General features: G+C 43.6%; 7 protein-coding genes across 10 annotated transcripts in view; 2 read left to right on the top strand and 5 right to left on the bottom strand.

Moving 5' to 3' along the window:
• The window catches only part of LOC144711042 (phosphoinositide phosphatase SAC3-like), a 6,953-nt gene extending 4,734 nt beyond the window's left edge, over positions 1–2,219 (bottom strand). The window contains exons 1-4 of the mRNA XM_078584955.1: positions 1,655–2,219; positions 718–925; positions 495–660; positions 1–158 (exon numbers count right to left, since the gene is read on the bottom strand). The exon at positions 1–158 is cut by the window's left edge and continues 65 nt beyond it. Coding sequence (XP_078441081.1) covers positions 1–158; positions 495–660; positions 718–925; positions 1,655–1,762 — 640 coding nt within the window. The 5' untranslated portion in view covers positions 1,763–2,219. The remainder of the gene's footprint in view (positions 159–494; positions 661–717; positions 926–1,654) is intronic.
• An 18,249-nt stretch (positions 2,220–20,468) lies between these two features.
• LOC144710941 (Tetratricopeptide repeat (TPR)-like superfamily protein) lies at positions 20,469–26,209 on the top strand. Its single transcript, XM_078584791.1, has 2 exons — positions 20,469–21,361; positions 22,644–26,209. Exons 1-2 carry the CDS (start codon positions 20,606–20,608, stop codon positions 23,307–23,309), a joined length of 1,422 nt encoding a protein of 473 aa, XP_078440917.1. The 5' UTR covers positions 20,469–20,605; the 3' UTR covers positions 23,310–26,209.
• A 7,209-nt stretch (positions 26,210–33,418) lies between these two features.
• On the bottom strand, positions 33,419–33,988 carry LOC144711404 (uncharacterized). Its single transcript, XM_078585388.1, has 2 exons — positions 33,785–33,988; positions 33,419–33,631 (listed from the first exon to the last, which is right to left on the bottom strand). Exons 1-2 carry the CDS (start codon positions 33,986–33,988, stop codon positions 33,419–33,421), a joined length of 417 nt encoding a protein of 138 aa, XP_078441514.1.
• A 6,583-nt stretch (positions 33,989–40,571) lies between these two features.
• On the top strand, positions 40,572–43,427 carry LOC144710962 (uncharacterized). 2 transcript variants are annotated; one of them, XM_078584826.1, is made up of 6 exons: positions 40,572–40,732; positions 41,605–41,692; positions 41,761–41,828; positions 41,894–41,959; positions 42,034–42,111; positions 43,074–43,427. In XM_078584826.1, exons 1-6 carry the CDS (start codon positions 40,634–40,636, stop codon positions 43,101–43,103), a joined length of 429 nt encoding a protein of 142 aa, XP_078440952.1. In that variant the 5' UTR covers positions 40,572–40,633; the 3' UTR covers positions 43,104–43,427. The 2 variants fall into 2 exon arrangements, with proteins under 2 accessions (XP_078440952.1, XP_078440953.1); XM_078584827.1 differs by lacking the exon at positions 41,894–41,959.
• LOC144710963 (uncharacterized) lies at positions 42,958–44,033 on the bottom strand. The gene is made up of 2 exons (XM_078584828.1): positions 43,877–44,033; positions 42,958–43,260 (listed from the first exon to the last, which is right to left on the bottom strand). Exons 1-2 carry the CDS (start codon positions 43,987–43,989, stop codon positions 43,125–43,127), a joined length of 249 nt encoding a protein of 82 aa, XP_078440954.1. The 5' UTR covers positions 43,990–44,033; the 3' UTR covers positions 42,958–43,124.
• Positions 44,034–45,427: 1,394 nt separating this feature from the next.
• On the bottom strand, positions 45,428–47,674 carry CNX3 (cofactor of nitrate reductase and xanthine dehydrogenase 3). Of its 3 annotated transcripts, XR_013583444.1 has the most exons (4): positions 47,299–47,668; positions 47,136–47,192; positions 45,724–46,301; positions 45,428–45,630 (listed from the first exon to the last, which is right to left on the bottom strand). XR_013583444.1 is itself a non-coding variant. In XM_078584824.1 (3 exons), the coding sequence occupies exons 1-3, from the start codon at positions 47,392–47,394 to the stop codon at positions 45,783–45,785; spliced, it is 672 nt and encodes a 223-aa protein (XP_078440950.1). In that variant the 5' UTR covers positions 47,395–47,668; the 3' UTR covers positions 45,642–45,782. The 3 variants fall into 3 exon arrangements, 2 of the variants coding, with proteins under 2 accessions (XP_078440950.1, XP_078440951.1); XM_078584824.1 differs by lacking the exon at positions 45,428–45,630 and having other exon boundaries at positions 45,642–46,301; XM_078584825.1 differs by lacking the exons at positions 45,428–45,630; positions 47,136–47,192 and having other exon boundaries at positions 45,642–46,301; positions 47,299–47,674.
• A 20,220-nt stretch (positions 47,675–67,894) lies between these two features.
• The window catches only part of PRXQ (Thioredoxin superfamily protein), a 3,713-nt gene continuing 1,823 nt past the window's right edge, over positions 67,895–69,784 (bottom strand). Inside the window, exons 3-4 of the mRNA XM_078584995.1 lie at positions 69,055–69,144; positions 67,895–68,291 (exon numbers count right to left, since the gene is read on the bottom strand). Coding sequence (XP_078441121.1) covers positions 68,073–68,291; positions 69,055–69,144 — 309 coding nt within the window. The 3' untranslated portion in view covers positions 67,895–68,072. The remainder of the gene's footprint in view (positions 68,292–69,054; positions 69,145–69,784) is intronic.

The raw sequence follows: 69,784 nt of genomic DNA, 5'->3' as shown, positions 1-69,784 counted from the left end.
CACGGACGAGAAATTCATTCCAGACAAACATTGAACTATACACAGGCTTTCCATGATGAGCGTCACAAAAATTCTTCTGTAAACAATGCATGATGGGATACGAGTAGCTGAAGAAGAAGTCTTTGGAGAGGTCCACTGCGCAGAACAGCTTCTTGTATCTATAAAATGTCACCGAGATAGAAAAAGTAATGAAAATAAGAAAAAGCAAAAACAATCCCAGAAGTACACACTCCAGTCCTCAGTAAATAAAAACATAACTAATTAGAATTCAGCACAAAAACAAAGGGCTTTAAATTTTTATTTTTTTTGAAAATTTCCATTGGTAGTATACATCTATAAAAGTTAACCAATATCGTAAAAAAGATAATGAAAAATAATTTAAAAAATAAATTAATTAAAAGCTCAGCTCAAGAAAAGAGAGGGTTTAAAAAGTTTTGATTTATAGTGAAATGTCTTTTGGCAGTACACATCCGCATTGAAAGTGGGCAAAGGACCTGCTCTCATTTCTACAACGGTCCACGTCTAATGAGAGAGAGGAGTTTCCAAGGGAGAAGATCTCGCTCTTGGCAATGGCGTAGACGGTATGGCCACAGATGGCTCCAATCTGCTTCCTCTTGGTGATGAGCAGCATGTAGTAAGGCCCAAAAAACTTGATGAAGCCTGTAATTGTTCTAAATTAGACGAGAAAGAGAGAAAAAGAAAACAATGGCAACATACCCACTATGCCATAGCAGTCTGTGACAAATTTAAGGCCCCCGGTGGATTTATTCCCCTCATTTATTCTGTTTAAAAAGTCTTGGCACTCGCTCTCTGTGTATGAGGACGCATCTTCGAGGATGTTCAGCTCGCAGGGCTCCGTTCTACTAATTTTCAGCACTCGCCATTCCGTCCTCTTCTTCGTATCTCTTCCGATAAGGTAAAACTTCTGCACCCAGATGAAGAAGAAGAAGAAGAAATATAGTTTTTTTCTATCTGGGAATTGATGAAATGGTATTTGATTTAATCAAATAAGAATTCTGATCCCAGATGAAGAAGAAGAAGAAGAAGAAGAGAGCTTTTTCTTCTAAGTGGGTTTTGGCTGAACAGGATTTGACTAAAACAGGTAAAATTTCTGCATCCAGATGAAGAAGCGGAAATGTGCTTTTTTTTCCATCTGGGTATCGATAAAATGGGTAGTGAATAAATCAGAAAAGAAATTCTTGGCCCAGATGATGAAGAAGAAAATTGAGTTTTTTTCTATCTGGCTGTTGATTAAATCAGATACAATTTCTGCACCCGGGAAGAAGAAAAAGAAATGTGCATTTTGCTGTCTGGGTATTGATAACATGGAATCCGGTTCCATCAAATCGTGTTCTGTACCCAGAAGAAGAAAAAGAACAAGAAATGTTTTTTTCCTATCTGGGTATCGATCAAATCAGGATTTGATCAAATCAGATAAAATTTCTGCACCCAGAAGAAAAAGAACAAAAAAAATGTGCTTTTGCCTATCCGGGTATGGATTAAAATGGATTCAATCAAATAAAATTTCCGCACCCAGAAGAACACGAACAAGAAACGTCCTTTTTTTCATCTGGGTGCTGATCAAATCGGGAAAAAACTCGAATCCGACGATAAAGCTATGAACTTGGGAATTGATCGTGCGTGCCCGACTCACCGATCGGGTCTCGTAGAGAGAGAATTCGGGGAGAGAGTCGCCGTGAGAGTCCTTCTCCGCCATGGCGATTAGAGGATCTTCGTTCTTCTCAACGGCCGGTAGCCTCATTGGGCTGCTTCAGGTAGAGCATCTCCAAAAATTCTCCCCTCGAGTTCTCTACCAGCCAATCCTAAACGATCCCGGCCCAGTTCCCGTCAACGGCGCCGCCTTCAAACCCAATTTCTCCGCCTCCATTCGCGGGGCTCGGTGACGGAGTAGCAGATAGAGAGAGAAACAAGGAAAAATCTAGGGAGATGAATTGATCAATAAAGGGTTGGAAGTTTGAAGCGGAGGAAGAAGAGAGGTAGAGAGAGAAAGATGTTGCGGGATGAGGCCTGTGAATCGACGTTGTGGGTAGCCAGAAAGATTGAAGAAAAGCGAGTCCTCGGCCTCCCGCGAGAAACGAGGAAGCCCATCGCCTGATCCAGGCTTTATACACCTAATTCCAGAGAGAGAGAGAGAGAGAGAGAGAGAGAGTGAAAATAATCCATGGACAACCCGTCTACGCAGCTACCCTCGTGTCAGCTCCTCCTCTCCTTCTCTCTCTCTCTCCCCCTCTCTTTCTTTCTCTATTTCTCTCATCATCTCTCTTCATCTTTCTCTCTTTATTTCTCTCTCTAGATCTATCTCTCTCGCTCTCTCTCTCTCTCTCTCTTCATCTATATGTCTCTATCTATCTCGCTCTCTCTATCCCTCCTCCTCTCTGCATCTCTCTCTATCTCTCCTTCTCTCTGCATCTCTCTCTCTATCTCGCTCTCTCTATCTATCCTTCTCTCTTCATCTATCTCACTCTGAGTCTCTCCCATTCTCTCTCTATCTCTCATTCTCACTTCATCTCTCTCCCATTCTCTCTTAATCTCTCCCTCCCATTCTCTCTTCATCTCTCTCTCTCATTCTCCCTTCATTTCTCTCTCCCATTTTATCTTCATCTCTCTCTCCCATTCTCTTCATCTCTCTTCCATGTCCAGTTCATCTCTCTCCCATTCTCACTTCATCTCTCTCTCGTTCTCACTTCATTTATCTCTTCATCTCTCTCTCTCATTCTCCCTTCATTTCTCTCTTTATCTCTCCCTCACTCTCACTTCATTTATCTCTTCATCCCTCTCTCATTCTCACTTCATTTCTCTCTTCATCTCTCTCTCATCCTCTCTTTCATTCCATCTTCATCTCTCTCTTTCTCTCTTCCTCTCTCACTTCCAATCTTCCTCTTTCTCTTTCTCTCTTCATCTCATTCTCTCTTTCATTCCATCATCATCTCTCTTTTTCTCTTCCTCTCTCTTTCTCTCTCTCTTCTATTCTTCCGCTATTTCTCTCTCTCTCTCTCTCTCTCTCTCTCTCTCTCTCTCTCTCTCTCTTCCTCTCTTCCTCTCTTCCTCTCTCTCTCTTTCTCTCTCTCTCTCTCTCTTTCTCTCTTTCTCTCTTCCTCTCTTCCTCTCTTCCTCTCTCTCTCTCTTCCTCTCTTCCTCTCTTCCTCTCTTCCTCTCTCTCTCTTTCTCTCTCTCTCTCTTTCTCTCTTTCTCTCTTCCTCTCTTCCTCTCTTCCTCTCTCTCTCTCTTTCTTTCTTTTATATCTCTCTTTCTCTCTCTCTCTCTCTCTTTCTCTCTTCCTCTCTTCCTCTCTTCCTCTATCTCTCTTTCTTTCTTTTATCTCTCTCTCTTTCGTTTTTTATTCATCTCTGTCTTTCTCTATTTCTCTCATTCTTTCTTCATCTCCTTCTATCTCTATCTATTTATATTTCTTTCTCCCTCTCCCTCTCCCTCTCTTTCTCTCTCACTCTAAGACCATTGGAGATGCCAGTTCATGGGAATATACTTGAAACTTGCCTCAAATTGGCAGGCGAATCACGCAAGCGCAGATCGAGAATACAGACAGAGAGATGGAAACTGACCACAACAACGATCGAATACGCGTTGACTTTGCTTGCACTTGCGTGTATTCATTAACCGCACGCCTCCAATAACCTTTAAAACATGTAAAACTCTTACTTCTACGACGCATCTCTCTCTCTCTCTAGACTCTAGATCCAAAAGCGCAGGTGCCCAATAGACTTTTCCTCCCAGTCCCTGAGATCAATATCATATTGATGTACTATTTGTTCCCCATTTTATCGTTTTGTTAAATAGATGATGATTGATCCGACTTCTCCCTTTGTCCCTAATCTCTCTCCACCAACAATTATATATGTCAACGTCTAATTATTTCATGTGGGGGCAAAAGCTTAACTTAGAACGCTCGTTCTCTCTCTCTCTCTCTCTCTCTATCTCTCTATCTATCTATCTATCTCTATCTCTCTCTCTCAACCTATTGATTCAGTTAAATCCGTTATTAATTTAGTAAACTATATGTTGATTTATTAAACTATATTGGGCCAGTGGAGTCATTAATTAGACTAATACATGGGCCTGGAGGGTCACATGCAAATAATCTTTATAAATAAAAAAATATGTTAAATTTTAGTAAATGTTTTAAAATATACATATTTAAGTTTAAATAGGAGAAAGCCTTGAAAAAATCCATCTTGGAAATAGTTCTTCTAATGCTCATCCTTCTTCTCCCATCTCTTCATGGTGACCTCCCCTCTTGATGCGATCAGAACTTCAGAATGGCGTTGAGAGATCATCAAGAAGACTTATCGAGATTAAGACGAAGATTCAACATGCTGAGGATCACATGTATACATCTAGAGCCTGGACATTTCACAAGCTCAACATGACTAGCTTGAGGAACCAAGAAATCACACACTGATCCATGCAAAGGTGACTCAATCATTAGGATTTCAATTTTTTTAAAACTCCACGTATGAATCATATGTGAATCATGTCAATCAAGATGATAGAACCCAACACATATGTCGTAATTTTTTAATTGTAATTAAATCTACAGGCTCAGACCTACTCTTAGCATTTCTTATGCAGATGTTATTTAAGCTTTTGTCTTCCAAGTATGCTCCTCTTTTCTGCATAGTATATACCATTCTTGAAGATGAATATTTAAAATTATATTATACTCATACCATCAAAGTCACATTTGTATAAAAAAATATGTTTACATATCCTACAAGTGAAAATTCAGGTTGAATAATACATGCTAATTATTTCAATAACTCGAATCATTTCAACATAGGATTTTTGTTTCAAGGTCGTATACCAAAATATATTTCATGATTATATTTTTATTACCTAAAATTAAATTAACCAACTGGTCAAGAATATTATCTAGTAATAATAGTTAATTAACTCAAATATTTATTCGGGCTTGTAAATGGTGAAAATTACCATCATCCATTACTATTTTATTTCATAGGATTTAAATTTTCAGTAATTATAGACTATGACAATCTCATTTATGTACTTTTTGGTGGTTTTAATGTATTGTTCCGACTAACCATTCGGTATGGAAGCATATTTTGGGCCTTAAGATGTATGGTTTTCACATGATTTGATATTCTTCCAACAAAATAGTTGTTCAATTAAGTTTGCATGTATAGGAAAATATCCATTTTTTTGCTTGAATTACTTGTTAAATACTCTTAGTATCATCCCTTGGAAAATCACTTCATTAAAGCCAATCATAAATATTTTATGTTTTCCTTCATACATTTTAACCATATATAATAAATCTAATTATGAATATTGATGGAAATTATTTCATTTATTTTACCTCATAACCTATTGATTTAAAGATCAAGATAAAATACATAAAAAAGAATCAGGTGCAGCAGAATTTGCATCAAGTAGTCAGTTGAGTTAAACATCAATGTCAATGGGGAAACTTTTTTAAATTTAATACTACTAGAAAGGAATACTTCATATTTTATATCTTAATGATGATGCATTCGAAAAAAATATATTTAAAATGTAATGAAAGTGTCAAGTCAATAATTAATAAATATAGTTGACCATGACCAGAAGTTGAACTCTTTGACGAAGAAAGACCATTTTCCTCTTCCTTTTATTGATCATATTCTTAAACATTTGGCAGTAAAATCATGTTTTTTTTTCCTTTTTAGATGGTTATTTAGGTTAAAATCAGATTTCTATATCCCTAGGTGACCAAGAGAAGATCACCTTTACATGCCCGTTTGGGATTTATGCATTCATATGGATGCCATTTGGGCTATGTAATGTCGCAGAAACTTTCTAGAGATGCATGAAATTTGAGCTTATAAGAAAAAGCATGGTGGTGTTTATGTATGACTTCTCAGCCTTTGGCATGAGCTTTGATGAGTGTCTATCCAGATTATCTAAGTTCATAGCCATTTTCTTAGAAAAAACAATTAGTTCTCGACCAGGAAAAATCTCACTTCATGGCTGAACAGGGGGTTGTATTGGGTCATGGTTTCTCGTCAAGAAGACCTAAAGACAAAAAAATCAAAGATAGAAGTGATTCAAAAAAGCTTAAAAGACATTTGATCTTTTTGAGTCGTGTTGGGTTTTATCATGGATTCTTCAAATATTTCTCAAGAATTTCCAAACCTTTGACATCATTGTTAGCAAAAGATGCAGATTTTTAGTAGGAATAGTTGCAAAGATAGGTTTTCAAGTCTTGAAGAAAGCTCTTATTGAGGCCCCCATCCTCCAAGATCCCAATTGGGACATGGCATTTCAAATCATGTCTGCTGCTTCAAATTATGTAGTAGGAGCAGATCTAGGTCAATGAATTGACAAGAAGCAGGCGGTTATCTATTACACTAGCAAGACCCTCAATGGCATGAAAAAGAAATGCACCGCCACATATAAATAATTAATTGATAATGTGTTTGCATTGGAGAAATTCAAGACTTGTTAGTTAAATAATAAGGCAATCATATACAGTGATCATGCAGCTTTACGATATATTTTCTCCAAAAAAGATGCAAGACCCATTCTGATCCAATGGGTACTCATTTCACAGGAGTTCTATTTGGAGATGAAAGATAGAAAAGGAAGTCAGAACTCAGTTCCAGATCACTTTTATAGAATGATGGTCGAATCTGAAGGGGATATAGCCTAAGAATTTCCTGATGAAAATTTGCTTATTATTGAACAAAAGGAAGCCCCATGGTATGCTCATGTTTAGAGGCATTAGTGAACTCTTCCAGTTTTGTGGAGAAGGAAAAAGAACTTGTTTAGTGGCATTAGATTCCTCAACTGAGATGACCCAAAACTATACCAACTTGGACTCAACCATGTACGATGACAATGTCTCCCAAAGAGTGAGCAAACACATTTTAAGCACGTGTCATTCACTCTCATGGGGGGGGGGGGCATTTTGCTGCACAAAAGATTGAAGAGAAGGTTCTAAAATGTGGATTCTATTGGCCCACACTCTTCAAATATTCTCAACGCTTTTACAAGATGTGTTTAAAATGTCAAGCATACGCAAAGATCTCAAAGAGGGACAAGATGCTGCTAACCCCATATTAGAAGTTGAGATCTTTGATGTATGTGGAGTTGATCTTATGGGCCCATTTCCTCTATCATTTGGAAACGATTATATTAAGGTCAGAGCCAATTCTGTTTCTAAGTGTGTTGAAGCTATCTATTAAAGCACTTGTGAAATTTTTTTCTGAAAACATTCTGAATAGATTTTGTTGCCCATGAGTTATTATCAGTGATGGTGGCTCCTATTTCACCAATCAACATGTCAGAGTTCTCTTGAAGAAATACAGCGTACATCACATTGCTACAATGCCATATCACCCACAAGCTAATGGGCAAGTGGAAAATTTTACAAAAAAGTTGTAAAGCCTGATGGTATGGATTGATCATTAAAGTTAATGGATCACTATGGTCATATTAGACAGCTTATAAGACCCCTTTGCGAAAGTCATCTTTTTTGTTGATTTATGGTAAGGCTTGCCATTTACCTGTGGAGCTGGAACATAACGCATATTGGTTAATTAAGCAATTCAACATGGACTTTGGGGTTTCAGGGAAGAAATACCTTATTCAACTTCATGAACTTAAGTAAATCAGAGATGAGTCATAGAAGAGGGCCAAAAGTTACACAGAGAAAATCAAGAATTATCATGATAAGTTTTTATCAAGAAACACTTTTACAGTAAATGATTGAGTTTGGCTCTTTAACTCATGCCTCAAACTATTCCCAGGAAAACTTAGATCTTGATGGAATGGAAAATACATGATATATGCATTGTGTGGATCTAGAGAAGTACTGATAGAAGATCCCAAAACAGCGAAAAGTTCCAAAATAAATGGGCAAAGATTGAAGCCATATGTGGAAGGATACATGTTGGCAGCCAAAGAGTTAAGTGAAATACATCCTTCAAATATAGAGTTAGCCCCAAATGGGGGAAAATGATTTGAGTAGGAATTATTTTTTAATAAATTTAAGTTTAGCTCAAATAAATTAAATATGGTTATAATTTCTCTTCGATTAAATTGATGAGCTGAGTCCCAGGGTTTTATCACTAGTCGTTGACCACACTGACCATGGAGAAGCCAAGATCATCTTCCCATCAAGGAGCATAACATGTCTGCTTCTACTTATCCCCATTATCAATTCACATGAATATTTTTATGAGGTTAATTGGTATACAGGGTAGATGACCTAATTCCACTCATTATGCACTAAAGTATCATATCGCCATATATGAGGCATACACCCAATTATGTGCACCATCATTTCCTAGACCCCCCAAGCAAATCACTTATTAGATGTCAAGTGACTAAGAGATCTAGATTCTCCAGAATAGTGTGGTGGACCACCTGAGAAGAAAGAGGGATGAAGCTGGAAATCTATCACCTCCATCATGATTAAAAATTATTGGTGTATTATTTGAAAGTAGATGATGAGTCTATGTGATTCACTGTAGCATTTGGTTATGAACATGACCAATGTACCTTTTAGTCTTGAGTTGGCAGTAAATCTCTCGTACCATGCCCTAGCTACACACATGTATATATATTTAGATTCATCATGAAAACTGACGCCCAAACACATAAAAATTTATGAAAGCTTGTAAAACAAAAGATGCAATAAGTAGTAAAAAGGAGCAAGGGCCAGAGAAAAAAATGATTCATATGCCTTATGTTTTCAACCCCAAAAAATCAAATTCAAAGGAAAATATGAAGGGTAAAAAGAGAAAAAGAAAAAAGAGCAGTGAGTTTATACATTCACATCTTTTCGAATAGAGTGGGCAATAGTATGCATGCTTAGCTGGACAGTGGGATCAATAGGCATTGGATATTAACAAAATAAAGGAGAGAAATTATAAATTTTGTTGGTGTGAAGGAAAGCTTGTAGAAGACTCAACTCTTAAGTATCCCAATTGACTCAAGGTATTGTGAGAAAACCCTTCAGCATATCCCTCAGTTCTAAGGAAACTAACCCACTTAATGGAGAATTGGAATCGTGGTCACCGAGCACCATTATGAGAAAATTGATAACTTGGTTATACATCATTTATAAGGTATTAGCAATGTTTAAGTGGGGCAGTATTTGATGAACCCAAAATGAGGCTTGAAAAATTACACATCTTAAAGCCATGTTTGCATCATTTTATTGAAATTACTTTCATTTTGATATGAATTCTCATTTCACTTATTTTTTTTCATTTTTTTAAAACAATATTATTTTAATATATTTTACACGCCGATAAATTCTCATTTAAAATATGGTTAAGGAATATTACTTTTAATAGATTTAATTTTGTCGCAAAGGTTATTAGTCATTTGTAGGGCTGAAATTAAACAAAAAAAAGAGAAAAAAATGATGTTTAGAGTAACCAAATGCCTTTGTCAGCAGCACTCAAGCCACACATAGGTGGGTGAATGCAGGAGCGTTCAACCCACCCCCCAGCCCGTGGAAGCTGGCAGGAGTCCAAGGAGCTATGCAAGTGCCACTGCATAGGCACTAGCGTAAGAGTCCAAGGAGCCCACATCGAGCCCCACAGAGCCCACAAGGAGCTAGCATTGGCCCACTAGTAGAGCCCACAAAAGATATCATGGCCTGCACATGCGGGCGAGAGGGAAAGTATCTAATTTATTTAGTCCCTATCTTCATGCAGAATTCATATAGTTATCTCTATGAAACGGTCAACATGGGATAACTTCTAACCCATTTATTTCAGCCTCATGCAAGACAAGATGGTGGAAAGAGAAAATGGGTTAGAACGCGAGACTATCTTCTTGAATGAGTGGAAAAAAGCTCAAAATGAAGAAAGGGGTGGGTGGGGGGGCACCCAGCTCTAGCTGGCCTTGGTGCCTAAAATAGGTTCTCCTTTCCCTATTTATGTTTAACTTAATGTTTTTCTCAAAAAACCCGTCAAGTAAAATATATTCACCAATGCCTCTATGATCTTATGTGTTTGACCCTCTAGGCCCATCTATTTTTCTAGTTAATAACTTTAGTGGCCCAATAACAATTATTGGTCAACCTTATTAATTAACTATATCAACATATAGCTTAATTAACTAAGGATCATTTTAATCTAATAGACATGTTAAGTTTCCTGCCTATGGGATGCCAAGATACACCTCGGGCTCTAGAAGATACCGAGTTGTATTTTATCTCTCTAATGGAACCTTTACCGTCATCAGTTACTGTATATGTATAATCCATCATCCGTGCGAGACTCTAGAATAACTTAGGATAGGGTTGATCATCAAGCGCTAGTCTATCATTTGATTAGTACTTATATGTAACGGGAATCATTAGAGAACGCCTTCTCCAATATCCTCACTACCCTGGGCAGGAATTTTCTGCATCGTCTTCCTTAAGTCAATCTCCTCTTATACTAAGGGCGGATGATCCCGTCTTGACCACTCAATTATCTCTCCGAGCTTCTTTCTACATACGAGCTACAACTTGTTTGAATCTAATGATTAGATGCTCGTAAGTCATAGTCAAAATGTAGTCATCCATCCACGAGATGTCCTTAGTGTCTCAGGTCAATGGATCACTTATACAACCATGACATGAATCAACCTGATTGATGCTTAGGTATAATACCACTCAGGGATTCATAAGGATCAATTCGGTGAACTCTCTCCAAAGAGAACCCACTATTTGTCCTTAGCGTTGCCATACTAATAGTCACACGATCAACTATACTTATCATATAAGTGATGGAATTATATGTAGTCAACAAGCCAATCACACATTCCATATCTCGTTCCATGTTCATTGATAGAACATATTCATTATAGTGCACGTGTGATGCTTATAACAAAGTCCATGAATACATGATCGGACTTAGTGAACTATGATGAGATCGTAATACGGAGATCACTAGTCTTTAAGCATGTGTTCTAAATATTCCTATTCGAAGGATACGCAATAAGGACATCAAAGTATCATAATCAAATATCAATATCTAGCCTCACTCATATGATGAGTATGGCCCATCTCGTAGCCATTAGTGTGGAGACACTAATGATAGATAGTGGGTGCTCTTTAGTGGAAAGAGTTCACTGAATTGATCCGTACAAATCCCTGAATGGTATTATACCGAACTGTCAATCAGGTTGATTCACGTTACAATTGTATAAGTGGTCCTTTGATTTGAGACACTAAAGAAGTATTGTGGATGGACAGTTCTACTTTAACCATGACCTATGTGTCCCTATTCATGAGATTCTAAATAGTCTTAGTTTGGGTGCATCAAGAAGTTCACATTGAGTGGTCAAGATATGATCGACCACCCTCGATACAAGAGGTGACAACTCAAGGAAGACAATGCGATGAAGTCCTTGGCTAAGACAGTAAAATATCATAGAAGAGTCCTTGGACATTTGACCATACCCTAAGTTGTCTTGGGAGCGTCAAGTGGATGAGGAATTATACATACACGATAACCGATGATGAACATGTTCCATGATTGAATCGATACACACTCCTTCGTATCTTCTAGAGCATGAGGTGTAGCTTGTCATCTGATGTGTTGGAGACTCAACCTTTCAATTAGGTTAAATCAACTTGATTTTAATTAATATATACGATGATACATTTAATTACTTTGGAAGGCCAATAAAGGTTATTGTGTTGCTGGAGTCATTAACTAGATTAATACATAGGCCTAGAGGGTCACACGTAAATGATCTTTTAGACATCAAAAGATATACTTAGGTTTGGGGGGGTTTTGTGAAAAATACCCACTTAATATAAATAAGGGAAGGCCCTAAAGGAAATTCACCCAGGCCAGAATTTTTCAGGGCCCTTCCCCATTTTCTCCCCTCTCCCCACATCTCCTCTCCCCTACTGATGTATCGGGATGACATAATGACGATGAAGGAGATGGAACGGGGCTCGTCAACGAGAAGGAGGAGATTTCATCTGCCGAGGACCACGTGCATACGTCTAGAGGTTGCACACTTGAGAAACTTGACTTGTCTCTCTCCAAGATCCAAGAAATCACAGATGCGATCCATGCTCAAATTGTTCATTTAATGATTTTCATGATGTCGTTACGATTTTGCTAAAGTCTTAAGTTGTGGATCATTATGATTTCTTCATCCAGATCTAGGCCTCTAGAACCCAACAATAAGTAGGATTAGTTAGTGTCTATCCATATAATCTGATGTCCATTTCCAGTATCCATCAAATAAGAATATTTAGAATACATGTTTAAACACTAGTGATTACTGTATTATGATCTCATCATTATTCACTAGGTCATTGCACGTATTATAATCATCACATTATAATAGTAATAAACGTAATATTGTATTCAATGAATGTAAATAAACATGGTGGTGTGATTGTCTTGACGACCACATAATATCCATCAATTTCTTCTCTCTCCTTCTAATCTCTAGAGTCACTCTCTCACATGCTCCTCCCATTTCTTCCCTCCCCCACTCTTTTTAGAGTCTATCACATGCTCCCCCCATTTCTTCCCTCTCCCTGTTTCTCTAGAGTGTCTCTCTAGCGCTCCCCCTCCCAGGATCCCATCCATCTCGACCCTCTCCTTACCTCTCTAGTATCTCTCTCTCACTCCTCTCAAGTTCTGACCTAGGCTCGTTGAATAAATGACCGATGAAGTTTTTTGATGGGCAAAACAAGATTGAACAGACTTCCATTCAATCATCTGGCCAAAACATTTCAGTAAGTCAGTTTTGTCATCCATTTAGTTTCATTATCATCAAAACCCCATCATCAGTCATGTTCCGTCATTTGTCTGTTACGAAAAATGGAACTGATGATGGACGGATGGATGGTGAAGTAGACTAAAAATGCATAGAGAGGCAGAGGGAGAAATCGAGAGAGAGAGAAAGAGAGAGAGGCAAAGAGTAAGAGAAATTGAGAGAGAGAGAGAGAGGCAAAGAGTAGGAGAAATTGAGAGAGAGATATAGGCAAAGAGTAGGAGAAATCGAGAGAGAGAGAGAGAGAGAGGGAGAGAGAGGCAAAGAATAGGAGAAATCGAGAGAGAGAGAAAGACGGAGAAAGGGACAGAGAGAGAGAGATGAGGTCTTATGACAATTTTGTTGCCGTCAAATAATACAAACATTAGACAACACCTCAAGCATTGTGGCAGGGACGAGGTGCACATCCACAACCAGCTCCTCGATGATTTTGGCGTTGTTGGCAAGGATCATGGCAGTGCCACCTGGGGGCTTGATGACGGTGCCTTTCTCGAATGCAGGCGATGGAGCCAGAGACAACTAGAGAGACACACTGTTGTAAGCAGCACTATTGCCAAGGATGGAGTTGGTGGAAAAATCTCAATCGATGGATGAAGCACCGATGGGACATCTCTGTCGTCATTCCCCATCATCAGCTGTTGTTGTTCCTTATCGCTGGTGGTGGTTGTCCTCATCATCAGCAGTTGTCATCCCCGTCATCAGAGATCATTGTTTCCTTTCATCGGCTGCCTACCTTCCCGTTCTTGGTGCTCATCATCCCCATAATTGTCCCTATCCTTGATGGTTGTCCCCATCTTCGCAGCATGGTTCAGCATCCGTCCCACTATCATCATCCAATATCGGGATTCTCTCTCTCTCTCATTCTCCCCCTCCCAGTCTCCCCCCCACCCTCTCTCTCTTGAGACTCTCTCTCCTCTCTCTCATTCTCCCCTTCCCATGCTCCCTCCCATTTCTTCCCTCTCCCTCTCTCTTTCTTGAGACTCTCTCTCCTCTCTCTCATTCTCCCCCTCCCAGGCTCCCTCCCACCCTCTCTCTCTTGAGACTCTCTCTCCTCTCTCTCATTCTCCCCCTCCCAGGCTCCCTCCCACCCTCTCTCTCTTGAGACTCTCTCTCCTCTCTCTCATTCTCCCCTTCCCAGGCTCCCTCCCATTTCTTCCCTCTCCCTCTCTCTCTCTCTAGGGTCTTGATAAGCTCAATTTTAGGTGGTTTTTTACTGGTTATTTAGCAGTTAAATCGTGTGAGGATTGGGCTTATGCAACAAAATTGATAACCTCACTACTTAGGGCAAGTAAGGGTCGAACCTCAGAGAGCAAGGAAAACAGCAGTATTTCTTTTCCAGTTACTGTAGTTTATCGGCTTGAGATCTTCAGTTTTAATAATCAACAGAAATAATCTTCAGTAAAAATCCAATTAGTTTCGTTGGAGTGGATGGTAACAATAGCCTCTCAACAGAATAGGAATTTCTTTCTCAAGGTAGTTCACATAAATTGACTATTTACTAATGACAGGCTTTCTCACAGGTTTACGCTGGTGGAAGAAGAAAAAGGGCAAACACCTGGCACTCTTGCGCTCGGTTGCACCCTGCACGGCGTCCGCTGCACGCGGCCAAGGCCTGTGCGCGGCAGCAGTTGCGCGCTGGTTCTGCCTGCGCGCGGCCTTGAGGCTGCGCGCGAGGCGCTTCCTGTGCGCGGGGTTTACCCTGCGCGCGGCCTTGAGGCTGCACGCGAGGCACTTCCTGTGCGCGGGGTTTACCCTGTGCGCGGGGTTTCCTGCGCGCGGCCTTGAGGCTGCGCGCGAGGTTTCCTGCGGGCAGGGAAGGGCACTTGGCCTGGGTGATCCTGGCCTTGCTGCACACAAACTCTACAGGGCGTGGCTCTACTGAACACAACTGGGTTGTGTTCTGCTTCAGCTGAGCTCGACCTTGGGGAGGTTTGTGCGGAGTAGCAACTAATGGAGTATATCAGGAGTTGATGAAATCAAACGCAATGGAAGTAAAAGATGGAGATTTCTAAAAATGAAAATTTCAGATTGATTGAAACACAAACAACCTCAGTTGAAGAATGCTGAAAGATCATGAGGAATGCTTCCAACTCAACTTGGATTGTCTAATGGCTCATCAGCTATTGGAGGGTCTGCAGAACACCTTCTTCTCCAAGCCCTAGTCTCCTTAGAGAAGAATTCTGGACAACCTACAATGAACTCTTAAGAGAGTATTTATAGGTTTCTCTTAAAACATGCCCCGGGGGCATTTTTGGAATTTTCTTCTTCCTGATTTCTTGCCAGCTCCCCCTGATCCATTTCGTCTTCCTTTGGCTGCCTTAATCTATTTCTGAACTCATTAATCAAAATTGTCAGATATAATCCACTTGATTCAAAGAATCAAGTGGGGTTAGTAAATTTATAAAACAATGCATATGGATGGCAACCAACATGAATTAGATGGATACAATTGATGCTTTTATGCTCAAAAAGTCTAAACATTTAATGACGTATTGATAGTCATCAGGTCTCTCTCTCTCATATTCTCCCCCTCCCAGGCTCCCTCCCATTTCTTCCCTTTCCCTCTCTCTCTCTAGGGTCTCTCTCTCTAGAGTCTAGACTCTCCCCCCACATAGGGTTTGACGGTCCCGGTCCGGTCCGGTTTTCTGGCATAGACCAAATCCGTACCTGAAGTTCGGTCCGGTTCCGGTCCGGTATGGGGGGTGGCGGAGGCATTGTGCGCGTGGAGCAGCGGCGATGAGCGCTTGGGGAGGGGGATGGTTAGTGCGTGGGACACAGTGTGCGGTCGTCCGGACGGGACGCGGCCCCGGCCCCGGCCCCGCGGAGGGCTGGGACGCGTGACGGGACGCGGTCCCGGCCCCGGCCCTGGGGGCTCACGGCCCCGGATGACACAACCCCGGCCCCGGCCCCGGCGGTGAAGGGGGGACGTTGGACGGGACGCCGTTCCGGCCCAGGGGTCGCTTCCCTGGTCAGTCGACCGCACCCCAGACTCTGGGGCCCAGAGTTCTCAATTTCTCATTCATTTATACTTTTTTTGAATTTTTACTTGAGAAAATAGATAATTCTCTTCCCCTCCTCTTCTTCCTCTTCTCCTTCTTCCTCTTCTTCTCCTCCCTTTTCTTCTTCTTCCAAATTTCTCTTCTTCTCCTCTTCTTATTCTTCCTCTTCCACTACCTAAATTCCAGAAAAGACCACATTCAAAGTTCAAACACAAAAATAACACATTCTTCTTCTTCCTCCTCTTCTCCTCCCTTTTCTTCTTCTTCCCCCTCTTCCTCTTCCAAATTTCTCTTCTTCTCCTCTTTATCCTCCTCTTCTTATTCTTCCTCTTCCTCTTCCTCTTCCACTACCTAAATTCCAGAAAAGACCACATTCAAAGTTCAAACACGAAAATATCACATTCCAGCAAAGTGCCTTGCCTGCTTATATTCTCAAATGGAGAAAGAAACGAATCCATTGCACATGTATGTCTTTAGTGTAATAACTGCAATAGTTCTATAAAAGAAAAACAAGACAATTAACTACCAAATGGAGAACTGTTGACGGGAGCAAACACGTCATCCGACATGCGCTTCAAGACTTAGTTTTCTCTCTTGTTGTCCTAAAAATTGTTAAAAGAAGAATGATTATTTAGTGTATGAAAAAATGAAGAGTTTAAGAGAAGTACGTACATTAGTCACCATTCTCCGTCAACGTAGCCATGCCCGCCACTTTCTTCGTGTGGAAGGGGGAGAGGGATCTTGTACTCCGCATTAATCCAACTCCTTGTGGCCATCAAAACCTCAAGACTTAAGTCCTCCATACGTGATCTTTTACTTGTTACAATATCTCGGCCACTGGAGAACAAGCGTTCGGCCGGAGCACTTGTGGCCGAGATTGACAACACATCCTGAGCCACTTTGCACAAATTTGGGAACAAAAATGCTCCTGCATTCTTCCACCAAATTAATGCATCATCATTGCAAAGTGGCTCCGCTAAGAACTTGTCCAACTCATTACCCGGACATGTCATTGATGTATTTGATGCACTTGGTAGCAAACGTTGTTTATATTTCGCCAAGAACGGGGGATCTTTATGACCCACATTCTGCTCCTCATCATTTTGTTGTCCCCCATTCGTTGTCGCCTCCACTATTTCTTCTTTAAGAAGCCCTAAGATGAATGTTCTCACCTCTTCGTAGACTTCTTGCCTGAGAGCACTCTGCTTCACTCAAGGATCAAGCAACGAGTCAGCGCCAAAATCATATTGCCCCTCAAAGTTTCCACATATTCAACAAGCTTTCCTTGGATTGCAGTGCATGCATTCGAGATGGCCAACAATTCTGTTGATGGTAGGAAAGTGCTGACATTAAAGTACTAAGCATGATCGAGTTTTTCCATCACTTCATACATGTGTTCCAACAATGCGTCCATAGTGGTATAGACGTCCGATGCTGAAATTCGTTTTGAAGCGCTGAGCATTTGTGTTGCATCTTGTAACGGCTCTAATATATAACATAAATCTTTCACTATTGTCCAATCTTGTGCAGACAAAGAGTAATTCTTCTTTGAAGTTGATACCAAGCAGCAAGCAGCGTCATCCAAAATGGTCCTCTTTGCATAAGCGCTCTTAAGCATTGCAAATGTAGAATTCCAACGGATCGCACAGTCAAGTGGTATCTTATTCGCGTCTGGCGCACCGTGCCTCTTGCATAGATCAACATATTTGGCGTATCGTCTGGTGGACCCACGAAGTGCTGATATCAATGCTCGAACACGAACAACTATGTTTCCCACGGTAGTCGATGTTTGACCATGCGGTATTTCCAACGAAGACAAATCTGGAAAAGTGATATTAAGTGCCTTCAAACCTGCTTGGACTGCTAGGTTCAAAATATGGGCAGCACACGGAACTTGTCTTTGAGGTGAAAAACCAATGTTTGTACCCTCTAACTTCCTCGCTAAATGAACCATCATGGTCCCGTTGTTTGATGCATTGTCGGTGGTTATGGATGATACCTTACCCAACAAGTTCCATTCATCAAGCACTGTATATAACACTTCACTCATCGCCTCTCCCGTGTGTGGGCCCACAAGCTCTCGAACAGCAAGCACGCCGTCACACAAACACCACTCGGCATTTATCTAATGCACAGTAACGCCAAGAACCGGGATACCATTGGGAGATGTCCAAGCATCGACAGTCAAGGAAACACGCCGCATATCATCGAAACGCTGCTTCAACTTCTCTTTCATGGTTGAAAAATTTTTGACAGTTTCTTTCCGCACACCCTTTGCTCCTGGAAGAACAAGGTCTCCTTGGTAGACGTGTTGTATTATTTCTCTGAATGTAGGGTGCTCCACACTTCTAAATGAATGATCGGTCGCCGCAACATGACGTGCAATTAGTGTTTTTAAAATGTCCAATGAAAAACCTGTGTAATATTGTTTTGTCGATGATGACTTGCCGGCATATGACAGCATAGAAAGTTGTTTTTCTCGTATCCCTTTCAAATCATTGTGTATCTGCTTGTGGAGGCGATTACAATGGCGCCAAAAGACATTCGTGCTGTTATCCTTGTTCCTTGTTAATATAACTTCTCTTACTGGATTCACCGAAGCACACAAGTTGCACTTGTATTTTTTTCCCTCCAAATGAGTAAAATACTGCAGAATCTTTGACTTCTGCCCACCTAATTTTTTGGCTGATGATTCATCCACCGGTGACTCAGGACGAGGGCTACATTCAGTCGATGATGTTGCCTCCCCACTGTCATCATCGACTAATAAATTCTCATGCATCTCTTCGACGGAATCCATACTGCAACTGATTTCAATATTAGATTTGTCAACCTTTTTTCCAACTTGCGAGGTTGACATTCAATCCCACGATAATTTGACTCGCTACTTTACATTCAAAATTACAAATACGACAAAACATTCAAAATTACAAAAAGAATATTGCAATCAAAAGACTCTTATGAGGAATTTGATCGGAAGATTTAGATCGGAAGAGGGAATAAGAAGAGGAAGAGGGAAGAAGAGAGAAGAAGAAGACGGAAGAAGAGGAAGAGGAAGAGGAAGAGGAAGAGGGAGAGGGAAGAAGAAGAGGAAGAGGGAAGAGGGAAGAAGAAGAGGAAGAGGGAAGAAGAAGAGGAAGAGGGAAGAAGAGAGAAGAAGAAGAGGGAAGAAGAGGAAGAGGAAGAGGAAGAGGAAGAGGGAGAGGGAAGAAGAAGAGGAAGAGGGAAGAAGAAGAGGAAGAGGGAATAAGAGAGAAGAAGAAGAGGGAAGAAGAGGAAGAGGAAGAGGAAGAGGAAGAGGAAGAAGAGGAAGAGGGAAAAGGGAAGAAGAAGAGGAAGAGGGAAGAAGAAGAGGGAGAGGGAAAAAGAAAGAAGAAGAAGAGAGAAGAAGAGGAAGAGGAAGAGGAAGAGGAAGAGGGAGAGGGAAGAAGAAGAGGAAGAGGGAAGAGGGAAGAGGAAGAAGGAGAGGGAAGAAGAAGAGGGAAGAAGAGGAAGAGGAAGAGGAAGAGGAAGAGGGAGAGAGAAGAAGAAGAGGGAAGAAGAGGAAGAGGAAGAGGAGAGGGAAGAAGAAGAGGAAGAGGAGGAGGGAAGAAGAAGAGGAAGAGGAAGAAGAAGAGGAAGAGGGAAAAAGAAGAGGAAGAGGGAAGAAGAGAGAAGAAGAAGAGGGAAGAAGAGGAAGAGGAAAAGGAAGAGGAAGAGGGAGAGGGAAGAAGAAGAGAAGAAGAAGAGGGAAGAAGAGGAAGAGGAAAAGGAAGAGGAAGAGGGAGAGGGAAGAAGAAGAGGAAGAGGGAAGAGGGAAGAGGGAAGAGGGAGAGGGAAGAGGAAGAGGAAGAGGAAGAGGGAAGAGGGAAGAGGGAAGAGGGAGAGGGAAGAGGAAGAGGAAGAGGGAAGAAGAAGAGGAAGAGGGAAGAAGAAGAGGAAGAGGGAAGAAGAGGAAGAAGAAGAGGAAGAGGAAAGAAGAAGAGGAAGAGTATTGCAATCAAATTTGACATTCAATCCCACAATAATTTGACTCACTACTTTACATTCAAAATTACAGATAAGACAAAACATTCAAAATTACAAAAAAAATATTGCAATCAAATTTGACATTCAATCCCACAATAATTTGACTCACTACTTTACATTCAAAATTACAGATAAGACAAAACATTCAAAATTACAATAAGAATATTGCAATCAAAAGATTCTTAAGAGGAATTTGATCGGAAGATTTAGATCGGAAGAGGAAGAGGGAAGAGGGAAGAAGAAGAGGAAGAGGGAAGAAGAGGAAGAGGGAGAGGGAAGAAGAAGAGGAAGAGGGAAAAAGAAGAGGAAGAGGGAAGAAGAGGAAGAAGAAGAGGAAGAAGAAGAAGAAGAAGAAGATAATGAAACTTGATTTTTACCTGATCAACTAAGAGCTGGGTAGTGCACTCCGCTGTCTGCAGGGGGGAACCCAGTCTGGACTCTGGACGGTAGCCTGTGGACTGTGGTCTGAAGGGGGGGCCGCGAGTTCTGCAGAGTTGTCGGAAACTCCCTTCTAGGGCTTCTATATTATAAAGGGCCGCGTCACCGCGTCCCGTCCACAGGGCAGGACGCGAGACGGAGTCGCCGGGGGCTGCCGGTCCCAGGGGCCGCGCGCTCCTGGACGTGCGCCGGGAGGGCGGCCCCAGGCGGGTGACGACCGCACACTAGTGGGACAGGGTCTGGACCGGTCGGGTTTCTTGGTTCCGGTTCGGTCCCGGTTCGGTCCGAGTCCGCGGTCCAAACATTTCTTCCCTCTCTCTCCCTCTCTTATAATCCCAACCCTCTTCTTCTCTCAGAGAGACTAGACAGAGACGAAGGGCATGGAGCTGGCGAGGAGAAGGGCGGCCATGATCGAGGCCTGGGCGAGCTCCCCTTCCCCCTCGGGCGGCCTCGCCATCCACGCCCTCCTCCTCAAAACCCTCCCCCATCTGCCCCCTTGCCTCTCCTCGAAGCTCCTCTCCCTCCACCTCCGCCAGCGCCGCCTCCCCTCCGCCCCCTCCCTCCTCCTCCTCCTCCCCCGCCCCGCCCCTCTCCCCGCCTTCAACGCCCTCCTCTCCGCCTTCGCCCGCCGCGGCCCCCTCCCCTCCGCCCTCCTCCTCCTCTCCTCCCTCCCCTCCCTCGCCCTCCGCCCCGACCCCTTCACCCTCTCCATCGCCCTCTCCCTCCCCGCCCTCCCCCCCCTCCTCCTCCACCCCATCGCCCTCAAGCTCCCCCCCGACCCCATCCTCGCCACCGCCCTCGTCCACGCCTACGCCCGCCGGGGGCTCCTCGCCCACGCCGCCCGCGCCCTCGCCCTCTGCGGCGGCTCCGCCGCCGCCGCCACGGCGCTTGTCTCCGCCTGCTTCCGCCGCGGGCTCGTCGCCGACGCCGAGGCGGTCTTCGCCGCCGCGCCGGGCAAGGACGCCGTCTCCTTCAACGCCATGATTGATGGCTACGCCGCCTCCCCGGCCACCGCCGCGCAGGCCGTGGCGGCGTTCATGGAGATGCAGCGAGCCGGGCTCGCCCCCACCGCCTCCACCTTCGCCAGCCTCGTCGACGCCTGCTCCGTGCTCTGCCGCCTCGAGCTCGGCCGCCAGGTCTGGTTGATTGCGCTGTCGCTTGTCGCCCCTTCAATTGTCATCAGTTTTCGTGATTGAATTCTATATGGGTCGATGTTGTTGGTGTTGATGTGAGGATTGAGGATGATCAAGGGTTGGATTAAACCGCTTGTCTTCGGAATTCGGCAATTAGATTGTCAAAATCAATGTGGGTCGATGTTGTTGGTGTTGGGCCGACGATTGAGGATGAGCCAGGGTTGGCTTGAATCGTTTGTCATCGGAATTTGGCAATTAGATTGTCAAATTTAGTGTGGGTCGATGTTGTTGGTGTTGGGGCGACGATTGAGGATGAGCCAGGGTTGGTTTAAACTGCTTGTCATCTGAATTTGGCAATTAGATTGTCAAATTTAATGTGGGTCGATGTTGTTGGTGTTGGGGCGACGATTCAGGATGAGCGAGGGTTGGTTTAAACTGCTTGTCATCTGAATTTGGCAATTAGATTGTCAAATTCAACCTCAAAGTCGTCCGTTTTTGTGTGAATTGCAGATGGGTCGATGTTGTTGGTGTTGGCGCGACGATTGAGGATGAGCAAGGGTTGGTTTAAACCGATTGTCATGGGAATTGGGCAATTAGATTGTCAAATTCAACCTCAAGGTCGTCCGTTTTCGTGTTGGAATTCCATATGGGTCTATGTTGTTGGTGTGGACGCGACGATTGAGGATGATCAAGGGTTGAATTAAACCGATTGTCATTGGAATTTGGCAATTAGATTGTCAAATTCAGTGTGGGTTGATGATGTTGCTGTTGAGGGACTGTTGAGGATGAGTAAGGATTGGTGTCAACCGCTTATCATCTGAATTTGTCAATGAGATCATCAAATTCCATGTGGGTTGATGATGTTGGTGTCGACAGAGGGTTGAGAACGAAGAAGGGTCGGCGTCAATGGCTTGTTGTTTGAATTAGGCAATGAGACTGTCAAATTCAACATGGGTTGATGAGGTTGCTGTTGGCACGACGGTTGAGGATGACAAAGGGTTGGCGTAGATCGCTTGTCATCTGAATTCTTCGAGGAGATCATCAAATTCCGTGTGCGTCAATGATGTTGTTGTTAACGTGATAGTTGAGGATGACGAAGAGTAGGCGTCAACAGCTTGTCATCTGAATTAGTAAAACCTAACGTGGGTTGACGATGTTAACGTAGAAGTGACGGTTGAGGATGAGGAAGGGTTGGCGTCAACCACTTGTCATCTGAATTCGTCAATGAGATCGTCAAATTCAGTGTTGGTTCAATGACGTTGACACGTTGGTTGATGTGTGCTAGGTGCATGGGCGGCTGGTAAAGACTGCGGCGTCAAAGGACGTGAGGGCAGGGACAGCAGCTCTGGACATGTATGCCAAGTGCGGCCGGACGGAGGAGGCGAGGAGGGTGTTCGAGGAGATGGTGGGGAGGCGGAATGTGGTCACGTGGTCAGCCATGGTCGACGGCTACGGGAAGAACGGCGAGGCCGAAGCGGCGTTGACCTTGTTCAGGGAGATGGAAGAGGAAGCTGATGTGGCGCCAAATGGCGTCACGTTCTTGGCTGTCCTCTCTGCCTGCGGGCATGGAGGGATGATCGACCAAGGGAAGGAGATTTTGAAGAGGATGGAAAGGCCTGGGATGGAGCACTATGCTTGCGTAGTAGACATGATTGGACGGTCGGGGAGGCTCCGTGAGGCGTTTGAGTTCATTGGACAGATGCCGTGCAGGGCGGGGGATGATGTGTGGGCAGCACTGCTGGGGGCATGCAGGCTGCATGGCGAGGTGGAGTTGGCTGATGTGGCTGCAAAGGAATTGTTGGCAAGGAGTGGGAAGGCAAGGCCAGGAGCTTATATGGCGCTGTCAAATGCCTTTGCCGAGGCAGGGAGATGGCGGAGCGTGTGCGAGGTCAGGGAGATGATGAAGGCCAGGGGTGTGGCAAAGATCACAGGCAACAGCTGCAGCGTCTGATTTGGGAATATGTCGCTGAGTACACCATGAAATGCAGATCTGAATTTGGCAATGATGAAAGAATGATAGAGGCATGGTGAAGAGTTCTGAGAACAGGTGGATATATTCAGAGTTGGAGGAAGATCTTGCAGCAGGTTTGGGGGACCAGCGAGATGGAATTTGGAAAAAATATTGATCTGAATTTATCAGTTGATCGCGATGGGGAGCATGTGGAAGAACTCCCGAATCATCTGGATCTTATTGGAGTTGGAACAAGATCTTGTTGCAGGTGTGTTAGGTAAGCGAGAGAAGTTCAGATAAACGCTGTTCTGAATTTGCCGAAGATGATGGACTAGATTGTGGCAAAAAACAATAGGGACAGCTGAACAGGTGTGAGGGATTAACGAGAAGAAACTTGAACAAACACTGATCTGAATTTACCAATGATGATGGCCCGGAGCATGGCGGAGAACACCGGGAACTGCTGGGTTTTATTGGAGTTGGAACAAAATGTCACAGCAGGTTTGACAGAGGCGCTATAAATTTCGGAAAAACACTGATTTGAATTCGGCAATGATGAATGAATACAAGAGTCGTATTGGACTAATGCAAGAGTAGTACTGTTTTGCTATATTGTTGGAGTTGGAGCAAGATCTTGTTTCTGGTTTGAATGATTAACGAGAGAAGAAACAAGGAAAAGGAGATTCTCCTCAAGCACAGTCCTTCAGGGATGGATGTTTGCCACAAGCCAATGTCTGGCATGCCAAGTTGCTCTTGTCAATGACATCCACAGTCTTTGATGCATCTCATGCCAAAATGTGAAGACCGAGTGAGTTCTAAAGCTTATCACATGATTGGTGAGCATGTTTGCCATTTGATTCCCCTCACGATAGTCAATGCGTAAAGGTTTGATGGATTATCAAGATAGATTGGTCAAACATTGATCTGAATTTCCTGATGATAATAACCAGTGGCGTAATAAAGAACAGTGGCAGCAGCTGCATAATATCTTATCAGAGATGTAGGGCACATGCTACGGATTCCCGCAGGCTGGATCAGAGCACGGAACTGCAGCAGATTTTGACGGATTAGGGAAATGTAATTCAAAGAAATGCAGATCTAGGGGCAACAACTTATCATCTACTTCTCCATAGCCTCTGAAATGCAGCAGATTGAAGAGGACAGTGTTGATCGCACAAGAGGGTGACTGTGAAGACGGTGACAATGGTGGCCGTGAGGTGGCAACGATGAGGGCATTGACAGCGATGGGTGGTGATGGTGACGGCGGTGGGGACAGCAGTGATGAGGAGGAAAGCAAGCCAAAGATAACGGATCAAGAAGAACGTGGCGGCAGTCGTGGGTTGGGTGATGGCCTATAAAGTGGCCAGGGGATCGGTGATGGCGCAATGGTGGACGGCAAGTGCCATACATGCTACAGACCAGCAGCAATGGGAGGAAGTGGGGTGACAGGCTTGCTGCAGGAGAGTGGCGTGTTTGTAGAAATGGCTGCCTTGGCGCGGTCGAAGCAGCGACAGGTGGTGACTACATGCTGCATTTTATAGCATGTAGTACGACAGCGTATGCGCAACTCCAAGGTGAAAGTTTATCTATTCAAAATACACCAAGTGTTACATCAAGGGAGGGGCCTTTTGTAGCATCTCCCATGACACTTTTAAAGGGAATTAAAAAAGGGAAATATTCAAAAAATAAAATAAATTGTATGTTATGCTCAGTTCCATTCCCATCAATACTCCAACAATAATGGTCGGTTTGTAAACTGATCTGAGATTAGGGAACAGCCTGTCACCAACGAGATGCTCCGGACATGACAGGCCAGATGATGATTTGTGATATATAATGTCATGTTTCCCATCCAGTCACACATCCCTGGGTTTTAAGAAATTCCATTGCAGTTGTGTTGCAGTGATGGGCCTTCATGTCCCTCTTTGTCCTGTCACCAGATGGCATCCTCGTCACATGGGATATCAGGTCATATGCTTGATATGGAAAATGTCATCCATCACATCATTTGTCGGGGTAAAAGAGACATGAAGGATGGTGTTTTAAAAGGTTGTGACTAAACGAATGACGTGACAAAAAAATTGTGATGAGTGACGTGATGATGATTGAGAGTCTCGCATGGGCGACCTGATGGGATTTCATGATGGAGAAAGAGATAGAGAGGTACAGAGAGAGAGAGAGAAGAGGGAGAAAGAAAGAGATACCGAGAAAGAGAAGAGGGAGAAAGAAAGAGAGACCAAGAAAGAGAAGAGGGAGAGACATAGAGAGCAATAAAGAGAAGAGGGAGAGAGAGAGAGAGTTACCAAGCGAGGGGGTGAGACCGAGAAAGAGAGGAGGGAGAGAGAGATATGCCAAGAGAGAGGTAGAGTCCGAGAGAGACAGAGAGAGAAAGAGAGACTGAGAAAGAGATACTAAGAGAGAGGGAGAGACAGAGACCAAGAAAGAGAACAGAGAGAGACCGACAGAGACAGAAAAAAAGAGAGATCACAAAAGAGAAGAGGGAGAGAGAGAGAAGAAGAGAGGATGAGAAAAAGAAATAGGAAGGGAGAGAGATACCAATAGATAGGGAGAGTCCGAGAGAGACAGAGGGAAAGAGAGACCGAGAAAGAGCAGAGGGGGAGACAGAGATACCAAGAGAGAGAGAGAGATTGGTGGCGTGGACGCCCATGCATTGACATCAGACGCGCTGCCAAAGTCAATCGAAGTCAACGTCTCTACCACGGACACGCAACAACCGTCATCAGACGAAGTCAACACTCCGGCATCACGCACATCTCCATGCACGCACGTGCCTTCACGCATCATGACACGTCGCCAACGGCAGATCCACAATTGCCACTTGGCGTGACACGTCGCACGCCCCTCGTCTTTAATTTCTCATTGTTAAGTCGTGTTTTCTCTTTCCTCCAAGGCCTATATGTATAGGCCATTGTTTCAAGAAACAGTTAGGTAGTCATTATTCAGGAATTGAGTTTGTTTAACTCTTCTTGGAGGACTGCCCTACCTCCCCTATCTCATCTCCGCTCCAACCGCCGTCGTCGCCGCCCCGCCATCGTCGTCGTCGCCGTCCACCCTCCCATTTGTCTCTCCCCTCCCTTCATTCTCTCCCTCTCACTCTCACTCTCTCTCTCTCTCGCCCCCCTGGGTTACCCTAGGGCAGCCCAAGGCTGCCGCCCTAGGCTGCCCCAGGCTACTGCCCAAGGCAGCCCAAGGCCGCCGCCCCAGGCCGCCCCACGCTGCCGCCCAAGGCAGCCCAAGGCCGCCGCCCTAGGCTGCCGCCCAGAGCGCCCCGGGCTGCCAGCCAGCGCCACGCACGCTTGTGCCACCGACACCGATCATCGTCGACGCCGTCCGAAGCTTCAAGCCGTGCGTGCACTGCGCGCTCCGGGTGCGCTAGGCGCCCTCCACGCTCTCCGCGCGCGCGTCGGCGCACCCTACGCGTGCTTCGCGCGCACGGGTATTCGCCTACGCCTGACTCTGCGACAACGACATCAACCCACTACCAGGGTCGATCAATGCCCGGAACGCCCAGACTCTTCCTCGTCCAGTGGGCCACTCAACGCCGGGATTCACCCAGTTTTGCCACGCTTAGAATTCCCTGCAGCCTCTTCATGCACTACGGTGCCGAGGTACACCTGAAATCTTTGGTATCATCGTGTTCTTCATCCAGTATTCCTAGAGAAGTCTCCACCGCCACAGATTTGATCTGATTTGGATTTTCCTACAATTCTATTTCGAGAGTTTCTTCCATGTCGCGAATTTGGATATTGAATTTAGTGCTTCGGCATCGTCGCGGTGGGTGAAGACAGTACTCCCGCCCTCGACGAAGATCGGAGCTGCACCACCAGTATTTCATCAATTTTAAACTCCGAATTCGACTGCGTGGATTTCTGTAATCTGTTTATCCCTCTCTATCCAATCCATCCATTTCTGTGATCTTCCATCCGTCTTGTCATTTCTCCATTTCCCTAGTCATCCATTTCCTAGTCGTCCTACATTAGGGATAGATATAATGACCAAGAAAGAGAAGAGGGAGAGAGAGAGATACCAAGAGAGAGGGAGAAACCAAGAGAGAAACTGATGGAGGACCATCTCGAGGACGACGCCACGATGACGAAGAACCATCTCGAGGATGACGCGACGGGATGTCGTCAGCCACGCCGAGCAGCTCGCGCCGACGCTCGCCACCCGGGGTTTAAGTACCGCAGAAGAACTTTTATCTTTTTACTTATGCTCATTTTCATGTGTGTTTGTATTTTTGGATTCGTGGACTGGGCCAATGTTGTTGGGCCCCGTCCTCGTCATTTTTACTTTTTATATTTGTATTTTGAATTTGTAAGGGAGGCCGAACCACGTCTCGCGACGGTTCATCCTCTCCCACGTTCACTTGGCACCCATCCTCACTGTATAAGGGGATGGCATGCCCAAGGAACACCTTGGAGTCATTGTTGAAAAGTTTATTCACAATTCGTCTCCCCTATCGAGAGAGTAGTGTAGGGGTTTGGCTAGCCCCACACCACGTTGAGATCACTCCGTGGGTAGAGCCCACGCCTCCCGTCGAGATCACTCCGAGGGAGATGTGTTAAAGCGCGCCGCCGAGATCACTCCGGTGCGAGGAAAGAGTTTCAAGAAGCCGCCATCAAGAATCGAAAGAGGCCTTCGCCGAGATTACTCCGGGGTCTTGGGAGATTCAAGAAGAGTCGCCGACACGCCATCAACCGGGGAAATCTGCTCCGTCGAGGGAGCACACCCCAGATCCGTCAAGAACTTCTCTTTCTTGGAGGGTTCTTGGTTGTTACAGTTCAAGAAAGCCATTTCTTGGTACCTTTTTTCCACCCTTCCACCATTCCTGATCCATACCCCCCCTTCTCTTCGTTCTTGATCCACCCCCCCCCCGTCTTGAACCCCCTCCCCCCTTTCTTGATTTTCCTCTTCCTCCTTTCCCCATCGCTTTCTTGATTCCCAACCGCCTCGTCTTGCCTTTCTTGACGCTCTCTTTCCCCCTCGCTTCTTGATTCCCAACCGCCCCGCCTTGCCTTTCTTGATCGCCCACCCTCCTTTCCCCATCGTTTCTTGATTCCCAACCGCCTCCTCTTGCCTTTCTTGATCGCCCACCCCCCTTTCCCCATCGTTTCTTGATTCCCAACCGCCTCGTCTTGCCTTTCTTGATCGCCTACCCTCCTTTCTCCCATCGTTTCTTGATTCCCAACCGCCTCGTCTTGCCTTTCTTGATCGCCCACCCTCCTTTCCCCATCGTTTCTTGATTCCCAACCGCATCCTCTTGTCTTTCTTGATCGCCCACTTTCTTTCCCCTTGATTTCTTGATTTCTTGATCTCACCATATCTCCTTGTTTCCCCTTCGTTCTCCCCTTCGCCCTCATCTTTCTTGATTTCTTGATTCCCACCCTCTACGCCATAACCGATTACTTGGTTTTCTGCCCCACCCCCACGACTATTCTCACGATACTTGGTTCGCTGTCTTGCCCGCCCACACGACTACGCCGTGCGCCAGCCAAGCGCGCGCCTTGTGCGCCCTCTGCTCCGACTTTTGTTGCACGCCACCCGTGGACTCAGCTCTCTGCTGGTAGTTACGACCGCACCGTCCGCACCCGGTTTTGTCCTCGTCAACGACACTCGTCCGCACGACCCGACACTAAGCATCCGCTCGACGACTTGGACGACTTGGACGCCTTGGACTAAGCGATACAAAGGTCAGTCTCGTCTCCCCTCTATAAACTCCAGTATTATTATCTTCGACAGTCTCGTCTTCCCCTATCGCGTCCGCTACCGTGATATTCTCGAACATCATTGGATAGGACTAGCCACCTTGTCGAGCATAGGGATTCTTGTGGTAGACGGACTGTCATCCGACTTGGACGCCGAACGCTCTAGGGCTGTTAGATGCCCCTCACTTAGTAGACGTCTAGTAGGTCCAGCGGGTCATTGGGAGTTTGATCTTAGGTTCACTCGTCTCTCATTGATCGGTACGGCCGACGTCGCTATCCGTCAAGTCCTTATCTGCTCATTCGTATTTTCTCATCATTCGGCTTACATCCCATACATTCGCATCATAACCCTGTGACGTGAAACGCGCCGATCGATCCCGGCCGTCGTCGTTTCACATCAGAAACATTAGTAAGAAAAATATTGTTTATGTCCTTTCGTCCCTTGTTACGGGAAGGTGTCCAAAAACATGAGGATGGGACGTGGGGGGCCATGACTTGTGATGAAATTGTAATTGGTTTTGTCAAATCCCAGGGATGTGTAACGGCAGGAGAGACGTGACAAACTAGATGTCACACTTTGTCCATCATCGACTGTCATCTGTCCCGTCATATCCAAGCTATCCTGTCCTGGACGTACTAGTGAGAAAAAGAGGAGAGAAATAGAAGTGAGAGGGAGAGAGAGAGAGGAGCGATATAGAGAGAAGAGCGATAGAATGTAATAGGGAGAGCGAGGAGCACGTGATAGAGAGAGAAGAGAGAGAGAACATTCTTCTTTAAAAAAAAAAATTGCACACAACCACACATTCGCACCGCATAGGCATGTGTGCCATGTCTGGTGAGATTATTCTGGTAGTTGCACGACGTGTGGCGTGAAAGTTGGAAGTCCTTACCTATTCGATATCTGTCCTGATATCCATTGTACACATGACTGTCGATATCCATCCGATATACGAAATCCAATATCAGACACTGTCCTGATTTTTTCTGGATATCGGATATCAGATGTCTGATACTGGATATCGGACAGATATCGGACGGCCATTCCCTAGTTAGAACTAGGGAACGATACGTCCGGGACGTGACGCCCCCGTGATGCAGGACCACGTCCGAGACGGAGTCCTGCCATCATCGAGGGTTCGTACTCGGTGCCGGGAGGACGGTACACGACGAATGCCGGGGTTTGTCGGGCACGGAATCCTACGGGGACGAGCTAGAATGACGATGCTTGGGTAGGGGTATAGCACGTGCAGCTGCCGACGAGCAACGGGTAGCCGATGAGCGGGGTCGACGGGGTCGCCCGGAGACGGGAGGGGACCTTCTGACCCTCGTCCAGACGGACGAGGTTGCTAGGTTGCCAAATGGGAATTTCCCGCCGGTGGTTGCCCGCACTCGACGGGCGAACCGACTCGTACAAGAACCGGGAGAGACGCTCAAATAAACGTTCGTTTTCCACTCGCTTGTCTCGCTCACCTATGTCTAACCCGAGCTCGGAGGAGGCCGTCGAAAATGCACTGTAAGAAATAATTGGCGGAGGCGGGGAGGCGTACCTAGGCGTTGTGCGAGAGAGACGTTGGCTCGCTGGAAGTTCTCCTGGGCGTAGGACTGACTCGGGGTGGAGCGAAGGAGGCGACCAGTCAGGGACGCGACGACTCTGTTTGGCAGGCAATCGGTGCAGGCGGGCAGTAGGGATTCCGGAGGACGGCCCTGAGCTGATCCAAGTGTAGGGCTCCGGTCGCACAATAGTCGGACTGAGCCGTCTGGGGGAAGAGGTGCTCGGCAATTCTGCAGGCGCGGGCCGGGCGAGGGTGCGCGAGGAAGAGCGGTTGAGGAAGGGCTCGACCACTGCAGCAGCCAGCCCGCGCACAGGTTTGTGAGTTCAATCAGAAAGCAGCGTCGATCGGGTACAAGTTGACCAAGCGAGGGGAAAACGCCTGGGAAGAACCGTCGTCGTGGCAGGGAGGCGGGTCTACCGGCGGGACGTGGGAACAAAATCACCAGCACCTGCCGAGAGCAGATTCTGGCCTCTTAGGGGAAGGCGGATCACGGGGGCTAGAGGGCAGTCGCGGAGGATGTGTACACCAGGGGTGCAACCAGCGGTGCCTCAAAGACTACCAGGGGGCTTCCGGGTGAGGGAAGGAGGCACGAGAAGGTCGCGCAATGTGGGACGAAGCTCTGTCAGCAGGAGAATCCCGACAGAAAGGTCGGATGCTCCTCAACGGCACGGGCGCACGCCAGGGGCGCAGAGACTCGCCGCGAGACGCTGGGGCGCGCGAACGCGCGCGCGTGCGAGGCCCCGCGCGCGGTGCAGGTGGCGCGGGCGGCGCGTGGAAACGCTGAGTCGGGGAGGATCGTGGCTTCTTCTTCGGTTCTTCTTGCCTGCCCGCGGTTCCTCCTCAGCTTCCTGGTGCTCCTGCTCCGTCTTCTTCACCCAGACTCAACCCTAGCGCTTCTTCAAGAACGAGCATGCAGAATCTTCAAAACCCAATGAGGGGAGTTTTCATTTCAAAAAAAACAACATCTAACTGTTTTTAGGGCAACTCTCTTCCCTTATATAGGGGGGAAGAGGGTTGGCCCATTAAGCACAAACCAAAAGATTAAAATGAAGAAATCTAAAGCAGATAAGCCTAGGACTTCTAAGAGACGAAAACGACTCGGGAAACCCAGGGGCGATAACGGGGGGGGGGGGGGAGATCCTTATAGGATGAACCTCCCTCCCTTACACTAGACTGTGATAAGTCGGGGAAAACGATGAACGGTGAAAACTACGACAAAACGACGAGTAAACAAAAGACATAAAGATCCAAAACGGTGTCCATTACCCAGAATACTTGAATCCGGGTGTACGTACTGACGCCCGGGCTTGCCGGGCGGGCTGAACGCGGGCGGTCGGAGCTGTCGGTGGTGGCGGTGTCGTCTCCGAAGATGAGTTTGGTGCAGGAGCAGGAGCCGTTGGCGGCGACGGTGACGATTCTGCTGGCGTGTCCGGCGCCGCGTCATCAATCCTCCCGGGGTCGGAAGAACTCGACTCCGACGAGTTAGGTGCGTCGTAGGGCAGCGGCTGGAGTAGATCCGGTCAAAGACGGCGAAGCTCCTCCTCTGAAATCCATGTGTCGTCTGCGCTGGTGCGTCCAAGCCATCGTACCAAGAACCTCCTCGCGACCTCGTTCCCTGCATAGTAAATTATCTCCTGTAGTACACTGTTGATTGCCTCGTGCAAATCAGGTGAAACAAACGGGGTGGTCGCGGCAAGCTCACTCACACTGAATGGGTCTAGAGAGGCCGGGGTGTGGGGGTGAGAAGGGGTTCGGTACGGAGCCAGATCCGCCACATTGAACGTAGAGCTTATTCCCCACGAAGGAGGAATCTCGACGACATAGGCATTTTCGCCCACCCTTCGGAGGATCGAGAACGGGCCGGCACTACAGGCATGTAGCTTCGTAGCCGTCCCGGGAGAGTATCTATCCGGTCTAAGCCTGACCATCACTAGGTCTCCCACATCAAAGACTGGGGGTCGGCGGTGCAAGTCGGCAGACTGCTTGTACAATGCATTTTGGCTCGTGATCCTATCATGAATATGCTGATGCAATGCGGAAATATGCTGGGCGAATGCAATGTCGTTCTCGGATACTCTAACATGGGGGTCCATAGGTGCTAAGTCTAGTGGGCGACGAGGGACCTGGCCATAGACGATCTCGAACGGGCTCAACCCGGTGGTACGGTTCACCGATGAGTTGTAGGCGAACTCGGCGCGAGGGATGATCAAATCCCATGTCGCGAGGTGTTCGCACACTAAAGAACGGAGTAGGTTGCCCAAGCTACGATTGACGACCTCCGTCTGACCGTCGGTCTGCAGATGGTAGGCAATCGAGAACTTGAGCCGTGTACCGAGGAGACTCCACAAGGTCTTCCAGAAGTAGCTCGTGAAGCGGACGTCTCGATCGGACACGATCGAAGATGGTAATCCATGGAGGCGCACAATTTCTCGGAAGAATAATTGTGCGACCTTTGTGGCATCGGACGTCTTCGCGCAGGGCACGAAGTGCGCCATCTTCGAGAACCTGTCAACGACGACCATGACTGAGTCGTGTCGTCGTGCGGTCCAGGGAAGTCCTAGAACAAAATACATGCTAACGTCATCCCACGGACGCTTGGGCGTCGGTAGCGGGGTGTACAACCCAGCGCTCTTCTTGACCTGCTTGGCCAAGGCGCATACGCGGCACTGGGCAACGATGTTGCCGACGTCGCGTTTCAGCACGGCCAGTAGAACTGGTACTCTACAGAGGATATGGTCTTGTCGCGTCCAAATTGTCCGCTAAGACCACCGGCATGACATTCCCATGTGAGGAAGTCGCGCAGTGACATGCGGGGCACGCAGAGCCTGTTCTAGTAGAATAGGTAATCGTCCGTGATGGCGTAGTCCTGGTACTCGCGGGACGGTCCCTGTCGAACTCGTGCGATGATCGGCCCGAAGTCGGGGCAGCTGTCGTATCCCTCCCTGATGGTCTCGAAGCCAAGGACCTTCACCATCATGATGTTGAGCACGTGTGTTCGTCGGCTAAGTGCATCAGCGACGACGTTGTCCTTGCCCTTCTTGTGCTTGATGACAAAGGAATAGTCTTGTAAGTATTCGATCCATTGCGCGTGTCGGTCGCTCAACTTCTGCTGGGAATGTAGGTACTTGAGTGCCTCGTGATCCGAGAATAACACGAACTCCTTCGAGAGGAGGTAGTATTGCCAGTGTCATAGTGCCTGAACGACGGCGTAGAACTCCTTGTCATACGTCGAATAGCGTAATCTCGCGTCGTTCAGTTTTTCGCTGAAGAACTCAACGGGGTGACCCTCCTGGCTGAGGACACCACTGATCCCGACGCCCGAGGCGTCGCAGGTAACCTCGAACACCTTCCCGAAGTCCGGTAGGCGGAGGACAGTCGCCTGTGTCATCAAGAGCTTCATGTGCTAGAAAGCTCGCTCGACGGCGGGGGTCCATGTGAACGGCTCCACCTTGAGGCAGTCAGTGATAGAAGCCGTGACAGAGCTGAAGTTCTGCACGAAACGCCGGTAGAAGGTGGCGAGGACGATAAAACTTCGGACGTCGTGAAGGCTGGCCGGTGATGGCCATGATGTGATGGCCCGGACCTTGTCCGGGTTCGCGGCAATGCCCAGGGCGGATACGATGAACCCGAGGAAGCCTACTTCCGATGTAAGGAAGCTACACTTCTTCGGGTGCGCGTATAACTGCTCACGCGGGAGGACGGTGCAGACCTGCCGAAGATGGTTGAGGTGTTCCTCCCTCGACTGGCTGTATATGAGTATGTCGTCGAAGTAGAGGACGATGAACCTCCCGATAAAGGTGCGCAGTACCTCATTCATGAGGCGCTGGAAGGTACTCGGCGCGTTGGAGAGGCTGAAGGGCATGACTCTCCACTCGTATAATCCGTCCTTTATCTTGAAGGCGGTCTTCCATTCGTCTCTGGGAGGAATCCGTACCTGGTGGTAGCCACTGCGTAGATCTATCTTCGAGAAGATAGTGGCTCCGGCCATCATGTCGAAGAGGTCCTGGACGCGCGGGATGGGGAAACGGTATCGTACCGTTATCTTGTTTATGGCGCGACTGTAGCAACACATGCTCCACGTACCGTCCTTCTTCGGAGCTAATAGTACTGGTACGGCGCATGGGCTGAGGCTCTCTTGGATGTGGCCCTTCGCGAGTAACTCGCGGACCTGTCGTAGCAGCTCCTCGTACCTCTGCGGCTCCATGCGACAATGTAGTAAGTTCGGCAGCGAGGCGCCGGGCACGAGGTCGATCGCGTGCTGGATGCTACGCATAGGTGGTAGCTCGCTGGGTAGCTCCTCGGGGAACACGTCTCCAAACTCTGCTAAGATGGCCTCGACCTCTGGGGCTCGGGGCTCTATAGGTGAATCAGCAGAGACATCGAGGGTGATGGCGAGGCAAAGGGGCGTGTCGTCGCCCTCGCAATCCAAATCTCGGGTGAACAAGAATAAGCCCTATGGGTTTGGTCGGGGCCGGCTTGTTCGCCGGTTTCGCCGTATACGGGTGCCAAGTGACCCGTCGTCCCTGTTAGAGGAACGAACACGTGTTCGTCCTTCCGGCTAGAGTGACATCGTGGTCATATAGCCAGGGACGGCCCAAGATGATGCTTCCCATCTTCATGGGAAGCACGTCACATAGGACGTTCTCATCGTAGGCGCTCACCTTCAATGGGACGTGGCACTGGCTCTTCACCGAGAACGATGAAGCGTCGATCCACGACACGTCGTAGGGAGTCGGGTGGGGTATCGGGGTCAACTAGAGGCGGAGAATCATGGCATCAGATATGGCATTGATGCAACTGCCGCTGTCGACGATCAATTTACATATCTTGTCGTTGATCTTGACATAGGTGTAAAAGATCGAGGCGCGGAGCGAAGCGTCCGCCATAGGGTCTGGCCGGGGCATCACGGGGGCGGTCCGAGCAAGGGGCGCGACTCGTGGGGGAGGTCGCGTCCTGCTAGCACTGGACTGGTCAACGGCTATGCTGGCTAGCGATCGGTACGTAACTCGTGGCGCCGGTGTCGGGGAAGTGCGAAGAACCATGATCTGGATGTAACCGATCTGTCCATCGGGTTCATCGTACTCGATGGCAAACTCCTCGTCTATGTGATAGTGGTCATCCAAAGTCTCGTCCACGTCCTCCGTGTAGCCGGGATCAGCGTCCCCCATGTCGATGAGCAGCGCTGACGATGGGCACTGACTAGCCCTATGCCCCTTTCCATGGCACTTGAAGCACGTGAGGTGTGCCTGACTGATGGTGATGCTCCGGGTCGGAGTATCGGTCGTGACGACCCGAGTAGGTGGGTTGGAACCCACGGAAGTGGCGGGGGCGGTCCCTTGCCCCCCGGCAATCGGTGTGGCCCGTATGATTGTAGGCGTAGTAGTCCGCGTAGGGATGGGTCGGACCGGTGTGGCTCGGGGCGCGGTGGTCGCGCTGGGAGGAGTCGCCTCATCATTCGGAGGTTCCATGTGCTCGACTAGGTGGTACGCCTCATCCACCTTGGCTGGGTTTCACTTGAGAACCTCGTTGCGCTGGGCTGTCCGCAGCCCGTGGGCGAACAGTCCGATGATGACTCGCGGGTCCTCCACGAATCGGCACCGCATACGGCACTCCTCAAATGCCTTGATATATTCCGTCACAGAGAGTCGACCTTGCTTAAGGTCGAGCCACGTGAGGAACAATGACATCTGATACTAACGAGGTACATATTTGCTCCGTAGCTTCTGTGCCATGTCGCCCCAGGATGTGATGGGTCGTCCTCGTCGTTCGGCGGCGACGCGTTCGTTCTCCCAAAATATCTTGGCCTGTCCGCCAAGTCTCGTCTCTGTGTACTCTACACATAGATCGTCATCCATGCGGTACCACCGAAAGTCGGAGTTCATATTCGACTCCCAGTCGATGAACTCCTTGGGTTTCCGTGAACCCTCGAAGACGGTGATGTCAGCACGCATGCTCCTTTGGATGCGAGCGCGGTGATCCTCCCATCGTTGCTCCTCGTCATCCTCCTCTGGACGCGGGTCGACGCGTCGTCGAGGTGGGGTCAGCTCGCGGGCACGGCCGTCTGATAAGCCGAAAAATCACGTAAAATTATGTGGTCGTTGCGCTTTTTAGACTTATGCAATAAATTTATAATTCCCTTAATTACTAAATAAGAATATAGAGCAAGCAAGGGGTCGATCCGCAAGGAGGCAACAATTCAGAATTTTCAAACAATTTTTATGAATCAAGTCAAGTAATTTTGAATTTTGCAATATTTAATTCAATTAATATTAAATAATATTCTTAAAATAATCAAAATTAAGTAAAACTTAATTTTGATTTCGGTCAGATAATTCCAGATAAGAAATTATTATTATTTTAAGCTCATAAAAATATAAATTATTAATTTCCCAATTTAATAAAATTTATAATAATTTTCAGAATTAAAATTAGGAAATTAATAATCAAGAAAGTGATTTTTGAATTTGAGTTCAAAATGGATGAATTTTTGGTTCAAATTTTATTTTTGGGTTTTTTATATATTAAATTAAATTCCTAAACAATAAAAACCGAAATCTAGAGAGAGAAACAAATCAAATTAACCTAGAGAGAGAAAGTGAAGAAATTGGGGAAAGCCCCAATTTCGACCCTAAATTAAAAATGTAATGAAGCATAAATGTCCTAAAATGATTAAGAATTAATTATCAAAAGTCAGATCTCGAATCCAAATCAAAAAGAAGTGCTGATGCATTCAAAACATGAATCTAGGGCATGTACATTTCGCCCATGCCAAGGCGTTTTCGAATCGTTCTAGAAGATGATCAAATACAATTCAGAAACTTACAAATTTGATAAAGAGATCCAGATCTGACGACTTCCAGAATGCCTCCTGTGTCCTTCCTGGCCAATTGCTTGGGAGAGCCTCCAAAAGTGAATTTCCTTTTTTCTGACCTCTATTTAAAGATCCAACCGTCCAGATTGTAGAGGAGGAAAAGACGAACCTGCCCTCAAAATTTCAGCCCAATCAGAGTTGTAGATCTCAAGATATCGCAGTTTTAGTGAGATCAAATGTGGGCCGTTGGATCTCTTTTATTTTCTCTAAAAAATCAGAATTTCCTATTGGCTGGGCTTGATTTTCTCGCTTTCCGTGTTTCGGGACACGTGCACCCTCGTTGTCCGCGTCGGCCGCACTTTTTCGCTGCTTTTTAAGAAAACAGAAAAGGACAAAATAGTGCTTTTTTTTCGCTTGGTTAGAAGAGAGAGAGAGAAAAAGAAAAAAAAATCATTGTTTTAAATAAACGCCAATGATCGGCATCGATTTCCGCTTTTCTCTCTCTTTTAATCACTCTATTTGACTTTTCCTATCTCTCTCCTCTCTTCTCTCCTTTCTTATTTAATTAATATATCCCTTCATTCGCCCGAATTTCGGGCGAATGACGTGGATATTCATTTTAAATGCATTTAAAATGCAAAATAAATAATCAATATATTATTTAATTAAATAAAAATCATTTCTTGCCTAAATAATGGTCAGAAAAATTCAGAAAAATTCATAAAAATATGGGAAAAATTCAGAAAAATCAGGAGATGATTTACTGACCTTAAACCAAGCAAATAAAATCATGTAAAAATATTTCTTCACTGAAACAATGTCAAATTCCATGTAAAAAATGATAAAAAATATGAAATAATAGAAAAACGACATGTTAACTGATTTCAATGTATTTTATCATGATAACATGCAAATATGACCATTAAAACACATAAATAGAATGTATAATTCAGTAATTAAGTATATTAATTTGCATGTTATCACTGTCCCGAGGGCGGGGACTACCGTCGCGAGGGGCGCGTACCTCAGGCATAGCGCATGGTGGGTGACGTGGGACATGGTCGTCCCGCTCGTTTCAGCGGTGTGGTGGCCGATAGAGGTTGCCACGGCGGGCAGGTAGGTCTGCTACCTGTGGGCGATCGTGAGGCCGGACGGGTTCGTCTCGGCGCGCCGGATGGTCGGCGTCCAGGTCGCGATCGCGGCGGCGGATGTAGTAGTCCGCTCGGGCCGGACGGTTGGCCAAGTACTCGCGGGCGTAGTTGTCCCGCAGAGGGGGTCTATCCCTGGCGTGAGCGTCATACGGGTCGCGCCACGGGTCTCGGTCTAGACGACCGAGGTGGGGGACGTCATCGTAACGTCCGTCGTAGGCCTCATATGAGTCTTCAATGTCGTCGTAGGGGCTCCTCCGTTGTGGCGCGTATCGGTCGACCCATGCCGGGTCGTGTCGTGGTCTTCGTGCGGGAAATGCTGGTCCTGGTCCGCGTATGGGGGATCGGGGGCGCTCGAGCATCCGCTCCATGCGCTCCATCCGGGGGGCCATGGCGCGAAAGTACGCCCGGTCGTCGTTCTGCGGGTCCTCCTGAAGAGGAAACTGGCGGTGTACTCCTCGTCCGCGGGCGTCGGTGCTCCAGGGTGCATCCTCGTCTTCAGGTGACTTCCCATGCGGGCGACGGCGTATGGCCGTCTCTTCGTCGTAATCACTAGGGGGAGACTCGCCACGAGGGGGTGGTGAGCCGCGCGGGGAAATCCGTAATCCACGAGATGTGATAGTGGGGTCTCGGGGTCCGTACGACTCGGGGATACCCGTAAAGGCGGGTGTCGTCCGCGCGGCCTCGATAGGCGGCGGTATCGGGCCGGCTATCGGTGACGGGGGACGATGCTCCGAGAGGGCAATAGCGAACCCTCTCTCGTCAGGCGATGGTTCGGACCGTCGCGGGGAGGTAGAACCTCCGTGTTGAGCTCTCCGGCTTGATCGCGTCTCTATGGCCATACCTTGGGAATCCTAGATGCGTTCGAAAACAATGAGATGCGATGCATGCAAATGTAGCTAGTGGTGCGGAATGCGGCGTCGGAGGCGCGCTGTGAGCAACCACAATCTGGCTCTGATACCAAGTTGATGCAGGATCACGTCCGAGACGGAGTCCTGCTGTCACCGAGGGTTCGTACTCGGTGACGGCAGGACTCCGTCTCGGACGTGGTCCTGCATCACCCCGACATGACGGGACGGATGGCGATCCGTGACGAACAGTGACGTGACAAAAGTTTCATCACGTCACCGTCCCATCACACGTCCAAGAATTTAAAGAATCCATTCACGTTCGCGTCACCGTCATGGTTTGCGGCGTCCCCGTCAAGTCCCCGTCACCAGATAGCATCATCGTCACGTGTGACAGGGAAAAAACCATGCGGAGGAGAGAGAATTGGAGGGGCATATCTCCAATTCTCTTTGGACGGCATCCTTTTTTGCCCGCAAATTAATGCATGAACTTTTCTGCAAAATGCCAAGAAATCGAGTTAGCGACACCACGTGGTAAAATCTCAGCCATCGAAAAGCATAAATCTAACGACTTTAAGCTTTTTTGCTCATTTTTAAAAATCCGTCACGACCGTCATCCATGACAGACGTCCCGTCACGTCACTTGTCCGAGCCCCCCCATCACCGTCACGTCACCGTCACACCCAGTTCATTGTCCATCACACCCAGTTCGTCATCCGTCACCGTCACCATCACGGGCCCCTAATTTTGTCACCGTCATCATCACATCATCGTTCACGTTGCCATCACTGTGACGCGTGATGTGATAGATGACGGCTGCCGTTCCCTAGTTAGAACCACCAACATCGCATCAGTCACACGAAAGGACCTTCTTAGTTTGGGCATCCTTAGTTGTTATTCTAGATGATTCTAGAAGAATTAAAACGAAGCATTTTTTAAAAAAGCGCCAATAAAAATTCAGCTGCTGACGGGGACAGGAAAAAAGCGTCCTACTGTGGGCCCGACGGGGAACTTTCGGGATACCTTATCCAGATTTCATGTCGGCCGAATCGCCGCCGTCCATTTTTAGATAAACGGTCTATAACGGCCGCGGAGTAGGGCCCACCGCGGTCAACGGGATGTAACGATGACCGCCTCCGAACGAAGGTACTCCTTCTGGATTCTTCTTCTTCTTCTTCTTCTCTCTCTCTCTCTCTCTCTCTCTCTCTCTCTCTTTCTCTCTCTTCAGGTGTGGATCTATGGCGGGAAGAGGGGAGGAGGATCTTTACGGCGTGCTAGGGTTGAACAAGGAGTGTTCATCGGCGGATCTCAAAAATGCGTACAAGAAGCTCGCATTGGTGAGTTCTACGCAGATTTTCTTTTTCCTGTTTCTCTGTGATTTTTGCTCCGGAAATGCAAGAAGAAGATCGAATGTCTTTGATGCCTGATCCGGATTTGGTGGAAGAAGATTGAATGTCTGGAATGATGAATTTCGGTGATTCCTGATCCGGAATTGGAGGAAGAAGCTGGAATGTACTTCTCCTATGCCTGATCCCGATTTGGTGGAAGAGGATGGCATGTCTGGAATAATGTGCTTCTGAGATTCTTGATTCGGAATTGGAGGAAGAAGATGGAGTGTCTGGAATGATGATCTTCTGTGATTCTTGATTCGAATCAAGAGTTGTGATCATGGCAAAAATTCTAAACACGGAGGAGACAGATTGCACGCCTGAGTAGGCTATTTATCTAGATTATTTTGGAGAAAGACTATTGCATGTTTGCAATGATGAACTTCGGTGATTCCTGATCGGGATCGAGAGTCATCATTCTGACAAAAATTCTAAAATTGAAGGAGATCGATTGCACGCCGGAGTGGGCTTTCTGATTTGCGTTGGAGAAAGAAGATTGAATGTCTGCAATGATGAACTTAGGTGATTCCTGATCGGGACCGAGAGTCATCACTCTGGCAAAAATTCTAAAAACGGAAGAGACCGATTGCACAACGAAGTAGGATTTCTGGATTGCATCGGAGAAAGAAGTTCGAATGTCTGCAATGATGAACTTAGGTGATTATTGGTTGGGATCGAGAGTGATCACTCTGGCACAAATTCTAAAAACGGAAGAGACCGATTGCACAACGAAGTAGGATGTCTGGATTGCATCGGAGAAAGAAGATCGAATGATGAAAACTTCCATGATTTCTCCTTATCCTGGTTTCTCTTCTGTGCAGAGGTGGCATCCAGATCGGTGCTCGGGAGACGATCGCTCCGCGCAGGAGGCGACATCCAAGTTCCAATCGATCCAAAAAGCCTACTCCGGTGTGCAATCTGCCTCCTCCGTTTTAAGAATTTTCTCTAGAATGATGACTCTCGATCCGGACGAACAGTCCTCTCCGACGCGAGCAAGCGATCTCTCTACGACATCGGATGGTTTCTCGAAGACGACAACGCCGAGGTGCGTAACAATCGTTCATCTTCCTCACCCTCGATCTTCAAATTCCGAAATAATTTCGGCGACAGACGGATCAACAAATGGGGGAATTCCTCGGAGAAATGGCTACCATGATGAACCAAACCTCCCCCGCGGTAACGATCGATCTCCGCCGACCCTTCATCTTCTTCATCGAGACCAACGAAGATCAAACGGAATTTCATCGCAGGAAAGAGGCGAGTCATTCGAAGATCTACAGCGCCTGTTCTTCGACATGTTTCAGACGGATTACTTTCAGCCAGCCGGAGTGAGAATTCTTCACCCTTCACTCTTCACTGTCCAGTCTTCTCTTCGATTCTAATGAAAAAACTGCGAGAATTCTTCACCCTTCAATCTTCCCTGTTTAGTCTTCTCTTCGATTCTTATGAAAAACTGTCAAAATTCTTCACTCTTCACTGTTTAGTCTTCTCTTCGATTCTAATGAAAAAACTGCGAGAATTCTTCATTCTTCACTCTTCACTGATTAGTCTTCTCTTCGATTCTAATGAAAAACCTGTGAGAATTCTTCACTCTTCACTCTTCACTGGTTAGTCTTCTCTTCAAGTCGAATGAAAAAACTGAGAATTCTTCACTCTTCACTCTTCACTGTTTAGTCATCTCTTCGATTCTAATGAAAAAACTGCGAGAATTCTTCACTCTTCACTCGTCACTGATTAGTCTTCTCTTCGATTCTAATGAAAAAACTGTGAGAATTCTTCACTCTTCACTCGTCACTGATTAGTCTTCTCTTCGATTCTAATGAAAAAACTGTGAGAATTCTTCACTCTTGACTCTTCACTGTTTAGTTTTCTCTTCGATTCTAATGAAAAAACTGCAAGAATTCTTCATTCTTCACTCGTCACTGATTAGTCTTCTCTTCGATTCTAATGAAAAACCTGTGAGAATTCTTCACTCTTCACTGTTTAGTCTTCTCTTCGATTCTAATGAAAAAACTGCGAGAATTCTTCACCCTTCACGCTTCACTGTTTAGTCTTCTCTTCGACTCTAATGAAAAAACTGCGAGAATTCTTCACTCTTCACTCTTCAAGGATTAGTCTTCTCTTCGATTGTAATGAAAAAACTGCGATAATTCTCAACTCTTCACTCTTGACTCTTCACTGTTTAGTCTTCTCTTCGATTCAAATAAAAAACTGCGAGATTTCTTCACTCTTCACTCCACTGTTTAGTCTTCCCTTCGATTTTAATGAAGGAATGGTGAGAATTCTGCAGTGGGATGACGGGAATTCGTCATCCAAATGAACGGAGGACGGTCTCTCGCGTTCAGTCTTCCTTCAAGCGTCTGAGCAGCTTGGCGGCCCACCGGCGGAGGCGGCGCTTCAGCGTGAATCCGACGAGCGCGCCGGCGAAGAAGCTGAAAGCGCAGAGCTTCGAGCACGTTCCCAGCGTTACCATTCTCCTGCACTCATCTCAGCGGTCAGATTTCCATTCTCAGATTTCAATTCTCGATAATAATCGCATTTATTTATCTATCCAGATTATCATGATTATTGAACCTGTTTAACCCATGATCGAGATTATCATGATTATCAACCCGTTTAACCCATGATCGAGATTATCATGATTTATGAACCTGTTTAACCCATGTTAGGGATTATCATGATTTATGAACCCGTTTAACCCAAGACCGAGATTATCATGATTTATGAACCCGTTAAACCCAAGATCGAGATTGTCATGACTTATGAACCCGTTTAACCCAAGATCGAGTAAATCATGATTATCGACCCGTTGAACCCAAGATCGAGATTATCATGATTTATGAACCCGTTTAACCCAAGATCGAGATTATCATAATTGATCAACACGTTCAGCCGAAGATCGAGATTATCATGATTATCAACCCGTTTAAACCAAGATCAAGATTATCATGATTATCAACCCGTTCAACCCAAGACCGAGATTATCATGATTATCAACCCGTTTAACCGAAGATAGAGATTTTCACGATTGATCAACACGTTCAGCCGAAGATCGAGATTTACTTTTAGGTAAGAGAAGAACAGAGAGATTACCGTGGAGGTGCGCGAATCAGAATCTGGGATCTCTCGGCGGCGGCGGCGGAGATTCCGCCGCCGTCGCCGTCTTGAGCGAGAGCGCGGAGCCCCGCCGCGAAGCCACCTCCCATGCCGGCGGTTAGTAATGGGGAGAAGGGTTTCTTTCCAGAAATTTATACGCGTAAGATTTAAAGGTGATTTTTTCCATTTTTTTCGGAAAATTATTGATATTTCTACATTTTGGTTCGTTTTTCTCCAAAAATGACTGGATAATATAAAAAAAGCGTGATCAACTAATCTACTTATTTTCCATTTTATGGGAAGTTGTTGATATCACTAACGTTTGGTTGCTTCCAGAGATTTATACGCGTAAGATTTAAAGGTGGTTTTTTCCATTTGTTTTGGAAAGTTATTGATATTTGTAGATTTTGGTTCGTTTTTCTCCGAAAATGACTGGATAAGATAAAAAAAAAAGTGTGATCATCTTATCTACTTATTTCCCATTTTATGGAAAGTTGTAGTTATATTTAATGTTTGTTTCTTTCCAGAGATATATCCGCGAGTAAGATGAAAGGTGATTTTTCCAGAGAAACTTATTGATACTTTTACATTTTGGTTCGTTTTTCTCCAAGAATGACTGGATGTAGAGTAAGATAAAATGTAAATTAAGTAGAGCACGTAACCTTTTTTCCCCTTTTTTTGGAAAATTCATTTTTCTCCAAAGAGTACCGGAGATTAAAGTAAGCGTAATGACCATATTATTTCTTGTTCCTTGGAAAATCATAAATGTTTCCTGACTTTTGATTCATTTTTTTACAAGAGAGCAGGATAACAACATAAATTAAAGTGACCAACACCTTATTTCTTTTTTAGGAAAAAAATGGTACATATCTTCAAAGTCTGCTTCATTTTTCATTGAAAATAACTCAATAACAAAAAAACTGCGTGACCAATTTTGTATTCAACTAATTTTTCTAAACATCTCTAATGTTTGATTTATATGCCCAAAAGGAACTGGATTAAAAAATAAGCCCTTATTTAATTTTTTCCAGTGTCTTTATTAGTCTTTGGCCCTCAGATTGAATATCCGATATGGGACAACCAATATCTGATACCCGGATGAAATTAGGGTGGTTTCAGATACCAGATACCAGATAACAGTTATCAAATATCAGATAGATTTCAAAATATCCATCTTATAATAATTATCTCCAGGATATCGTAGTGCTCCGCACATGGCAGATGCCAGTATTAGATATCGAGTCTGATATCCTGATACCAGATTAAAAAATGAGCACCTAATGTCCCTCACGGAAAAAAAGAAAAATAAAAAAGAGTGTAAATTGTAAAAAAGCACTGTACCTACGTGAAAGAAAGTAGTTCGGAAGATACTTACTGGGCCCAGCTGTTAGTGCCAATTGACTCATTTTGGGCCTGCCAGACTTTATACTAACTATTAATTGAATGTTGCTGAAATTATTTAACATATATAATCAGTGATTAAACATCCTATACATAACTCCCTATAGCGTAATTATGCAGTCATGTCTCCCAGTAAAACACAATAAATTATTTAAAATATATGTAGGATTGCGAAAAGACTAAATATCTAACAACGATGTCAGGCATTGTCATCTAACCCTTGAGACTAAGACTTATCCCAAATATCAGGGCAATAAAAGGTATCAGATATCGGTACTGTAGCAACCAATACCTGACCATTGGCAAAGACAATTATCAGATAGCCCATTTCCGATATCCATATCATCATCCTATATCAGAATTGGGACGGGTGAACATTAGTATTGATTCATTTTGATTAATCATAAAGTGGCACAATACCTAAGAATTAGCTTGAGAAGCACCTTATTTCCCATGCTTAGGGAAATTATATAATCTCCCAAAAACTGTGATTAACACGAGATTAGCGAGACCAGCGTCCGCTCTTCCCCCCTTCCTTGCTCTCGAGGCGCAGATCAGTGATCTGGATGGCCTTGGAGGCGGCCTTGCACATATCGTACACAGTCAGTGCCGCCACTGCCGCCGCCGTCATGGCCTCCATCTCCACGCCGGTTCTCCCCTCCGCCACCGCTGCCGCCGCCACCCGCACGCTGAAGTCCTCCTCACAGAGACCCAAGTCAACGTCCACGTGGCTCAAGCTGATGACGTGGCACAACGGTATCAGACTTGCTGTCTGCTTTGCGCCGCCAATTCCCGCCACCTTTGCCACCGTCAACACGTCACCTTTCGCCACCTTGTTCGCCGCCACCAGCTCGAACGCCTCCCGTCCAAGCAGCACCTTACACGTGGCACTCGCCCTCCTCCTCGTCTCCTCCTTCCCCGACACGTCCACCATCTCTGCCTCTCCCCCCTCTCCCACGTGGTTCAACTTCGGTGGTGCCGGTGGCGGCGCCGCCATGTCTCCGAATACTGATGTCATCTCCTGGGAACGGGCAGTACACAAGGTCAACTTCTCTCTCTATACCTATGTTATCTATCTATCTACCTATGTATCTATCGATATATCTATCTATCTATTTATTTTGAAGAAAATCTGTCTACCTAACTCTCTCTCTATATATATATCTACATATCTATTTATCTATCTGTTCATCTCCACCTCTCTCCCCCAACCCACATGGCTCAACTTTGGCGGCTCCGCCACCGGTGCCACCGCGTCTCTGAAGACTGACGTCATCTCCTGGAAACGGATTATACACAAGGTCACCTTCTCTCTCTCTAGCTATGTATCTATCTACCTACCTATCTCACTCTATCAATCTATCTATCTCTCTATCTATCCATCTATACATCTATCTATCTCTCTATCTATCCATCTATACATCTATCTATCTCTCTCTATCTATTTTTCTATCTCTCTCTCTCTCTCTATCTATTTATCTATATATCCATCTATCTATCGCTATCTATGTATCTATCTATCCATCTATACATCTATCAATCTCTCTCTATCTATGTATCTATCTATCTATCCATCCATACATCTATATATCTATCAATCTCTCTCTATCTATGTATCTATCAATCCATCTATACATCTGTATATCTATCAATTTCTCTCTATCCATGTATCTGTCGATCTCTATCTATGTATCTATCTATCTCTATCAATGTATCTATCTATCTATCTCTATCTATTTATCTATCTCTCTCTATCTATTTATCTATCTCTCTATCCATTTACATATCTATCTCTCTCTATCTATTTATCTATATATCCATCTCCGCCTCTCCCCCCCTTCCCCAGGTAGCTCACCTTCGGCGGCGTCGGCCCCGCTGCCGCCGTCGTGTCTCCGAAGACTGACTTCATCTCCTGGGAATGGCAATACACAATGTCACCTTCTCGCTCGCTATCTATCTATCCATCTATCTATCTATTTATCTATCTATCTCTCTAGAATTTCGCGAGTGGGTCTAACCTGATTGAGCTCAGAAATCTGGGAATCGTAGCCATTGCAGAAGCTCCGGGAAAATCTTGCCAAATGGGTCTTCCACCTCCCTCCCCTTAGAAGCATCTCTGCAAAAAAGTAAGAAGAAGAAGCAGGGGCGTAAATAAATCCCTAACACGGAGAAGAGAAGATCTCATCCGTCCATCTCAGCCGTTGAAAACTGCGAGGTGGGTCTCAGAATTAGAATAAGGGAGTAGTCAAATGGAAGGGGAGAAAAGATCTCAGCCGTCCACGGCGGAAGAAGGCGGAGACAAAGGCGGCGCCGCCACCGGAAATGGGTCCTTGCAAGCACTGATCTCATTCTCTGAGAGTAACTTACCAAACATCCATGGGGGGGAAACAGAGTAAATAATACTTTCTTAGAGTATGGTTGATACAATCCCATAGGGAAATGTGGCTAGAAGATATTTAATAGAGAATATAATACTTATTATTCACTGATGCGGACAGAACTGTTATTTGGTCCGTAGATGAAAAAATATCCCGTTTGCAACTTATCAAACACTCATAAGATGGAAACAGAGCCAATAATACTTGTTGGACTATGGCTGTTACACTCCCATAGGGTAATGTGGCTAGAAGATAGTTATTAGAGCGAATAATACTTATTAGAGTTCACTGACGCGGACAGGACTGTTATTTGGTCCGTAGATGAAAAAATATCCCGTTTGCAACTTATCAAACATTCATAAGATGGAAACAGAGCAAATAATACTTGTTGGGCTATGGTTGATACACCCCCATAGGGTAATGTGGCTAGAAGATAGTTATTAGAGCGAATAATACTTATTAGAGTTCATTGACGCGGACAGGACTGTAATGTGGTCCATAGATGAAAAAATCATCCCGTCTGCAACTTATCAAACATTCATAGGATGGAAACAGAGCAAATAATACTTGTTGGGCTATGGTTGATACACTCCCATAGGGTAATGTGGCTAGAAGATAGCTATAGAGCAAATAATACTTATTAGAGTTTACTAATGCGGACATGACTGTTATTGGGTCCATAGATGAAAAAATTGTCCTGTCATCAAGTTAGGATGAATTATGTCATGTAGAATCGTTCGCGGGCCTCCAGATGGGATGATTTTTTTGTCCATGGACGAAACAACGGTCTTTCAAGGGCCTTGGACAGCTGACGGGATGGTTTCTTCGTCTTGTGAGATTCTGAGAGTTCCAGCTGAGTGACGTATGTGTTATGCCAAGTGTAAAGTTCTGAGTGGCCTAAGGCTGACGCACAGTCGGTGTACGAGAATGTCTTGGACAGTACAGTTTTCGGACGAGAATGACTTGGACATGGAATGAGACGTGGACGAAATTATTTGGGACAAACTGTGGACCTCTAAAAATTGGGACGTAGGATGGGATGATATTAGTCCCACCCTGTCCTTTGGCCCTGTCCTGTACGATCATGCACTATACTTCTCACACACGAGCCACACAAAAACAGAAAGCATGCATCACGTACGAGAATATAGTGAAGTTTTTTGTCTTCCCATGATATCACCCATCTGGGATGAATCATGCTTGAGCATGCTTCACGTTGGGATTTGGTTGGGCGCCCAAGTGTAAAGGTCCTCACTAACACATGGTTAATGGCCGAGTTTTATTTTCACATAGCTCTTATTTCTTGAAATATGCTGACCTGATATGTCTTTATGGTATTCCTGAACTTGCGGTTTGGATTTGATGATGAGGCTCATGGTCCACTGTAATTGTTCATCATTGACTTGAGACTTTCATTACGCTTCAAATAGATAAAATTATTCAATGCATCATCACTAAAATATGAAATATGAAAAGAAAATAAATAATGAGATTTATGGAATCTACTATTTTGAGGCAGTTGAATTATATTCATGTACACAAATTCATCTCATGAATCTTTGGGCTTGATCTTCATCTTTTAATTTAAATTTCTTGTGAAATTCTGGTGTTGACTAGATGAACTTATTGAAGCTAATGGAATTTTATTGAAAAAGTTGGTATGATATGGCTGAATGTTATCATGGTGAAAATTTTAAAGTATGAATTTTCATTTCTTTATTGTAGTTTTAATATTACAAAAGTTTCCCACTAACATCGAGGGTTTACTCAACTAATCTCTTGATGCATATTCTCTTGCACCTTATTTTTTTGTGTTTTATCTTGATCTTTATATCTATAGGTTATGAGGTAACAGAAATGAAATAATTTACATCAAAAGAAATAATTTACATCATTAAAATTATTAAATACGGTTCAATATGCTTGAAAAAACACAAAATATTTATGACAGGCTTTAACAAAGTGATTTTTTTAAAGGATGGTACTAAGAGAATTTAAAAAATAATTCAAGAATTTTTTTCATTTTATTAAATATTTGAATGAAGTAATTAAGCCATTATCTTGTTGTTATAGTATCAAATTACATGAAAGTTATACATCTAACTGCCCAAAATATGCTTACCAAATGGATGGTTAGAGCAGAGCATTAAATACACCAAAAGTACATACATAAAATTGATATAATTTAAACTTAATGAAAATTTAAATCATCTGAAACAAACTAATAATTTATGAAAATATTTTTAACAATTTAAAAACCCAAATAAATATTGGAGGTTACTAAAGCTTCATGTTTATATAATGTTTTTGACCAGTGGATTAACTAAATTCCAGGTGATAAAAATAGAATCATGACATATATTTTGACATAAAATCCTAAACCCTAAAGCCCATGTTGAAATACTTTGATTAACTGAAATATTAAACCGATCTATTTGATTAACTGAAATTTTAACCAAACACACAGAATTTTTTCATGTGTTATTTGAATTCAATTTTCACTTGTAGGATATGGAAACTTATATGTTTTCATCCATGTGTTTATAAAATTTGAATTTGATGTTATGAGTATAATATAATTTTAAATATGTTTTTCCAAGAATGGTATATACTGTGCACAAAGGAGCATGCATGGAAGACAAAAGTTCTTCATAAGAAATGCTAACACTAGGTCTCAGCCTATATTTAATTATAATTAAAATATTACATGGTATACATGTTGGGTTCTAAGATCGTGGTTCACATAATTCATATATGATTTGTGAAGCAGAAGCAAAATGGAACTGTTGATGAGTTTTAAAACAATAAAACAATTCAATGATTGAAGCACCTTTCCACGGTTTGGAACTGTTATATATTAGTTCCTCAAGCTAGTTGTTGAGCTTTTCAAGTGTCCAGCCTCTAGATGTATCAATGACATCCTTATCATTTTGAATGTTTTCTGTCATCTCAATAAACACCTTTGATGATCCCCTGTCATCATTTTGAAGTTCTGATCGCATCAAGAGAGGATGTTGCTCTTCAAGAAATCAAATAGCGAGCGCACTGGCCGTAATCGACGACCGCCGCATGCACCAGCCGCGGATGCCCGTAGCCGCCTATAGTGTCCGCACCCGCCATAGCCGTTGTACCGCCCGCAGCTGACCACAACGGCCGCAACTGCTAGCGCGGCTGCCACCGCTAGTTGCCGCAGCCGCAGTTGTAGCCGAAACCGCGTAGCCGCGCCACCTTGTAGTTGCATACCAGCCGTAGCCATAGGTGTAGCCGTAGCCGTAGGCATAGTTGCATACGCAGCTGCCCAACGGTGCACCTGTGCCGCCATAGCCATGTAGCCGCGTTGCCATGTAGCAGCCGTACCCGAATGCCTTGGCTGCAACTACCGCCACGTCATGTCGTTGTGCCTGCCATCGTGTTTGCCGCCATGCATCTTGGCACCACTGCACAACCTGCTGTTGTCGTCATCCTCGTCTCAGCATTTGCCTCCGAGCGCGGCGTTGCGCCTACCTGTGCCACCGTCGACCTTGCCACCGCGCTCCCCTCAAATCCCACACCCGCGCCTACCTGCGCCGCCGCTTTCCTTATGACCACGCTCACCTCTGAGTACCAAATGTTTTTTTTTAAGGAAAAAGACATTCGACCCTCTAGGCCCATGTATTAGTCTACTAAATGATTCTAATAGTTCAATATCCCAACATATATATCATGTACGCTTTGAATTTCATTGGCTGGATTCTGTGCAGGGCAGGACATGATGTGTGGGTAATGCTTCTGGGGGCGTGCAGACTGAATGATGAGGTGCAGTTGGCTATTATGGCTGAAAAAAGTTGTTGGAGAGGAGAGTGAAGGAGAGGATAGAGGCTTACATGGTGTTGTCAAAATGCCTTCGCTGAGGTAGTGAGAGGGCAGAGTGTGTGTGAGGTGAGGGAGATGATGAAGTACAAGGGTGCGGTAAAGATCACATGGAACAGCTTCATCATCTGATTTGGGAATATATCACTGATTACATCTGATGAAGTGTGGATCTAAATTCAGAAATGGTGAAAGAATGAGAGAGGCATGTTGAATGAAGAACACTAAAACAGCTGGATATATTCAGAGTTGGAGGAAGATCTTGCAGCAGGTATGGGGGATTAGAAAATTGGAAAAATATTGATCTAAATTTTAGTGATTATGGCATTCATGAGCATGTCCAAGAATACTGTCAACATGTGAGACAAAATTCTAATAAATTATGGTCTGAGTTTACCGATGATGATGGCCAAGAGCATGACAAAAATAGTGGGAACAACTGGCTTTGATTGGAGTTGAAACAATTTCTTGCTCCAGGTTTGAATAATTAAATAGAAGAAAGTCGAACAAACAGAACACCATGAACATATGGAATTTATTGTAGTTGGAAAAAATTTCTCTGTAGGTTTGAGAGACTAGCGATATAAATTTTGGAAAAAATGCTGATTTGAATTCTACAATGGTGAATGAATCCAAGAGTGGAATTAGATCTTGTTACAGGTTAAAGGATTCGTGAGCGAAGAAAATAGAGGAAGGAGACTCTCCAGTAGAACAGTCCTTTGGTGATAGACATGTGCCATAAGCAAATGTTTGGCATGCCAAGTTGCTCTAGTTGATGGTGCCTTTCAAAATTAAATGATTGAAGGCCCACTTGGCATATGTGAAATTACTATAAAAATTAGCATATTATTTGTGATTAGAACCTTCCGGGATAACATTGACTAATAATATTGGGCCATACTCTAATACTGTATCATTAATATTTTCTCCCCACAAACGAATAAGCCATCTAGTACGACTATAAATTCTATTCCATTAATTGCTAAAAGCATAAATATTAAAATAGAAATACGACAGTTGATGTGTTATTGCAGAGGATAATTATGCCTTCTTCTATTGTGGGTCTGACTTTACCAGACTATTTACATTGAACGTGAGGCAACCTCATAGCGGTGATTCTCATGAGTCATAAAATATTCATGGTGTAAGTATAACCTGTTGGGATTTCAAGATTAAGGATTGTTGACATGAAATCAACATGTGATTTTAATTGATTTACAAATAAAAGTTCACTAGTGAATTTACATGTAATAAGTGCCATAGTTTATTCATAATTCAAACTATTGATACAAATTTATTTGATAAGTCAAATGGATTGACCAAAATCCAAATATATGCTTGCGATCAACTATTCAGTATTTAAATGAACATTTTGTTATAGAAAAAATAGAGATAATTCATGATAAAAGATTAAAACCTGTAACACTTTAAATTAGCTATCCAGAAAATTTTATTTCAGGTTTTATGGTGAGTATTTCAGTGTAGGTTTAGTACATGAGACAAGAGTCTCTTAGTTGACTTTTGAATAAATTATATTTAATATTTTTTCAATTATTTTTTCCTGATGATGTGGATCGATTGACATCATCCTGGGGACATCATTTAGTCGTTGAGTGTCCGCCAAAATTTTTGCCCCATGAATTTCTACTTGGTGAGAAAGAGAAAGGAAAAAATAGGTAACTTTAATTAAAAAATATTACCTTTCTAAGCTGCCATCAACTTCTCTTCTCCTAAGCAAGGATATCATTCCTCTTCAGGTAAGTCACATGTGTAATCATTTTACCTTTTATTTAATGAGTTTTTATGGAAGTTATATGTGGGGGCGTCCTCCCCAAATGATGCACTAAATACGTTATGCCACATACTGCTGCATTGACATTAAAAATAATGCACAATTAATGTGTTTAATCTCTTCGACTCTCTCTCCTGTTCATGGTTAAAAGCCCCTCTCTTGGATTTCATAGGTTTTCCCTTGCATAAAAGAAGAAACATTTGAGTTGCATTGTTTTCACCCACTCATGAGGCCATCAAGGAAGGATCGATCATCCATTCCCTCTTTTTTTGACTATTTCTTTGAATTCTTTCTGCACTTATTACGAGTGACGTAGAGAAAGGTGTGGTTTTTGGAAAATTAGAAGGATAGATGCACGAATGACAACGCAAAGAGATAACGAGAGCAAGAATTCAAGGCATATACAATGTGCACGGTTCCCAAAATCTTATTCATTTATACCTTGAGTGATTAAAAACAGAAAATTTGTTGATTAAATAAGGAGGAACTGTGATTGTTTTTTTAGGAAATTATTCCATTTTTTAGGGAAATTTTATGGATTTAATAGAGGCATTTAGGATAATCATTTTAGGAATATTTGGAAAGGGAAAGATTGTTTTTTTAGGAAATTATTCCATTTTTAGGGAAATTTTATGGATTTAATAGAGGCATTTAGGATAATCATTTTAGGAATATTTGGAAAGGGAAAGAGTGAAAATATGGGTTGATTAAATAAGATTAGTGAGAAAATTTTAGGTTAGTGTGTCAGTGTTTGGAAAGAATGAAAAATTGTGGACTAATGATAGATATTGGGGAGAAAAGTTTTGAGGAAGGTATTGAAAAAGTAAAGCATGAAATCATGGATTGATAACTGAAAACTTGTGAGAATAATTTAGGAAAAATTTGAAATAAAAGAGGGTTATTCTAGTACTGAAATAGAGTTATTGGTGGACTAACTGCGAGATGATTATTGGGCTAAATTAATAGAAGATTTTATTCAACCGATTGGTGAGGTTATTATGGAGTTATTGGGCCCGTTTTGATGAAAGGTATAGGATTGATCTACATAATCATAATGGACCTGATCTTGGTAAGAACTTAATAACCTATTTGGCTATTTGTTGATGATCATTATTGGATTGACTTCAGCAAATCTTGCCAGGATAAAGTTGCTGAAACTTAGTGGGTCTAAATAGAATTCTTTGCAAATAGTTAGGCTTGGAAAAATAATGAGTATTTTTATTGTCTTTGTGATTGTGAAATTGAAATAGTGAATTGACAATACAAAAAATTGACTAGTCAAAGTCAATTTTTGAATTTTTAGGGTAAAGAATCAAACACAAGACAAACACATCATTTGATCTTATCTGTCGTATGTGCATTGGTATTGCTTTATTAGAGTTATTTTAAGTAGTTTAGGGAATTGTAAGAATTTACCAAATGACATTTGTGATCAACGCTGAGGTAGTGATAGCCTCTCACAACAACTACGGAGACAGACAAAGTGACATATATGGTCAACACTGAGATTGTGGTAGCCGTACACAAAAGCCCTGATGAAGAAGCATCTCTGCAAAAGAAGTAGAAGAGGAAGAAGAGGCAGGCCTGTAAAGAAATCCCTAACACGAACAAGAGAAGATCTCAGCCGTCCATCTCAGCCCTTGAAAACAGTGAGGTCATTATCAAAATTAGAATAAGAAGGCACACAAATAGAAGGGAAAAAAATCTATCTAGAGAGTAAGAGGAGATTAGAGGGTGGGAAGGAGCTTGAGCATCCATTGTTCATCTAAGGCTATTTAGAATTGTATGATTAAGAACTCATAGCTAACTCTATTATGATATCGTCATACTTTACTCATCATTGCATACATCATTGGGATTCATTTTAGGCACAGAAAATGTATTATTTACATCAATTTGTATCCACTAAATATTGAATAAGATATGGAATGTGTGATTGCCTTTCAGACCGTATAAAATTACATCAATTGTGATGTCCTTTTCAAATATGTTATGAATATAAGTTTTTTGGATATGTTTTTAAAGAAAAGCATGATATCATCATAGTTCACTCATCATTTCACGTATCCTTATATTTCATTATAAATATCATGCATGAATTATGCCAAACACAAATTGTATTTAAAAACATTTAATTAAGATGGAAAATTTAATTGGTGATTGATAACACCCTAATTTCTGTCTTTATTTCATGTTATTAGCACAATTTTATGCATTTAAAGAGCTTAAAATGGGGTTGTTATCATATATTTACATGAAAATAGTGTTTTCAAGTGATTTCTGATTTTCCCCTAATTTTATGTTAATTTTATGAATTTTAAAGGAATTATTGAAGCTCAAAATAACTATTTTTGAATGAAAATGGCAAATTTAATATTTAATTTTGACATTTATCAGCATGGGGATGAATCAGTGAATTTTCTAGAATTTTTTACAAATTTTTAGGATTTTTCTGAGATTTATTCGAAGAGGAAATGTATTTATTTCAAGGAAATAAGGTATATTTATAAGAAAAGAAAAAGTATTTTTATAATTTTTGAACATTGAAGGGCCGTTTTGCAAACTTTCGTTGCAAAAAGACTCTGAAAACAGCTCTCGGTCGCCACTGCAGGCGTAAAGATCTAATTTAAAATTCTCCAGGGTTTTATTGCAATTACTCATTTATTGTTTTAATATTTTTGAAGAAAAGCGGAGGAGAGAGAATGCGCAAAGGGGTATATCTATAAATATTTTTTGGGCGGTGTCAGATGGCGAATACTTATTTCGCAAAGGATTTAAGCGTAAATTTCAGATCGATTTCTGGGGTCGACGACGTGGCCTCATCGCAACCGTAGGATGAAAATCTGACGGCGGTCAGTGGTAGAGGTCAATGGTGGTAAGATTACCGCCCGTGCGACGCATGCTAAGTGCACACACAGGCCATGACGTGGCACGTTTTCAATGGAAGCTTCCGCGTGCAGACGCACACAAAGGTGCGTATCAAAATGTACTAAAATCCCGCCTTTTGAATATTTCTTTTGTTTTCTTATTTTCGCCAGGGGGTACATGGCGCAAGGAGAGAGCACCCGCCTGAAGAAGTTGAATTGGCGCCACCAATGAGAGGGCGACACCTCAGCCTGCGGTTAAGAAAAAATTTAATAAATAAATGAATGATTAATCCAATGGCTCACATTGGTTTAAATTCATTTACTCATAACTTTTGATCCATAAGTCCGATTGAGATGATTTTTTTATGGATTTGCTCGAAATGGATCATTGAGACCAAGCCTCTATCGATAGATATAAATTAATTACTAATCAGGGGTAAAATGCTAATTTATTCCATTTTACCTAGGTATAAAAGCCGAATTTCGAGAGGGAGGGGTCATTCTTGATGGTGCTCTATCACAGCTGCAAGACAGAGAGGAGCCCCAGCCTGGATCAACTTGTTTGGTACTTTTTCCCTTCATTGTATTTGAATTTTGATGCATTTTGAATGAAATTAGTTAAGTTGTTTGTTCCTTCTTCTCGATTCTGATCTGAACTTCTAAATCGCTTGGCTTGAGCGGCATGTAGAAGCCCTGATTAGGATTGAGAGGAGAAATTGAGGGATTTAACTAGGCATTCAACTGCATTCTTAAGAAAAAACTATAAAAAATTAGATTTAATTTTTAGGAATTCAAATTACCACATTTTATTTCTGAATTATCAAACTTAAAAAAACCAGCCAATCTCACATCAAAACTTCCCTTTTAACCTCTCTAATTGACCTCTTGGATCCTTTTATTAGGATCAAAGAAGCCAATTTAGAGTTCCATATTTCTTCTATTCATCTCATCTCTTCTACCCCCCCATTTTCTAAACTTCTCCTCTAATTAGGGTGACTTGATCCTCATTGAAGATCAAATTCACTTTAATTAGGGTGAAACGACCAATACGATCATCAAATCGAATTCATTACTAGCTTCCCTTGGACGACACTCGTACTTATCACTATACACCTTAAGTAGAGTTTTATAAATTTTATTGCTTAAGCCAAAATTCACAACGACAAGGGCTAAAAACTCGTAATTTCTACCCCTATTTTTGGCTTATCAGTGATAAGTTCCAAGATAACAGTTTTATGCCATTCTCTAAATTCAGACTTATACAAAAAATACTTATAACGATTTTTACACAATAATCTACAAATCATATAGAATGGATTAATATACTTTGGGATTTGTATTTTTCAGATTTAAATTCAAACAAAAAAATATGAAATGATAAATATTATTTGCAAAATTTATTAGAATTTATTTGAAGGCTAAAATTAAACATTATATATATTGTGATACTTTATATTTACTTAATTGTTAAATGCTAATAAATATATACACTACTTTTCTAGAAATTTGTTGTGGCAATTGGTGCTGGTCAGAGGGTATATATGCATGACTAGGACACAACTCAACAGACCACCAGAAACCTAAACTTCACAAAAATTTGGCCAAGTTCAGATGGCGCAGTGGGAAGGGATAACCAAAAAATTGACTAATTTTTTAATGGGATTTGAATTGCAAATTTGGAAGTGTAAAGTGATGAAAAATTTAATAAAATTGTTTCTGTCTAAACTTGAGACATTATGCAAGAATTTGAAAGAAAAAACTTTGTACTCTAGAGAGATAAAGTGGTATAAATGGAAATCTAGAGAGATAAAGTGGTGTTAAATGAGGTGAAAGTAGATGGAAATGGATCAGAATGATGGTAAAAATTTATATTTGGGTTCCTAAAATGTTGATACTCATGGCGTGATCCCCTAATGCCTCTTCCTTAACTTGGATCCTTATTTTTTTCTAGGATCAGGCATTTTAACCAAGTCAAACTCTTTAAAACATTTTAACCAAGTTGAAAAACCAGGATCCTAGTCAGCTTTATCCTACTTCCTAGCCACCATTAGAGCACATCAATAATGAGATAGTGACATCTGAAGATAATATTTGTATATTGTGTGTCCGTTAAAATGCATTTTTTATTTATTCCCAATTTCTTATCCTTGACATTCTTTCATGCTTTAATATTTTTATATTCGGCATGCTTTAAAATAATTTTTTTATTTTTTTTCCAATTTTCTCTCCCTTCACATTCTTTAATATTTTCTAATTGGTTGAATACCATTCTGGTATTTTATATTTTTATATTCTTCATGAATTCCTTGATCTCCATTCATTGAGTTTTGTGATCCTAATGAAAATAAGATTTTGGGAGAATTGGTGTGATCCAAGACATGGCCCAAAACCTTCTAACTGCTTCTTTGACGCCCAAAACAAAAATTGCTCCAACTTAACCTAGTAGCTCTAAACATATGGACTGTGTACCCGTCTGATCATCATCCAATTTAGTTACTAGAAATTTCTACATGCATAGGTGATAACACACATGCTTGTTTGCATTATATGTGTGTTATCAAGTCTAAAATTATTAAATTTATTTTTAGAATGATACTTCAAATTTATGATTTTTAAAGTATTTTTAATGATTTTTTTGATGCCAAATTCTTGAAAGAACATAACCTTTTGAGTCAAAATGTAATTTTGTGTGAATGTTTTGGCATTATATTCGAAGAGATATCATTTTTAAAATTCAAAAGATACATTTATAATGTTTTATGAATCAATATCTATTTTTTTAGAATTATTTAATGGCTCTTTGACTTTTCTGAAATCATAGGAGAGAGAATAAGGGTTTTGATGGTTTATCAAGGTGTTCTTGGTATCTTGAGAGCTTGGGGAAGTTCAAAAGAGAAGTGGAGAGACTGAGCTGCATCAGAAAAATGTCTTGATCCCAGTAGAACATAGGGATTTAAGGTTAGTTTCTTTCCTTACGTCTTTTTTCCTCCTTCACATCCCTTTAGTTAGATCTACATTCTCTTCTCCATCTCACAACCACCTATTCATTCTTCCATCATATCCATCATTCAGCTTGTTACCATTTCTTCTTCAAATTATGTTTCGCCATCATCCATCCACATCCACTCACATCCATTCCCCATATCATCATCCCATTTTCTTATTCATCTTCTACATCCAACATCACTTCACCTCTTCATCTCTCTCTCTCTCATTTCCATTTGATCTAGCCACATCCTCCTACATTTTCATCATCCTATTATTCATATCATCCTTACTAATAATTTTTACTACCCTCTCACGACTTCCTACTCATTACATTTGATAAGGCTAAAAATGGTGTTAAAATATGTCGTTGTTTGGGCTTTTAGACTTATGCAATAAAATTTATAATTTCACTTAATTACTAAATATGGAATATTGAGCAAGTAAGGAGTCGAACCACAGGGAGGGAAAAATTGAGAATTTTTATCCAATTTTAATGAATTAATTCAAAAAATGAATTAATTTTGCAATCAATAAATCTTAATTATCCACAATAATATTCTTTAATTAATCAAAATTAAATAAATCTTAATTTTGATTTTTAATATTTCGGTCAGAAAATTCAAGATAGGAATATTTTAATTTTAAGCTCAGATTAATTCAGATTATTAATTTCACAATTATTATAAAATTTTAAAACAATTTTTATGAATTAAATAATCAAGAAAGGGATTTTTGAATTGGACTTCAAGATGGATGAATTTTCGATTAAAATTTTATTTTTAAGTTTTTTATATGTTGAATTAAATTCCTAAAAAATAAAAATCGAAATCTAGAGAGAGAAACTAGACAAATTAACTTAGAGAGAGAAAGTGAAGAAATTGGGAAAAGATGAAATCCGACCCTAAATAAAAAATCTAATGAAGCAAAAATGTTTTAAATTGATGTAGAATTAAGGATAAAAAATCAGATCTTGAATCAGAATCAAAACGAAGTTCTAATTTCATTCAAAACAAACTTCTAGGGCATGTACATTTCGCCCATGCCTTGACGTTTTAGAATCGTTCAAGAAGATGATTGAAATACAAATCAGAGACTTAAAAATTTGAGTTCAGAAGCAAGATCTGTCGACTTCAAGAATCCCTCCTGTGTCTTTCCTGGCCAATTGCTTGGGGGAGAGCATCCAAAAGTAATTTTTTCCCTTTTCCAGACCTCTATTTAAAGATCCAACCGTCTGGATTGTAGAGGGAGAAAAGACGAACCTACCCTCAAAATTTCAGCCCAATCCGACGTCTAGATCTCAAGATATCAAGGTTTTAGTGATATCATTTTATCTCTCCTCCAAGAAGCTTGGAAATGGCGTTTTCTGATTGGCTGTCATATTCTTTCTCATTTTCCGCTTCCTCGTATCGCATTCTGAGGCTTCGTTGTCCGCGTCGGCCGCCCATAATGATTGGAGATTGATTATCCTTTTTCAATGGCTATAGAGAAGCCACGTCACCCTGTATATAAAAATAAAAAAAACAAGGCCATCCGCAATTTTTTTTACCCGCCGTAGTCGCAATGTTTGACTTTTCTTCTCTCTCTTTTTAAATATATTTAAATCGTATGGCCGTAATGTTTGACTATTCTTCTCTCTTATTATTAATAATAATTATCCACTCATTCGCCAGAATTTTGGGCGAATGACGTGGATGCCCTTTAATATATAAAAAATATATTATTAAATTCCAAATAAATTAAATATGTATTATTTAAATATATAAAAATTATTTCTTGGCTATATAATGGTCAAAAAATTATATAAAAATATGGAAAAATTCCATAAAAATCATGAAAACACTTACCAACCTTACGCCAAGTATTTAAAGCCCTGTAAAAAATATTTATTTACTGAAATGAGGTTAAATTCCATGTGATAAATGATAAAAAATCAAAAAAAATAATAAAATGAAAGTGTAACTGATTTATTTTTATTTTAATATGATAACATGCAAATATAGTCATTAAAATACATAAATATAATGTAAAACTCATTAATTAATCATGTTAATTTGCAAGTTATCATACCCCCCCACTTAAATCATTGCTAGTCCCTTAGCAATGTACCATTATTTCTTTAGATGACTTCTTCATCCATCAATCCTCATTCATCTACATGAAGTGTTAGAATTATCAATAACATGCTCAAACGAAACTCTCCTCGACAATTTGGATTCCACCTTGTCAGGAATATGAGCGCCATCCTCTTGGTTTTGGGTAGAGCTAATGAAATGAATAGAAAGATGTACTTCTCTCCAGATATTACACTATGATCCAGAATGCTCCTCACTGCACTCTTCAAGTGGTGGACCTCTCTCCTCTCATATCAAGATCACTCTCTTCCGGGTAGCGGCTAGTGTTAAAATTCTCCACTAAGTTTCCTCCAACTATAAGATGAAATCTAGACATTCTCCGCCTCCCAGTTTAGCACAGAATATCAAATAGTGTGATGGCATGGGTCAGAGAATAACAAAGAATGAAAGATAGCATGCTCAAAGTGGTAGGGATAAACATCACATACTTAGAGAAACGATCTAAGACCACCAAGATAACGTCATGCCCGTCCACGCTGATGGGGACCATCTAGCTTTGAAGACCTAGTCTCAACCACTCCATCGAGCAAGGGCTGACGCGCGAGACCCAGCTTTCATAGTACTTGGCCTCGTCAAGGGGCCATAGAGGTTTGCCATTAGCTTTCCTTATATTTTCTTTGTTTAGTAGGCATTGTATGTTGGTCGCATATGTGTTTGTGTTTGTTTGTTCAAACGTGTACATGTTTGGACCTACACGTTTGTGCATGTGTGAGCTCACTTGTGGGCATGTTGGTGGGTCTCTCTCCTATTAGGGGGCCCTAGGACCCTTAAAGTGGGTCGTCTCCCCTTTATTTCGAAGGGGGAGTGCACATATTTACCCTATAAGAAGAGGGAGGCATAGGTGATGGATATTATGTGGCCCTCAAGTCAATCACAGATTCCATGTTTATTTAAGTTCATTGAATAAAATATTTACATTCATTATTATTATGTGTGATGTTTATAATGAAGTCCATGAATACGTGCAATGACTGACTGAATTATGATGAGATCATAGTACAGGGATCACTGGTCTTTAAACATGTATTCTAAATATTCCTATTTGATGGATAGTCAAGATGGACATCGAATTATCCGAATAGAATAACACTAGTTGATCTTACTTATTCGATAAGTATAGCTGATCCTTTGGCTATTAGTGTGGCGACACTAAGGACAAATAGTGGATGCTCTTTGGAGAAAGAGTTCACTGAATTGATCCATATGAATCTTTGAATGGTATTATACCTAAACGTCAATCAGGTATTATAACTAAGTTTCCTCTAATATCTAGTTTAATTCCTAGGTTTAGCTAAATTTTCATGTTAAAATAAGCCATGTACTAGTGGGCTTAAGAGGGGACCCTTTCCTAATGGGTTCCCCCTCTTATGATCCCTCCTTAGGGCCCATTACCCTCCCTACATAAGGGACGGAGGGCCCCTGTTCCATCTTAAGTCTAGTTTGAATTTTTGGAAAAGAAAGGATCCCGTTCCGTTTTGAGAGAAAAGAGAAAGAGGGTGAGAGAGAGTTGGGCGGAACGGAACGGGGCCGATCTGGCGCCCTGCCGTTCCACTTCCTGTTCCGTCGGCCTCAGCCGACGAAACCCCCAGGCGCCGCAGCCGCCGCCGCCGCCGCCGCAGCGCCGCCGCCGCAGCGCGCCGCCGCCGCAGCCGCCGCCGCAGCGCGCCGCCGCCGCAGCGCGCCGCCGCCGGGAATCTGGGTCTCAGACTGCCGCCCGCCACGGGCCGCCCCACCTCGCGGAGCCGCCGCCGCACGAACGCCGCCGCCGCGCGGCGCAGCCGCCGCCGCAGGGACGCCGCCGCAAGGGCAGCCCGCCGCAGGGGCAAACCACACACGGGAGCCGCCGCGCTGGACAGCTCTCGCCAGACGGGCAGCCGCCTGCGCGGGCAGCCGCCCGCCGCCACCGCCGCCACGGAAGCCGCCGCCACTGAGCGCGCCGCCTCGCCGCGACGCCCGCCGCTGCCGCCACGCCCGCGCCGCGCGCCGCCGCCGCTGCCGTAAGCCATTGTATCGTTCGCCGCCGTATTCGCTATCAAGCCGGCTGAACCTATCCGCCCACCGGTCGTCAGGCCCACCAATGCCTCTACGACGACCCCGTGGGCGTTGACCGGGTGGAGAACGGTGACCCTCAGCTTCTACAAATTGAGGCCCCGCGCAGGACCTTTCCGGGACACCCACCGACAAGGCGGGCATGCCGCCCAAGATGAACGTCCCCGAGAGGGATGAACGGACCGCACGCTTCCGCCGCAGGACGTCGACCGCGGCCGTCCTGCATCAGTCCCCCATCACACAGACGCACGACGCACAGCCCAGGGGCACGCGTATAGTGGTCGTGCCGATAAGATCAACTAGACGTCTACGAAGTGAGGGACACAACATGTCCAGAGGCGTCCATGACCTCTACTGGTTGGTGACCTAACATTTATCACAAAAACTCCTATCTCTCGACAAATTGGCTAATCTTATACAAAGTAATAACTATGGCAGAGGAGCGCGTAGCGGCAGACGATACTTCAAGAAGTGATATTGCAATTTCAAGAGGGGGGGAATGATGGTACATGATATGGTCGAAACTCAGAAGTCTATTGCTTGGTGTCGTTTCACGGAAGATGAACGGAGGTTGTGGGCGGGCTGTAGGCGTGGGCAGATGGTACATGTGGGCATGGCCTCGGCTAACGTTGGCAGAGAATGCGTGGGTCAAGTATCGGCGGTTGATGGTCGAACGGTGGTGATTGCGGCTGGGTGCATTGCACGTTAGGCCAAATGCCAAGTGGTCGGCACTTGGTGTGCGAGCGGATCGAAGGGGGTGCCGACGCACCAGCGCAGGGCGTGGATGCGCATGGGCATGGGGTGCAGCCGTGCGGGTGAGTGGGCGTAGGCACGCAGGTGCACAGGCAGGCAGATGCGAGAAGCCGTGCGGGCACACAAACAAGCAGGTGCATTGATAGGCAAGGGTGCGCGGGCTCGGGCGAACAGAGGCGATGAGGCCGAGAGCGTGCGAGCAAGAAACTTCTGGCGAGCCTCGAAGATGGCCCAAGAAGCGATTTCTTGGGGAATTCATTGGCTTAAGAAATGGGTTCTTGGCGTACGGGTTGGGGCGGGAATTGTCCAGAGAAACTGCATGGTGAAGGCGAACGAGAAGGTAGCCGGGGGCGAGGTTCTTGCAGGCCGTGCGATCTTGGAATGGCTACTTCTTGAAGCCGCTCCTAGAAAATCAAGATGAAGACAAGGCAATGTCGGAGACATGCGGTTATTCACAAAGTGATCTCCACGTGATGAAGCTGGCAACGTGTCGACGACTGGCCCACAATCCACACTAGAAAGCAGTAAACTAACTCTCAACGAGAGGTGGTGGGAGCCCAAATGAAGATAACTTTTAAAATTTCTAATTGAACTCTAAGGCTTCCTTGGGCATGACATCCCTTTATATAGAGAAGGGAGGATGCCCACGTGGGCCAAAATAGGGGAAAAACATATCATGACGAGGTTTACCCTGAAACATACATCAAACAAAATAAAAGAAGATAACAACGGATGAGGCCCAAACATGGCAGCCCATCCTAATCGTTCTGGAAAACCAAAATACAAGAAAATAAAAGATCATAGCTCACAATCGTTTGATATGCGGAGTACTTGAAGCCAAGATCACGGATGTCAGCTCGAGCTGCACGGCGAGGTTGTTGGCGACCCGTTGCTGGATTGGTGAGATGGTCCCCCATCAATACATCCTTAATGTCACTAATTATATTATTGGCCGTACTTATCTTATCAATAGGATCAAATAGTGTTACTATTTCAGGATACATCAATGTCCATCTGAAGCATTCTGCAAAGAGGAATATTTAGAATCCATGTTTAAAGACTATTTCACTAAATCATAATGATTGTTGTATTATTGAACTTCATTATAAATATCATAAGAGAATCCTAATGAATAAAAATTTATATTAATAAACTCAAACAAGACATAGATGTGTTAGTTGCTTGATTACCGCATAATATCCATCACAAACCACTAAGTCATGCCTAGTAATGATACTTTGGCATGCAACAAAAATGTTGAATCTACTCACCTGTAACATTACACAACCAACAAGTTACACTATTTTTCATTTCAACATGATCTCATATGTATTATGGTGGACACATATATTCATAATTCAACTAGTTATTATCAAATATATATCATATAAAAACAATCTATATTCTATATCTTATTTAAGTGGCAATGAATCTCCCAATTTTCCAGAAATAATGATGTGGAACAGCCAATTTTCATAAAAGGAGTAGGAGTTTGATATCACAATCAAAATAAATTTAATGATATATATGTATAAATATATGTATTGTAGGGATCCTTGAAGGAACTTAATTCAAAGAAGAAGGAATAGAATTCCTAACCACTTGAGACCAAGAGAAGACAATTCAAATGGTTTATCTATCCAAATATGTCCAAGATAGTAAAACACTTTGTGCAAAACTTCCTGATTAAGTCATAATCGCAAGCTTCTGCACACTCTCTGAATCACTCGTGTGCAAATGAAAATTACTAAAATCCAACGATAATATAAATTAAGGTGTCAAGAATGACACATAAGCGCGACCAACTGCGGGTTTGAAACTGGATATTCATTGGCATTTTGGTGTTTGCTATGTGACTACTCTTGACGTGAAAATCAAGAGGAAATAGGCATATTTAAAATAACAAAACATCGGTGTGAAATGGGATAAATCACATGAGGAATTAAGCTATCGGAACCAAATGACAACACCAAAACGAGAGGGGTGATGGTGTTGTGTTCTATGGTCGTGACTGAGATGAAACATTGATGATTTTCACCGCATAAGATGTAAAAAAAATCACAAAGGCTCTTTAAAATCTTATGATCAAATCACCTTAGTGCTGATCAGTTTTGTGATTTCACAGTTCCACGAGTGAGATGTACTGAGATGTTCATGTATCTAGCATCTAAGCACTTAACCTGTTGTCTAATTATTTGGTGATGCAATAGCGCTTAAGAAAATATTATAGAATGAAAATAGTAATGACATTCAGCCAATATAATATTTAATTTTTTTCTGGAAGAGAGAACCATACTTTGATTGGAAAAAACAACAAAACTTTGACAATTCTCTGATGTTCAAATATTTTAATCCATATTAACAAACAATACTTATAGAAAATTTTCCACTTAATGACTCCATAATAAATTTAGGGCAAGTAAGGGGTTGATCCACAGGGAGGCAGGAATTTAATTTCTTAAATTTTCTTGACTCAAATGGCATAGATAGGTAGACAAATAGAGAAGCATAGTGATGACATTTACAGAGGGGGGTGTGGGGGCGGCATTGTGGCGGAGGTCCCATTGGTGGTGGAGGGAGTCCCAGCAGGGGGCAAAAAGGTCATGGGCAAGGGCTTCCTTAGTGCTGATCCTCTCTTCTTGTTCCACCAACGCCACTCCTCCTTGCTCATCCGCCTCATCCATTCCACCTCTAGCAGCTCCTGCCATGTCAATTTCTTAATTTCTTTATTTCCTCAAATTCTGCTGAATTCATAGAAAAATAAACTTAATGTTACTTACATGGGGGAAGGAGGAATCATGGTTGGGGAGCTTTGCCACCTCCCATAGCTCCTCACAACCCCAGAGCCTAACAATCTCCTTGATGTTCTTTGTGAAATGGATCGAATCACGCTGAAGTCAAAGTTTAATGGACAGGGTTTGAATCAGATTTTTATCGGGTGTGGATCTTTTCTCACCTCCCATAGCTCCTCACTTCCCCGAAGCCTCAATCTCACTGATGTTCTTGGTGAGATGGGTCAAATTAAGCTGAAGTCAAAGTTTAATGGGCAGTGTTTGAATAAGATTTTTATTGATTGGGATTCCCATCAAAGGGACTTCTGCTGATGATGAGATAGAGGAGAGTCACATCGGCAGACCAGATGTCGATCTTGCAGCTCTGGTGGATTGATTTGTGTGGAGCCTGCCGGAAGAAATTAAACATAAAAATGAATCATGGAAGACAAATAAATTAAAAAGATACAAAAAAGGATAAAACATATGATAAATGGACATTAGAATATATAATGGAAAGATAACTTGAATAATATAATTGAATAATTAAATGATAAAGAACAAACATTAAAATATAATAAAATAGCAAAAATATTAATATAGAAAGAATTGAAAAATAACTGATCTACAAACAATGGGATAATTTTGAATTGGAGAGACTGCAAAGAAACAAAAGAAAAGGCATTGGATATGGCAGAGGGCAGGTTCTAGAGAGAAATGGAGGGGAATGGACGGACCTCTGGTGCCTGAATGCTCTTCATGCAGACGCAGGGCCCGCTATCTTCTGTGTCTTTTCTGGACTGACAAACATCGAGAAACAATGGATGACTGAAGTTGAGCCATTAGGTCAGGTTACCTTCTCTCTTTCTATCTCTCTCTAGAATTTTGCAAGAGGATCTAGCCTGATTGAGCTCAAAAATCAGGGAATCATAGGCATTACAGAAGCTCGTGGAAAATCTTACCAAGTGGGTCTTCCACCTCCCTTCCCTCCAAAGCATCTCTGCAAAAGGAGAAGAAGAAGAACAAAAGGCAGGCTTGTAAAGAAATTCCTAACATCAACAAGAGAAGATCCCAGCCGTCCATCTCAGCCATTAAAAACGGCCTGGTGGGTCTCAGAATTCAAATAAGAAGGTACTGAATTGGAAGGGAAGAAAAGATCTCAGCCATCCATTGCACATGCAAGGAGCTCTTCTAGAGAGAGAGAGAGAGGAGATTAGAGGGTGGGGAGGAGCTTGAGGGTCTCGGCGACGTGCTTCTCAGGCTGGAACTGGTTATTGTAGATGAGCTGGATGACGCCCTTGCGGTCGATGACATAAGTCTGGCGGCCGGGCAGCGTCCCGAACAGATCGGACGGCACACCCCACGCCTTCCTCACATTGTTCCCCTCGTCGCTCAGCAGCGTGAACGGCAGCCTGTACTTGGCTGCGAATGCCTGCACCGAGCAAGACAGATGACGTGGTAAGACGACACCCCTAAATAAGAGAGTCTGCAGTTTTGTCCTGCTTCTGTCTGAGTGGCTGGACAAAGGCACACCGGCTTTTGTTCCATTCTAGTTCTGAGGTCAGGGCAGATGACTGATGATGGTAATGAATGGACTGGATGACTGGTCATCATCCAACTGACCCGATGACAGGATGATAAATGACAGTTACGACAGATGGGATGGGACTGAACTGCCATCAGTTCAATCATTTCATTCACCATTCTGGCATCAGTCCTGTTCAGTCATTCGTCCCTCAAGTATCCACTTGATCACCAGAGACCACCTCTCTCTCTCTTTCTGTTTCTGTGAGCTCGGACGGATGACTGATGACTGATGACTAATGACTAATGACAGAAATGTCATTCTCCAGTCATCACTCAACCTGTGCATGACGTCAGATGATGTCATGGGACAAAATGGATGCCGACTAGTCATGCAGAAATGGTTAAGCTCATTGATGCTATTTTGTCCAGACATACGTCAACCAGTGTGTACGATGACGGATGAAGTAAAGGGACAAAACGGAAGCTAAGATCACCATTTCATCCCATCAGTCGTGACAAAAAGGTGATGACGGTTTTGTCCTTTGAGGAAAGCTAAGATGGATGACGCCACTTGCAACGATGACGCAAAGAGTCATTAGAATGAGAGGGAAAAGGGATATGATGAAGACGATTTTAACGTCATCATCGTCCAATCGAGGTATGCTTGCCTTGTGGGAGGCAGGGTCGTCGCCGCTGATACCGACGACCTCGGCGCCGGCCTTCTTGAACTTCTCGTATGAGTCGCGGAATGCGCAGGCCTGCAACGGAACGGGACACGACGGGACGGGACGGGACGGGACGGAGGAGAAACTCCCAGTCAGATGAAAGCAGAACTTACAACGGCAGGGTACCAGTGTAGAAGAAGATGAAGAAGAAGAGGAAGGGTACCAGTTTAGAAGAAGATGAAGAAGAAGAAGGGTACCAGTTTAGAAGATGATGAAGAAGAAGGGTACCAGTTTAGAAGATGACGAAGAAAAAGGGTACCAGTTTAGAAGAAGATGATGAAGAAGAAGAGGGGTACTAGTTTAGAAGAAGAAGAAGGGTGCCATTTTTGAAGAAGATAATGAAGAACAAGAGGGTTACCAGTTTAGAAGAAGAAGGGTACCAGTTTAGAAGAAGATGATGAAGAAGAAGAGGGGTACCAGTTTAGAAGACGACGACGAAGAAGAAGAAGGGTACTAGTTTAGAAGATGACGAAGAAGAAGAAGAAGGGTAATAGTTTAGAAGAAGAAGAAGGGTGCCATATTAGAAGAAGAACACGAGTACCATTTTTGAAAAAGATGATGAAGAAGAAGAGGGTTACCAGTGTAGAAGAAGAAGGATACCAATTTTGAAAAATAAGATGAAGAAGAAGAGGGTTACCAGTTTAGAAGAAGAAGAAGGGTACCATTTTTGAAG

The sequence above is a fragment of the Wolffia australiana genome, chromosome 13 (assembly GCF_029677425.1).
Source record: "Wolffia australiana isolate 7733 chromosome 13, ASM2967742v1".
NCBI classification, from domain to species: domain Eukaryota; kingdom Viridiplantae; phylum Streptophyta; class Magnoliopsida; order Alismatales; family Araceae; genus Wolffia; species Wolffia australiana.
The sequence above is the reverse complement of the archived record's forward strand: the minus strand, read 5'-3'. Positions and strand labels throughout refer to the sequence as shown.

Bases quoted from the DNA above. Each gene is read 5' to 3' on its own strand.
- CNX3 (XM_078584824.1), bottom strand. From the start codon at position 47,394: ATGCTTCTAAGGGGAGGGAGGTGGAAGACCCATTTGGCAAGATTTTCC. The intron at 47,193-47,298 runs GTTAGACCCACT...TGCCATTCCCAG, and splicing joins AGATTTCTGAGCTCAATCAG to GAGATGAAGTCAGTCTTCGG. The intron at 46,302-47,135 runs GTGAGCTACCTG...GCCCGTTCCCAG, and splicing joins CGGGGCCGACGCCGCCGAAG to GAGATGACATCAGTATTCGG.
- LOC144710962 (XM_078584826.1), top strand. From the start codon at position 40,634: ATGGCGGGAAGAGGGGAGGAGGATCTTTACGGCGTGCTAGGGTTGAAC. The intron at 40,733-41,604 runs GTGAGTTCTACG...TCTTCTGTGCAG, and splicing joins CGTACAAGAAGCTCGCATTG to AGGTGGCATCCAGATCGGTG. The intron at 42,112-43,073 runs GTGAGAATTCTT...AGAATTCTGCAG, and splicing joins ATTACTTTCAGCCAGCCGGA to TGGGATGACGGGAATTCGTC.
- LOC144710941 (XM_078584791.1), top strand. From the start codon at position 20,606: ATGGAGCTGGCGAGGAGAAGGGCGGCCATGATCGAGGCCTGGGCGAGC. The intron at 21,362-22,643 runs GTCTGGTTGATT...GATGTGTGCTAG, and splicing joins GCCTCGAGCTCGGCCGCCAG to GTGCATGGGCGGCTGGTAAA.
- LOC144711404 (XM_078585388.1), bottom strand. From the start codon at position 33,988: ATGAAGCTCTTGATGACACAGGCGACTGTCCTCCGCCTACCGGACTTC. The intron at 33,632-33,784 runs GCACTATGACAC...TTTGTCATCAAG, and splicing joins AGTTCTACGCCGTCGTTCAG to CACAAGAAGGGCAAGGACAA.
- LOC144710963 (XM_078584828.1), bottom strand. From the start codon at position 43,989: ATGGGAGGTGGCTTCGCGGCGGGGCTCCGCGCTCTCGCTCAAGACGGC. The intron at 43,261-43,876 runs GTAATCTCTCTG...AGATGAGTGCAG, and splicing joins CTGATTCGCGCACCTCCACG to GAGAATGGTAACGCTGGGAA.